Source organism: Falco cherrug, chromosome 4, assembly GCF_023634085.1.
Source record: "Falco cherrug isolate bFalChe1 chromosome 4, bFalChe1.pri, whole genome shotgun sequence".
Taxonomy (NCBI): Eukaryota; Metazoa; Chordata; class Aves; order Falconiformes; family Falconidae; genus Falco; species Falco cherrug.
In genome coordinates, this window is record NC_073700.1 from 45,163,899 (window position 1) to 45,222,328 (window position 58,430).

The 58,430-nt window shown below is 42.1% G+C and overlaps 2 protein-coding genes across 8 annotated transcripts in view; both read right to left on the reverse strand.

Moving 5' to 3' along the window:
• Positions 1 to 212: 212 nt before the first annotated feature.
• Positions 213 to 47,231, reverse strand: CRTC1 (CREB regulated transcription coactivator 1). Of its 5 annotated transcripts, XM_055707986.1 has the most exons (15): positions 47,045 to 47,228; positions 26,747 to 26,863; positions 23,767 to 23,814; positions 20,653 to 20,790; positions 18,542 to 18,603; positions 17,555 to 17,649; positions 16,133 to 16,218; positions 15,682 to 15,725; positions 15,141 to 15,361; positions 12,233 to 12,369; positions 11,410 to 11,661; positions 9,070 to 9,171; positions 3,707 to 3,793; positions 2,700 to 2,880; positions 213 to 1,934 (listed from the first exon to the last, which is right to left on the reverse strand). In XM_055707986.1, the coding sequence occupies exons 1-15, from the start codon at positions 47,168 to 47,170 to the stop codon at positions 1,723 to 1,725; spliced, it is 1,908 nt and encodes a 635-aa protein (XP_055563961.1). In that variant the 5' UTR covers positions 47,171 to 47,228; the 3' UTR covers positions 213 to 1,722. The 5 variants fall into 5 exon arrangements, with proteins under 5 accessions (XP_055563961.1, XP_055563962.1, XP_055563965.1 ...); XM_055707987.1 differs by lacking the exon at positions 23,767 to 23,814 and having other exon boundaries at positions 47,045 to 47,231; XM_055707990.1 differs by lacking the exon at positions 9,070 to 9,171 and having other exon boundaries at positions 2,700 to 2,799; positions 47,045 to 47,227.
• A 9,652-nt stretch (positions 47,232 to 56,883) lies between these two features.
• Positions 56,884 to 58,430, reverse strand: part of KLHL26 (kelch like family member 26) — an 18,310-nt gene continuing 16,763 nt past the window's right edge. For all 3 annotated transcript variants that reach the window (XM_055707994.1, XM_055707993.1, XM_005444294.4), the window contains one exon: positions 56,884 to 58,430. This exon is cut by the window's right edge and continues 1,433 nt beyond it. In XM_055707994.1, the coding sequence (XP_055563969.1) occupies positions 58,282 to 58,430 (149 nt within the window). In that variant the 3' untranslated portion in view covers positions 56,884 to 58,281.

Here is a 58,430-nt window from a genome sequence, read left to right on the forward strand (position 1 = left end):
GTAACAAAGACAACCTTTTAGCAACTGCTGTAAGCCTGGTGGGCTCTCGATAAATCTTTAATTGTGTTGTCAAATGTGATGAGAGCCCCAAGCGCAGAGATCTGGGAATCATTATCAGTTCACTGGGAATCGTTATCAATTCAGCCATGACATTTAAGTGAAACCACCAATTTGGAGTCAATGGATGGTTTGGGTTTTGTGGGTTTGGGGTGTTTTGTTTTGTTTTTAATCTTCCATTGATAAAGTGTTGTTCACCGGTCCGTTATACTGCAGCACAGAATATTAACAAGGACTAACAGAAATAGTCTATTATAAATTTAACAGAATCTCAACCTGTTCGAGGATACAGTACTGTTTGCTGTGGAGCAAGCTATTTTTTCCCCAGGGTGAAAGAAGGAATATCTAAGTTCCTGCCACCCTATTTTGACTATATAAAAGGAAAACATCTAGACTTGCCTTAGGCTTCCTTCTGCTCAACATCTGTTTAAAATTCCAGTTAGTTAAAAATACCTATATATATAATATATATAATATATTTCTGGAATAAAAACACAAAAAGATGTACTGTACAAGTATTATGTAGAGTGCTTCAATTGGCTGTATGTAGTTTAGCTACTTTCCTAATATCCAAATACTTAAATAAAAAACCAAAAAGATCATAAATAATGGTAACAGAATAAGTAATGAATAAGAATAAAAAATAAAAAATAGTCATCGTGACTTGAGCCAGGCATTGCTATAGAAATGCCCTTCCTGTTGCCCAGGAATCTCTCACAAAGTAAAATTAGAAATATGCTCTGCACGTTAGTCTCCTATATTCTTCTAGCTGCTTTAAAATGTTCCGATCCTTCCTCCGTGCTAATCAAGTAATGAATTATAGTACTTTTTTGTGTGCTCAGAAATGCTATATATATGTATACATATATATAAATATATATATTACATATATATTAAAAAAAAAAAAAAAAAAGCTTTGAAACTAGTGTTTACAGTCGCCTTTCATGACTGGCCAGCTACAAAGGCCATCGGGCTGCCAGGCTGCTTTGCCGCTTTGCCAAGCGGGCGAGTTTGCTCGGGGCACGAGAAGAGGCAGCAGGTGCAGGACAACAGTCAAGGAGACAAACCTGCAAACAAACATGGCGCAGCGAGAAGGGAAGAAGCAGCGTTTTACTCTACAAAGCAGGTGTCACAAAGCAGAGTCAAAACCGCCGAAGCTCCCCCAGCCCCTCCCAGAGGTGCCAATGCAGAGATTTGCTTTCGAATCGGGGGGAGGGAGGGGGGGTGCCGTCGGCGCGTCCCCCTCCCCATCTCCAACAGCAGCCACCGGCGTGGTTCGTTCGACAGAATCTCTTTGCCCTTGGCTCTGAACCTTCCTCGCCTGCCCAAAACCACCCCTTTTCTAGTGCAAAAGGATAAACTGACAACTTAACGCTGGAGCCTTGGTGGGGGGAAAGGGGGGGGCTCTGGAGAGGAAAAGGCTGATGGAAACTCCTTACTCATTAATGGCAATGAGCGGATAAGGGGTGAAATACGGCGCGACAGGGAGTAGGGGTCTGCAGCGCTGCAAGCTTAGAACGACAAGCTTTACTCATTGTACATGTTGTACAGGACAGAGCTACTGCTCTCGGCAGCTCCTGTTCTGACACGACTGACCCACTGGACTCTCTAGTTCGGCTGGGCTCCAGGAACAAGCGTCATTCCCACGCTCCTGGCGTCCGCACTTCACAGCCGGTCCATCCTGAACGTGTCCTCTGTGGCGGGGTCGGTGAGGACCATGTCTGGGTCATTCAGCATGTGCAGTCCATCCAAGGTTAAAGGGTCAATTTTGAGTTCATCCAGAGGGAACTGGGAATCCGTATCAAAGCTGACGTCTCCCACTCCTGCCAAAGAGCTGGTCAGTTCTTTTGATAAGCTGGGAGGAGATTCTCCTGTCACTGCAGGGAAGAGGAAGAGAAAGGTGTTGGCAGGGCTTAGCAAATACACACTCGCCAGGCAGTCAGGGGATAAAACAGCTTGCAAAAATTCTGGAACGATTTATCGAACTAAGGGGAGCAACATCTATCCTCGTTTCCAGCCGGAGGAATTACAGATTTGTCAGCGCATCTCAAAGCCATTGTAACGGCCTAACAAAAAGCAAAAATCATATATGTACATTTGGGGGCCACAAAGTGGCATCACTCGAGTCTCTTTTCTCTCCTCTGGCTTTAGGAGGAATAACCTTCATTTGCATCATTCTAATCAGCAAGAGTTCTTGGCTGAAATACGGACTGAATGATGGTTTTCTCAGTGGCCTGCGCAGAAATTGTTTCCAAACATCCCACTGTGACCAGATTCGCCACCATATGTGACACCAAAAAGCCCTTTGTTGGCAAGCCCGACCAGAGCAGCAGAGGAAGAAGTTTGGCTTTTGCAGCTTCTCCTTTGCTGTGGCGGAGGATCCTGTAAATTCAGAGGCAGGGGAAGTCTATAAGACAATCAGCGCTGCCACTGCAGCTCTACCAGTTTGCTGGGATTAAACAAGAGCCATCGGGCTCGCTGGCACTCGGGAAACACATCACACCGGTAACAGCGTTCGCCCAAGGTGAAACAAAACCTTCACATGCAATGACACCCTCTTCCTTTCTCGGCTCGAAGCGAGCCACTGCACAACAAAGAAACACCGACATGGTCTGGTTGCCGGTTCAGGCTCTGATTCTTACCTGTAAGAATGATGTTGGGGATGTTTCCATGGCTGGAGTAATTCAGCTGCTGCGAGTCCTGCAAGCTGCCATGACTGCCGGTAAGTCCCATCATGGCTGCCTGGGAGTAGTTAAGGGTGGAACAAGGGCTGTACAGGCTGTTGGAACTAATGGCGTTTTCTATCATATTAAACTGTTCAAGCTGAAGACCAAGGCACAAAGGAATTATTACTTCTAACCATCAGGAAAGAACAGCAAAACAACTTACAAAGCTCAAGTACGGGAAGCAATATCGAGACAGGCAAACAAATTCATCTTTAGGTTTCGTTGGTCAAAATACGGTCTATTTTCACTTAACTTTCCAGAATAGTTTTCTGCCAAATCCAGAGTGCAGGGGAATGAGGGTGGATGCAAAAATAAAAGTGTTGCTTTTGATACCATAACAACAAAAGAAAAGGTAGCTTTAGAACAAAATAAAAAAAAAAAACCAAACGTAATTCATGCTACTAACTCAGGTATCTGCCCATCAAGCACTGCCTCTCAGAAGCCATCTCGGGTTTTCCCGCTAGCGGCGTGTATTTCATAGCTGAATGAATCACTGCGCTGCCTGGCCAAACTAACGAAGGCACACGGGTCTGCTCGCTGCGTTTTGGTACCGCGCACGAGCTGTTTGCCAAATTCAGGAGTAAATATTGTTACCACCTACAAGCAAATCTTTCCCAAATGCAACTACGGCCAGAAACGTGGGGGTTTTAAAATTTATTTTCATTATTTTTAATCCAATAAACTTGGCAGAACACCTTTAAAAACATCTGCTGCAATGGCGGAGGGACAAGGGGGAAGGCAGGGGAGGAGGGGGGGGAAGGCAGAAGAAAAGCAATCCCAGAGTATTGCAAACTAAAAATAACAGAAGTAAAACTATATGGACAAAATGTGATCTCACATAAAATAATCAAAAGTTGATCTGTATTTATTTTAAGCTGAAAGTGGCCGAAATATAGCTGAAAATCTGAGATGAATTTGCTCACCTGATGGGATAGGGCATTAGCCTGCCTAGCTGTCATCTGCTGATCATAATAGGAGTCACCAAATACACTCCCCAGAATGGAAGAATGCTGAAAACAAAACAGAGTCTTTATGGTGCAAAAATCTCACAAACAGACGTACCCACGGTGTGCGAGTGACTCGAGCCTTCCAACTGATTCTTCTCAATGTTAGTTAGCAGTGCCCTTTATTATTAACAACCACTAACCATCAGCAAATTCATCAAACATTCGGTATTTCCCTGCAACACGCAAACCCTTCCATGTTACGCTGCCTTTTGGTAAGCACAAAAATACAGTCAAGTAAACCAAACAAACTTCCTCACGGAGGACATACAACACAGAAAACTTCTGATTTATGAAAACAGACGAGTGCGCTAGGTAACACAAGAAATAAATCAAAGAAAAAACCACAATCAAGCTGCAACTTCAGCTTTTTTGTGAAGGTTGGTTTTTTTTTTTGAGGGGGTGTGTGAAAGACAAACCCCACACAGAAGTAAACTGCACGTTAAAAACAAAATGCAATGCAAAGCTGCTCACCAGCACGCAGGTAGCGACTAGCTCACTGCCTCTGCAACCTCGTGTTCACGGCACAGCCAGTTCACTGAGACAACAACATGCCAAACTGACAGTGTAAAGTCATTTCTCTTTTTGCTGCGGATCAGAAAAGTTAACGAGAAAGCCTGGGAAAGCATGTTATCAGCAGTTTGAAGGCAAGAATCTCAGGAGGCATCCCTCAGCCTTGCTATTTTACTGTCCCCTTTGGCACAACAAGCATTTATCAGTTATTCTCTATCAATTATTCTAAAGGTGACCGAGAATTTGATGTTGAAGTTGTAATACTATTCAATATTGTCCCAAAGAATTGCCAGATATAACAGAAATCACAGAGAGATCACCTCTTATTTTAAACTGTCACAAATCCTGATATTCCAGCTGAAAAAACATCCACTGACAAAGACAGCAGCTGTAACAGATGGTGTCTCTAAAAGACAACTTGCACGGAGAGTTTGTATCAGTCTTAAAAAACATAATTCAATACCTTGCACAGCGTTTTCCAGCTGCTTTATCTACACGTTAAAAGAGGAAGGCTACAATTTTTCTCCTTAAAAACCTAAGCAGCACATGAAATTCAACAAAAGCCTAGGAAATATCAGAACAGAATTATACCAGCCACCACTTAAAAGCACTAAACGCAGCCAGAGATTAAGATACACAAAAAACCAGCAGACGATGTCCACAACAGTGAACATCCACATTTCAGCAAACATCCCATTTTAAACATTCTCCCTCCTGCATCAGCAGCATATCTCAGCGCAGCTTATTTGCAGGTGGCATGCAAGGAAAAGAAGGGAAGTCTCGTATAAAAGAAAAACTAAATTGCCCACAACTTCCAGGAGAGGGGACTACCAGGAAAGAAGCAACAATATACTCTTTTTAAAGCAAACAAAAACCTTCCCACCTTCAGCCAGAATCCTCGGCTATCACGTTATATGGATGCTTTGGGATAAATGTGGCATTCAAAGGGAGGAATTCACAGCTCGAGAACGAGACCCCATGGGGGAAGGTGGCTGAAAGGTCAGCACACGCTGCGCGTGCTACAAAACTCCTCGCTGAGCAGATCCTGCCTGATCCAAGAACTGCTCTGAGCACCGCCGCGAAGCGCTTTCCACCGGCTGCAGGCGAGGGTGCAGGTACCATTTGAGTGCCCTTGAGGAAGGGAGAAATTTGCTGCGGAGCAGCGCTGCTGGGTAACGTCAGAACGCTGGAAACACAAGCCTGACGGACCACCACCGCGCTGTGGGAGAGCAAGACACTGGCAGAGGCAGAAACAGGAGCAGACAGCTGCCTCCAGATCTTCATCAGAGGTCACACGGTAACTTCTCCGTAAGCAATGGTTTGACTAAATGAAGCTCATCCTTAAGACTGACTAAGTAGAGCCTGAGCCAAGAAGAGGGATTTATGGGCAAAAGATTAAGATTTTTGATTCACTTGCCTGCGCATTTATGATCTGTCACAGCTACAACCACAGAACAATAACGGCATCTTTGCAGCTTAACACCCTACTTGATGCCCTCCTTAGAGGCAGGGAAAAACTGAAAACGATTATAATTGGAACGGGTCTTCGGATTTATCATCTGGTCCTCAAAACTATTGTCGCTGCTCTATCCCTCACATGAGACCAGGTTACAAGGAAGTCATCAAACATCACAGGCAAGAGCCGCTTCATGCCTCATCAGGGAAAAGGCAAAGCACTACTTAAATAAATAAAAAAACACCACACTTTTCACTCTTCTTTAAATCACTGTTATCTTGCTTGCTGACCAGTCACACGTTGAACAACTACTCAAACTCGGCATTACTCGACCTGCTACATGTGACACTTCCTTCTAAAAACAAAGAAAACAGAGTCAGAAGTGAGAGCTGACTCAAGCAAGCCGATCAGGACCAGCCAGGCTTAACTCTTATCACAGGAAAATTGTTCCTATTTTAAGCGACAAGGCACGGCTTCGGAGCTGTGTGATGTTTTATAACAATTTCTAATGAAAAATCTGCGCTTCGGGATGTCACATCCTCAACATGAATCAAAGCCAGTTCGGACCAACACTAGAAACACAATCGCTATTTGAGAGCTCCAACGAGGATCAAGGTATTTTTCTTCCTTTAACTTCTGACATTTCATTCACGGAGGAGCTTTTCAGAACTAGGGCAAAACCTAAAACCTTTGCATGCCACTAAGCACTGTTCCCATCCTAAAAAGTGTGGAAAACATGAAATATAATAAACAGGAGACCAAAATCTATTTGTGCAAGTCTAGGCTAGTAACTCCTAACAAAACATACAAGCCCATATTTATCCCTCAGCTCTGAAGTATACCGGCTATTACATCTGTAAGCACTGAAACTCCCAAAGGAAATCAACTGGAAATGTCATTACTTCAACACTTCAGAGCCCTAGAATAATTTATCGACAACTCTGTGAAAAACATCTTGCTAACACCATCTCCTCCAGAAACGCGAGATGAGGTCTGTTTTGTCAACAGTACATCTTCTTGGGTTAATGATGTGGTGACTGCAAGAAAAAAACCAAACCCAAACCACAAAACCCCTGGCTTAAATTATTAATCTAAAAATACATACCATATTATCCAGTATAGAGCCAGTCTACTAAAAAAAACAGATTTCTATCTAATTGGAACAGTATGCCAGGTGTTAGAGGAGAAAAGCAAAGTAGTAATAAACAAGCCACTGTCAATGAAAAGCCATGCAAACACAAAGCTGAGAACTACAAGCAGAGCTTTTCAATTCGTGTTTGAACAGGAAGACCTTCATATAACAAACACACATCCAAAACAGAAGAGCAAATAGATTTGGAGATGTGGAAAGATGAAAAATAACTTCTGGTGAATGAACCGTATGTGATAAAAATCAGAACGACAGATTTCTATTTTTAGAGCGTGTCACTCATCATACTGGTACGCTGCAGAACGATTTAACCTAAAATTAATCAGAGAAACAGGAACAAGCGGAGGACGCCTACCCGGTCACACCTACTTTATTCCACTCTTGTCAGCCAGTGCCAGACTGTTCCACAACGGGCATGTTCTGCTGTTGGAACCAATCTGCCTTTATGCTTGGCAGTAGATGACTCTACAGTCTAATGGATCCTGCTATTTGGGAGCTGCCCCCATAATTGCAACCAACCCAAATTTTTCTTCCAAACTGTTTTTTTCTTCCCCCATTGCTTCTCTCCACGCTTCATATTTGCAACGACTACCACAGATAGCTCGCTCGGCACTACTAGCTTTTGGTTCATTGACGGAGGCAGGAAAGCTGTCTCATTTTTAATTTAGCGAAAGTAAAGAATTGTGTGGGTATTTTTAAGTGGCCAATACTAAAGTAAGCAGCATTAATAAAACCTCTTCCTTTCACTCAGTTATGGCATCCCACTTGAAAATAGCAAAACCAAAGCAAGGCTTTACAGGATAAAACGGGCCCAGCAGGAAAAATTACAGCCAAGTGTGTGCTCCACTGGGGAGCGCTTGCAGCACTCCAGTACTTTTGGACTGACCAGTGGCAACAAGCCTGTGGGACAAAACCAAGGAGGAGTTATTGAGAAGTCAAGGGGGAAAGAAAAATCAATGCAAAAATCAAAATTGGATGCACTGCCCAAATGAGAACTGGACCTGAGAATTTGCAGCAGGACTTGGCAACAGCTTTGCTCTACATGACAGCCTAGAGGAGTAAGTTTGCTTGTTTTCTTTGAGCCACACACAGAACACAGCAGAAGTCACAGAAGCAGGCAGAAGAGAGAAGTTAAGAAGCAATTAAGCAAGGGTTAAGAAAATCCAGACAGTCCTGACACTCGGATCTGTTACTGAGCTTACCAGTGACCTGTCTCTGGCTAATGGCAAGGAGAGACGAAGCTTCTGCTTTGGAACCATGAAGGGGCAGAACTTATTTAGATAGGATCCTCCTTACAGCCTTAAAACGTTAAATGATGAAACAGAAAATGTATTTTCAGACTCTGTTGTGATGCTCTGAAAGAATTTCCTGCACCTTATTTCTACAGGTGGGATTTAGGAAAAGGGCAGCCATACGGAGCTCTTTTAGCAGTGTCAGATTATTTCTGCACTGCAAATGCACTCACTCCCTTACGCTAGGGGCACCCCCAAAGGCTGCTTAACTGTCTTGCTGCGGGCAGATAAAAATCTCCCTTCGTAGGATTAACACACATACCAAGCTACGACTTGCATATAGGACATGTGGATGTATGAGTAGATACATACACAGGAAGAAAAACCAGCTACCATGCAAGAAAGCGTGTTTACTAATCCACTACTTGCAAGCCACAAGATACAGCTGCTAATTTTTAAGAGCGTTTTCTCTGGTGTTTTCTGTCAAAGTCTACGTTCCCATGTAAAATAAAGGTCCTGATGTCAATGCATTTGGCCACACGAGGGGTATTTGGTGCCACAGGAATTATCCTGCTGCAGGAGGCACTTGCCTTTCCCTCTCTCTCTCTCCCCCCTGCCCTCCCAACCTCAGCCCTCAGCTCCTACCTGACACCGCTAATTGGAAGGGGTCTACCTGGAGGTTCTGTCCATGGCACACCCCAAAGAGGTAACTGAGTTTTAAGAGCATTCAAATAGCAGCTTTGATCAATCAAAAGGCAATTCACCAGCTACTGAAAAACTCTGGAACTGAATGGAACTGCAGACGAGATGAGACATCGGTAATGTATGAGGCACATACAATTACAGTGAGACAACTATGGGTCAGTAATGGAGAGACTCAACTAAAAACAAACACAAGAAGCAAGGCCTGTGGAAGCACAGAGTCCCTTACTTGAGGGGAGCTGCCAGGAGAGAAGCCTTGATTGGAGACAGGAGAGGTGGGAGACTGGTTGGCTGGGGATCCAGCATTACTGCGGTACTGCTGGAGTGAAGCCTACAGAACAACACAGAATTAAAGACCATGGGATTGATGGAAGGTTGGAAAATTATAAACTTCTGGCGTATACAGCTCGAGGAAGCTGGGAGAAACCATCCTCTTCAGCAATTCTTGGCTATGTATGAAGACACGATTACTGTGAACAATGCCGCAAAAAGGAGAGAGTTAAGGTATCAGCGTGGCATGGTCTGGTCTGACTGAAGGGCTGAGAGCAGGGCAGCGCTGTTGTATAAGCAAAACTGCGGAACTATTTCCTCCCTGTTCTCAGTTACACTCAATTAAAAAAAAATAAATAAAAAATAAAAAATAAAAAATAAAATCTGGTCAGCCAATGATTTAGGGAAAAGAAGCCTTGAAAGCTGGGAATAACTCAAAAATAATGTAATTTATTCTTCAACTGCCATACCCACACATTCTTAACCTGTGTTTACATTGCTCTAGAAATCCTTCTCCTATTACTCTGCCTAGTCTTAAAGCCCGGGTGCGTTATCCAGATGGAAGTGTACACCCGGCTGGAATCCTTCGCAACGCTGCGTTTTACCCCAGGACATGGAACAGACACTGTCTGAGAATTCACACTGTGTTTTGCAGGTTTATATTAGTAACATTTCCATTGTTCCCAGTCATCTTGAGAACACACTTTCAAAGATTTACCTTTTTGGGGGCATAAAGAACCCTGGATTTGAGCAAATTAATAATCTTACTGGCATTTAATGGAATATTGCACTAATTAGCATAAATAGTAAGTACAGCTCTTCTCATCATACTTCCTCTAGAAATTAACAGATGATTGAGGAAAACCTGCAATCCAGTAGTTCTAAGAAAAGGAGTAATTTAATCAGACAGCTTTGCAGCGTGGGAGAACGCTGTACTACAAATGCTTCCCAACACCGAATTCTGTAAATCTCAAGAAAATGTGTCTTAACCCTTCCTGCTATGCATTGCTCCTTACAAACTTTAAGCAGACATCCAAACTACAGCAAAAAGAATTTCAATATTGCTTTACAAAAACTGCACAGAAGTTGTCAGTTAGACCGTAACACAGCTCCAACGGCTTTTTGATAAACTAGCTTTAAACTTACATTTATTTATGAATTGTTTCAGTTGCTTTAAAAAGATAAGCACAGCACCCTAAAAGTTAAGGTCGTAAATAAGTTTAGGATGAGGAAAGCAACACAGAAAGCAAAGAATGAAAATCAGAATCATCTATACTAGTAGCTACATGAGAAGCGTCCCAGCGTTTTAATTCTAACACATTTTGAGCGGATTGGTATCCTTTCCACTGCTGGGTTTGTCCTTCCCCCTTCCCCTTCCAATTCTGAAAGGGAAGCAACTTCTTTCAAGAAGCACTCATCAGCAGGAACTGTTAAAAGTTAGATCCACAAATGAAACCCCCGATCAAGTGCTAGATCACTAGACAACGATTTCATCTCATTCTCAAACCAATTGCTGTCACTACAACACTGCCAGGAGGACACAACAGGTCAGACAACACCAGAGATCCTACACAGCAGGGCAGGATGAGCAGAGAACGAGCTGTGAAATTCTTCCCTCGATAGCCTGGAACTCTGACCTTGCTCTGCATTTCAGATTTTCGTTATGTTGAGACAGACAGAACATTTCATAACAGACCATGTTAAAACAAGCAAGAAAAAGAAACCTGTCCATAAATCATCGGTGTATGTATGTATACAGTCTACCTCCTCTGGGCATCTGAAGGCAGCCACAAACCCAGTTTTTGAAGATCATAACGTACGCTCTAAAATTCCTTAAAATGAAAGGGTTCTAAAAAGTATAGAAAATACCTGGTTCTCTCAACTTTTGGAAAATGCTTGCTAGCAGGTTTCTTTATTGAAGCTCTGTTACCTCCTCCAGGCTATAGCACACTGTGTAACATGCAATGTGTTGGGGCTGCATTACACTTAACAGCCGGCAAACGTATCGATGCCACGGCAGCGGCAAGGCACTAAATAAACGCTGATCTATTTAAGCTGCTCTAATCAAACGTGGAGTGGTAAGGGACGCCACTTTATGAAAATACAGCCACCCTAAGCGCACATGAAAACCAAATTTTCCTCTATAAAACATTTAAACGTGGATTCAACCAAAACCATCCTAAGTCTGCTTCAGACTCTGCCTAAAAGTATAATTATTACAAGGGCTGTCCAGCTTGACCTCTGACACTACGCTGCAGGAAATGGAAGCTCTATCATTTCCAGCTGTGCCCAAGCTTACCGAGTTGATGTCTATTCCCATTGATGGTTGGGTCTGGCTACCAGGAGGTGACTGTGGGATGGTAGAAGGTACCGTGACAGAGAGTGGGGGGAGCTGTGTTCCTCGCTGTAAACCAGAGGTCTGCATTAAAGGAGTATTCTGAGGCAGGGTACTTGCCACCTGCGTCTGCTGCTGTTGTTGGGAAGTTGTCTGGGTGAAAAATGGATATGGAGGAAGCTGCTGCTCCAGAGACAATGCATCCATAGCCACGGCCTTAAAAAGAAGAATCAAAATCATCCATGCTGGCAGGTAATTTCCCTTCATTTTCAAGCCCATCAAGTTTCACACCAAGGGAACTGTACTAAGTCAATCTCATCTTGCATTTAAAGAAACGTTTCCTAAAGGTTCAGAAACAGTCAGGACCAGGTTTCAAAAGGCTTAGTATCACCTCCAGTGTACACTAAGCAAATACTCTAAAAGCCCAGTTGAATGTCCAGGTCAGACATCAATAACCCAGTCAACGGCAGTCTCACATTCAGGAATTCAATTTAAAAATCTAATTGAGTTTCTCCCATAAATCAGAGAAGTATCTTCAAAATTTCACAACTAACTCTGGGATAACAACGCTGCAGGAAAGTGTCCTAACAGGTGTTTTTTACCACGGTTCAAGAAAAGCAAAAGTAAAATCTGTCCCCTCTACAAAGCTCTCCCTTGTTAGGGCTCTGAATTAACGAACACATTTACAGAAGAAAATTACAGAAAAAGAGAGATGAAGTTACAGCCAGCTTCTCCTCAGTAAACAATCTGTGATTGAAAACTTTGAGCTCTCCAAGGAAGGTCCTACCTGAGTAATCGGTGACAAAGGGGAAAGCGTAGGAGACATCTGCTGTGACTGTGGTCGTCTTGAGTCTGCACTCAAGGAGAGAGGGCTGACGGCTGGCTGGCGGTGCTGCTGGGAAGGGGCTGGCGTCGTTGTCATTCCTGCCAGGAACAAACCAACCAGCTTAAATGGGAACAGAGCAATGGTGTATTGATACTTGTACAGGGGTGATTACCTAAAGGATGAAAAATTAACGGTGTGAGTGGACAACTACTTAATGCAAAGCACTGAACGCACCTTGGCCAATCAGGCTTGAACTCACTAGCTAATTTGCAATTAATTTTGTCAGGCTGAAGAGCAGTAGGATGAGTGGAAGATCCTTGTGGTTTATCCTGGACCAAAACCAGTCATGGTTGTTCAGGTTCGTTCAGACACTGACTTGAAATTGAAATAAGCAGAGCAGCTTCAGCGGTTTACAGAAACAATAGGTATCATTCTCGCACACCTCCCGGGCCGCACGCACTGAACCCAGAAAAGCACATTCTGCTCTATTCGTAAGGGCTCAAACTTCAGAAAGAAGATAACAGACCATATAACAAGAATAATCAGAGGGCACTTGAGATATTATAAAAGCAAACACCTATTTCATGGAAAATGCAGAAGAAAAACTGGTTGCACAGGAAGTACTCCGTTTTTAACGGCATACCAATGCACAGGAAGGCAGGAAACATCCTTCACACTCTAAAGATCCATGACCTAGCAGGGGGGCGGGATAAACAATTCAAGCATTTTAATTTTGTTCAAATTCAAGACAAAAAACTGCAAGTTTTGCAACCTCCTCTATTTTCTGCCTCACCCCAGAGGAACCGAGACACCCTGGAAAGTGATTTCAGGACAATCTAGCTGGTGAGCTGTTCTTCTAGAGCTGCCAGAAAGGAGGAATTCACAAGAGCCTGTGAGCTCCTAGGCACTTGGCAAATGTTCAAGGCTTCCAGGCAGGCTGCCAGGGAGCCAGGAAGTCCGGGCTGCCAAGGAGCCAGCAGGCAAACTGGCTCAAACGGCACAGATTCTGAAGACTGCCTGGCTTCCCCTGCGATGTTTTCAAAATCAACACTGTCTCACAGAACATGTCAGCGAACTGACAAACTCAAAGGCACTGATGTGTAATCTGAAATTGCTGGCAGTTCTTTGTAACCGGGCAGGTGTTTGTTCCCCCACCTTTTCTTGGGGCTGCTGAGGGCATGCCTGTGCAAGGCACACAGCTCCTGCAAAAGGTTCAAAAGCCTTTACACTTTCTGCTGAAGAGCTAGAAGAAGGGCAAGGAAAGCTTGAAGAAATCAGTTTAAAAAAGCGCCAAACAGTGACTATGCCAATGGTTAAACTATGGGATAGTCTCCAAAGAGAAGCAGCGAAATCATCAATGAGTATATTTTTTTTTATTTGTTAGTCTTTGATAGATCAGGAAATGTTTTCAAAGCAATTATATACTTACCGGTTTGGTTTTATACCGTTTACTCTGCTAATTATAGGTACAGCAAAAAATTTAGTGACCCGATCTGGCTTAACTCCATGCAAGTAGTTTGTTTCTTTTTATACAAACAACAGTTCTGTCTGCACAGACTTGCTAAATTCTACTTGAGCAACAGCCCATCTCTGAAACTCTGCACAGTCTCTTTTGAGACCAGAAAACTTGTCACAGGATGCTGAAAGCTGCTGCCCTACTCTGTACTTAAAATGGTTAAACCACCTTCTTGCTTCATTCTTAGACATAACTGCTCAGTCGTAACACTATGCTAACGTGATTAGAATTATTTCCTTTTCCCAATATATGAGAGGATTTTTAAGTGGGTAAGGGAATCCTGCCTAACACAGGAAATACACTGGCATTTTTTGGATACAATGCCTCATTTCTATTCTAGGAATCAACTGACTGCAACTGTCACCGACAACAAAAGAATGCAACCCACTTCACAACTATTACAGTACGACCCAGTGAAATTATTTAAAAAATAGCCATCGCCAGTTTAGGCTATTTGCCTATAAAGTTAATGTGTCCTGAAATTATCAGGTGATCAGTATGAATATTATAAATTGCCAGCATGACAAACGTTTGTTGGTTTGTGGAGTTGTTTTGTAAAAAATAAAAATTATCAGTACTGCCCAAGTCCAAGAACCCCAACAACCACAACTCAGACTCACCACGCTGAACAGCTCAAACAGCAACTGCACACGAGAAGAATTTGTAACAAAACCTACACTGCTAGAAAGGCAACAATTTCAACACAAAGGCACCATAGCGAGAGCTCTGAGAAATTAAGGTGTGCACTTGGTATTATTTCCCAAAGCCCTGCTTATTATGTTGCCTGAATATTCAGGGTATTTTCAAAACTTAAGCAGTCAAGTTCACAACAACCAGCACACTTTGTAATGGCTCCATATCATTCTTAAATGCCCAAATGAGAAAATCTGCTTCAGATGAAGCAAGCAGTGTTCCCTCCCCAAAAGAATCCTCACACTGAAAAAAAACAACCCAACATTCCAAAGGAACGAAAACAAAAGCCCTACTCTAAGATGTTTCCATAACACAAGTGCTGTTGGTGTTAAGTACAATGGATTACAAGAGAGGCACACTTTGGATGCTAGTCTCTCCTGTAGTCTTATACATAAAATACAACAAAAAAAGCAGATTTGGGCACCAAGAACATCAGAAAAATGAAAGACAATTTGTAAGTCATATAACTAAATACAGCTGTCTCACTCTTTTGTACAGAAATGGCTTGATACAACTTGTTTACAAAGAAACGTCAATCAACAGCAAAATGCAATTACCTCTCAGACAAAACAGTAATATTCAGCAAGGGAACTTCCATAATTTAAGACAAGTGACATATTACGGACAATCTGCAAAAACACCTGAGTGTTATGATCTTACCCTGATTGGCAGTGCTGATGCCCAAGTGAGTCAGATTGGCAGCAAGATTTCCAGTACTATTGGAGCTACTCAGGGCTGGGAATGTGGATTCCTCAGGATCTAACGGTGTTGGAAGAGGGGAGGGGAAATGGATGTTTGTCAGGTCTGGCAGGGAGCCACCCGTGTTATGCGTAGCAGGAATCAGTGTTGTAGTGTTTTCCTGGTCAGCTGATGGAAAGATGCTAAATAAGGGAGAGACAATAAAACAAAAAAAAAAGACATACCTCAATTTATATTTCAGTCTGGACAGATTTTTATAAGATTGTTTTTTAAAAAGGAAGTTGCCATATACAGAACTATATATTGTATTTCGGATAAACTAATAAGAGATGTAATAGCCAGTGGGTCACTTATAGAGGTTCTGGCTTGGCTTGTCAGTATCTATTGCAGTGTTACACCATCGAAGAACTTTTCAGAAACCTCACAAGCAAGAGGACATTCAATACAAAACATTCTCTCTTAAAGACCTCAATACTCTTTAAAATAAATTGCTAAAACTTACTTGATTCCTGGAACTTCACATGATTTAGGTCTTGATGACCCAGTCTAAAATAGAAGGAAGATGTTTTTAAAAGCAAAGATACTGCTAGAGATTAATGCTTAGGATATACTTCAATTAATAAGTTTTACTCAATTTAACATGTTTCTACAGAAGAGCTATTCCTCTACACAAGAGCTCTGTGAAGCTCTTAGAAGACATCTGTCACCTTTTTTGCTTTATTGGCCCAACAAGGCTCAAATTCAAGTTTCTCCTGATATAATCAAACATGTGCATGCATACATACATATAAAGTGCCTTTCTGATCTAATTAACATTGAGTGGTTTGTTTCCAATACAGCATTTAATCTAATCTCTGCAAGTAGTTTGTTTTGGTTGACAATATTCAGAGCATTAATTTACTTAATACTTTCAGAAAATAAAATCTTTACACTTTGAAATGGGAGATCCCTACCTTTTTAGTGTCCCATCCTTGCTTAGAGAGGGTTTTGTCTGCCTCAGAGGTGGTTTCCTCCATTCCAGGGACAGTCAGTAATAAAACTAAGAAATGAGAACAAAAGGAATCATAATATAATATTAAGTGTCTCAGTAAGAAATTTTCAGATTTGAAATCTAACCATTTGAAAACTCTTAAGTAATCTAATATCAATGAATATGAAACAGTGGCATTCTACTGTTACGAGATCAAAATTAAAAAAAAAAATAAAAAAAAAAATCAAAGACCAGAGACCAAAATTGTATTTATTAGCAAGGAGGCATTATCGGCTTAAAAAAAAAAACAAAAAACAAATAATACTGAAAAAAAATTTGGCCTCCAATATAGTCTGCTCAGATCTACATAGAAAAGTGTATCTTGGGACCTAGTTTTTCCTATATTTTGAATTTTGCACAAGTGATATATATACACCTGGTATATCTAACAGGTGGCCAAAAGGACAATTCCAGCGGGGAAAAATCCAGACCATCTCCCCTGGGAAGAGAAATGCTCTAAAGCTGTTATTTCTCCATATTCCAAGTATGTCTGTTCAAAGCAAACAACAGTGTCATCATGCTAACATCAAGGTGACGAAGAAACATCAAAAGGAAGCCCAGTCAGATCTAACAGAAGCCTTTCTCAACAACAACCATAAATCTGTATTTATGTAATACTGCTTAAGTTGATCATTGTTTAATATTTTGCTGTTGTAGAAGTATACGGAAGAGCTGCAGTACAGGGTACATGCATCCAACTTGTGCGTTCACCTGTCTCTGGGTGCTTATTGAACGATTAAATTTCTCCACACAGATTTAAGAGCTTTTAAGGTATTTCTGGAACAGACAGCCGGAGCAGAGGCCAGCAGAGGGCAGCCGAATTGTTAGTGCCACAGGGCTGCGCTGCTCCAGCTTGTAACTGGAAATGTTACTGGAGAGACCCGTTTGTAAGCATTGCAGCCAAGAGGGTATATCCACTGGTGGCCTCAATGCCATAAATAAAACCTAGATGAAGCCTTGCCACCTCACGATATTGTTTCACCAACTATGAAATGCCTGTGAGCTCTACATTTGTCTAGAAGTTATCACAAACCTCTAGTACTGCTGAGAGCAAGTCTAACCGCCAGAGTCCCACAAGCCCAGATTACTTTTCCCCATAGGTCTGAGAATAACAGAAAACAGGGTTCAGGAAAATGTTCTGTCTTAGATTTCTGTAGTCTTTTCTGGATTTCAGTACCCAGAAGAGTAAATGGGGTCCTTTGTTTCAATTCCCGTGTAACTGAATTTAGGAAGTGTTATGTACATGTGTATTTATAGAAAGAGATTAACACCAGTACATGTGCAGGTAATCTGAAGTACAATGCTTTGATAGTTACAAATATTTTTACTGGTTTTCTCTGTTTACCTCTCTTCTGCTGCATATCCTGTGACCCTCCTGAAAAGGATTCTTGTTGAGCTGGAGTCATAGTACTCTGGTGCAAGGCAGAATCCGAATTTGTCCTGAAAGGAAGGCAAAAAAAAAATAAATTACTGTCAGTTTCTGTAAATAAAAGAATGCTTAACCCCAGACAAATGTAACCAACTCAATAAAACCTGAATACTCTGCATTAAAAAAACCAAAATCTATATATGGCATACACCAGACACAACTTTCCTTGTGAAACAATCAATTCACAGAACAAATTAGTTCAAGTTTGAAGAGCAATTGTTTCAATAATGGGATTGAGAGGAATACAGGATAAATTGGTTGCCGTTGTTAGAAAATAATTTGATATGCTTTGTTAAGATTATGCATGATCAAATAATGCAATTTTTAATTTGAAAGCTGCTTATACATACTTTGGTTACACTAGTCTTTGAAAAGCAAGCATCCCTGTTTCGTAGGGAGGGAAAATGACTGGTTCAGGATGCACGTGGAGACGGGAACCTCCACGGTCAACACATCTCTCATGACGAACAGTCCTTCGCTCGGGAACGCAGGCCACCACCTAGGCGAGCCAGAACCTCCAGTGTCAGGAGCTCGAGGGGCAGTAACAGGCAACTCTGTTCCTTTCCACTGGAACGCTCGTGAGGGCAGACTAACCCAGTTTCTGTGCCATGAGAAATATCCAAGTCAATTTATCAAAAATACCAATTTACCACTCAATGATTTTGGGGGTATGTCTTCGACCATCTGGCAAGATTTACCTTCACACAGATCACATGAGCTGACATCTTAATTTTAAAAGCAGGTCATCTAAAAGAATAAGCATAATAGAAGAAAAAAACCCAATTTCGAAATTCAGGAAGGCATGGCAACTCGGATGGCCAACTCCTGTGAGGAACAATAACAGCCTGTATCGGAGAATGCAGTTCAAATACTAAGACACATGCACACAACTGTGCCACTAACCTTCTCCAGCTTGTGTCTGAGGGAGGTGACAGATACACAGTGCCATACGGACAGCTGTCCACGTGATTCCATCAGTTAAGGGGAAGAACATTGCTTTCTCATTTAAGTAGGAGGCTTATTTGAATTCTTTTCCCAAGGAATAATTCAAATTGCCCCGTCAGAACCACTAAGCTCACAAGAGAAAGGCAAGCGGATTCCCTACAGGGAACACACTGACTTTAAAAGGACACTCAAAGTATTATCGGGATTGTTGTAATGTTTGAGCAACAGGACAACAATCCTTCTTTTCCCTTTCTGAGCATCTAACTCTTCCCTGAAAAGCCATCATCCTTCCACTCTCCCACACATACATTCCCTTTAGCTCCATCAAGCCATCCAATTGTGGCAGATTTTAAGCCAGCCAGAAATAATAACCTAATTCACTCTCACAAACGGCAAGAAGAAACAGCACTTGGCAAATACTAAACCGATGAATCAACTTGTAAGAAAACACACAATGAACTGCAAAGAATTATTCTGGTTTGGATTTACTCAGTTCTGAAAAGAAACTCAGTTTCACCAAGACTGCCCTGCCTTTTCATAGAATCATGGAATAGTCTGGGTTGGAAGGGATTTTAAAGATCATTCAGTTCCAGCCCCCTGCCATGGGCACGGACCCCTCCCCCCAGCCCAGGCTGCCCCGAGCCCCATCCAGCCTGGCCTTGAGCCCTGCCAGAGATGGGGCACCCACAGCTGCTCTGGGCAGCCTGTCCCACCGCCTCACCGCCCTCACGGGGAACAATTTCTTCCTTATACCTGATCTAAATCTCGCCACTTTCAGCTTAAAGCCATTCCCCCTTGTCCTGTCCCTATGTGCCTTTGTAAAAATCCCTCTTCAGCTTTCCTGTAGCCCCCCTTTGGGTACTGGCAGGCTGCTATAAGGTCTCCCCGGAGCCTTCTCTTCTCCAGGCTGAACCACCCCAACTCTCTCAGCCTGGAGAGGGGCTCCAGCCCCCTTGATCATCTTAATGGCCTCCTCTGGACTTGCTCCGACAGCTCCACATCCTTCTTACATGGGGGGCCCCAGAGCTGGAGGCAGTACTGCAGGTGGGGTCTCACAAGTGGAGCAGAGAGGGAGAACTCACCTCCCCCAACCTGCTGGCCACGCTGCTTTTGATGCAGCCCAGGATCCAGTTCGCTTTCTGGGCTGCAAATGCACATTGCTGGATGATGTTGAGCTTCTCATCCACCAACACACCCCAGTATTTCTCCTCAGAGCTGCTCTCAACCCATTCTCCGCCCAGCCTGTATCTGTGCTTGGGATTGCCCTGACCTACATGCAGGACCTTACACTTGGCCTTATTGAACTTCACGAGGTTCAGACGGGCCCATCTCTCACACTGTGATGGTCCCCCTGGATGGCATCACGTCCCTTCCCTCCAGCGTGTCGACCACACCGCACAGCCTGGTGTGATCGGTAAACTTGCTGAGGGTACACTCGATCCTCCTGTCCGTATCACCAACGAAAATGTTTAACAGCGCTGGCCCCAACACGGACCCCTGAAGAACGCCACTCGTTACTGGTCTCCACTTGGACATCGAGCTGTTGACCACAACTCTTTGAGTGCAACCATCCAGCCAATTCCTTACCCACCAAGTGGTCCCTCCATCAAATCCATGTCTCTCCGATTTAGAGACAAGGATGTCGTGCAGGACAGTATCAAATGCTTTGCACAAGTCCAGGTAGATGACATCAGTTGCTCTTCCCTCATCCACCAACACCGTAACCCTGTTATAAAAGGCCACCAAATTTGTCAGGCAGGATTTGCCCTTAGCGAAGCCGTGTTCGCTGTCACCAATCAATCAAAGGATCTCAATCCCTCTCAGCCTCACGTGTATCATTATCCCCAATTAGAGCTGAGGAAACTGAGAAAGGTAAATGCTTACTTTACAGAACAGTAGGTATTTATAGACTAGATCACAGTTCAGAAAAAGCAGATGACATTAACTGAGATGGGAAGCAACTCTGCTGACAGGTGAGGAGGGGAGGAAGAAGGGAACTATAAAAACTGAAAACTGTGATATTGTTGGAAAGATAGGTGTTTACTGCCAGCTCATGAACCAAAGGATATTTGTCTTCCATGTTTATCCACAGAGAGAGGGCGTCGATGCGGGGAGCCAAGACGATTTCTGTCACGATACACTCTGTCCACCAGACCATGATGCCGAGTTGTCCTGCTTGTGTCCAACCCCGATGACTGAAAAGGAGTCTGAGAGACACACATGAAGTTATAAGCAGAAAAATACCTATGCAAGCAGTCTGCCCAGAACCTATTCATATTGTATGCAAGGCTGTATTATTCCAAGGAATGAAACTCAAAAAAGCCATGGACAAGTGTAACTATGTAAATTTTTTCCCCAGCAACATTTTTACTATAGCCATGGAAAGCAATTACCGAGGCTATCTCTTCCAGGCAGAGATTAGAGACAAGCGGAGGCAGACCATGCTAGACCTGCCCTCTCATAAATCAGCACTGCTCTCCAACCTTTGTGTCTCTAAAATACCACAAGCGAGTGTGCCAGGGAGCCTACTGACAACTGCTGTTTACATTCCCTTGGTGTAACATGCAGCATGCATCCAGAAGGAACATGCTGGCAACCAGAGCTTAAACTACAAGGGCAGGAGATGCAGGAAGAAGATGCACGGTGAGCCTAACATTCACCAGAATATGCCATGTTCTCTCAAAACTTCCTTTCACCCCTCCTTTCAACATCATTATTTAACAGGGGACACTGATAGAATTAAAAGAAAAAGAAAAGCAGTTTCCTTCCTCCTCTGTCTAGAAAAAGTTTCAGTATCCGATATTTAAGTGATTTTCATTTCATTTAGGTTGCGCAGTGAACCTAGGTGCGTTGATTCCACCTTGAATCTTATTGGCACCAATAACTTGAGAGTTTTTACTTGTCAGCAAGTGATTTCAGAGAATAAGGATGGCAGAGAAAGGACGGGGATGATGAGTTCCCAGGCTAAACTGGAAAACTTCTACATTTTCAAAAGCCTTTCCCAGCATATACCTGCGGGGGGGAAAAAGGAAGTACTGAATGGTCAACCTCTACTCATACTTCAACAGCAATATATGGGTCTCTGGGGAAAAAAAAGCTACACAGTCTTCCACTCCTTGCCAATGTGAACAGCTTTACTGAGTCCCTCAACACCATCTGTTTGCAAATCCAAAATTTCCTCCTCCATTCAGGTGCTGCACGTGGCAAATGCACTGTCCTGTCTGCCAAGCCATGAAACCATCTGGCTTCCATATTAAAAAAAAAAAAAAAAAAGAAAAAAAAAGAAGGAAAAAAAAGATTAAAGTATCTGGCTTTGGCTGTTTAAATTATTATTTCTAAGAAGTTTTATAAATGTTCTGTTTGCAGTAACTTTTTTAAGAATCTTTCTACTATTTTAAACTCTTTTCTATTTAAGCAATTAGACTCCTCTCCCTCTATGCACACATAACCTGTGTTAATATAAATGGATACAAACTGGCCGTGGTGTTTATTTTCTCATTTCAGGGCCAACACTTTATATGCAGCAGAGTATTGCTTAAGTCAACATGGGACTAGAGAGAGCACAGTGACTTTTTACTGTACTCTCGGCTATTAAGATCGTGGTGTTTTGCTTCAGTTCCTTAGCAAGCATAACTTTCTTGTACGAAGCCTTAGAAACCTCAAGTCACAGCATTTCAATTTTAAATAATTTACATTAAAACACATTGGTTTCATCTCTGCTGCAAACACTAGCAATCTATTTGTTTACAGAACCAGGAATATTCATACTTCCAAAACAACAACAAAAGGTCTCAAACTCTTCCTCGTACTGCTGTTACATCAGATCTACCCCAAAAGGCAGCAAAATTTGCAAATATATGCGTGCCTGGACAGTCAACAGGAAAAGCAATTTCCTATGCCAGTGGTCTCAACCACAACGTTTCTAAAAAAGGAGAAGCCAGCCTGAAGCATACAGAATGCAGACCTCACCTGGAATTGAAAAGGAACCAATGCATATGAGTATACAGACAAAAAAGTTGAACTCAAAAATAGTAATTTTTAAAAAGTCTTCCCTTTTTCAGGCACAACTTCTGCATTAAAAACACAACAAAAATCTGATTTGAGTGCAACAGTGGTACAAGTAAACATGGACCATGCCCCATCACAAGGCCACAATTTATAGAGCAAGGAATTTTTGGGCAATGCTGTTTTCTGGCTTTCCAGGAACAAAGACCCCAAGTGAATCCCTAACTTGCTTAGGGAAATCAGAAAATACAAACACTTGAGAAAAAAGGTATCACCTCCAACAGGTCTGGCTTCTCTCACAGCAACTATCCAAGGAAACTTACTCTGGACCAAACACCAGGCAACACGCCTTCATTAGAAACCCCATCGCTGCAGGGCACATGATATTTAACTATAATAAACAACTGTGATAAAAAAAAAACCACAAAAAACCCCACAACAACAACAACAAAAACCACAAAAAAAACCCCAAACCACCCAAACAGATCCAAGCATCAATTTTATTTGGAAAATTAAGAACTTGAACTGTTTTGCTTCCCTGAAAAACATTCAGGGATCTGAGATCAGAACCAAAACTCCACAAAACATTAAAAAAAAAAAAGGGGGGTGGGGGGGGGCAGCTAAATACAGACAGGAAGGAAAAAGCTCAGTGCTCTAAAGAACCAGTGTCCCTTTAAGATTTATCAAGACATTAAGAAATAAAACCGAGCAAGGCGGGTGAGGGGGAAAGAGAGGAGCAGTACCTACTGACAGTCTACATTTCAGTGCCTCCTGGTGACAAGCAGCATTTGGGTAATCATTCTGCCTTTCCCGATGGAGTTCAACATGCAGGCTAAGTGCACATGCTCAGAGATGGCTTTAATCACAGGCCAAGACAGTGCCAAATAAACCACCGTCTGCATCAAATTAATCCCCCATAAATCATAAATAATCACATGGCAGATCACAGCAAGTCCAGGAAGTCTGTATAGGAATTATTATGCATGTTCCAAACCGGGATGCATGGCAAAACCTGTATTTATGTGACAGACCATAACTCCTTTGGAGCTGGGACGGTGAATCAAATAAATACTGCGCATACCAGAAAAAGTGTAACATGTGCTAAAATACGTATCTACCTGGGCAAACAGTACACCAGTCCTAAATACGTATTTGCACAAACCTAAATACTTGTTTACCAAAGAGACAGGAACTGCTCCAAAGGCTTCTGCCAGAGCTCCGTTGTGCTGTAAATGCAAAGAACCAAGATTCTCAGACACTAACGCTCTCACCAGAGACAACCAGACAGGCTTTACCTGACGGGCACATCATACAAATATCTTTTGGCAATTTCATCGTATTTTAGCTTAAAAGTGAAAAACCTGGAAAGCATTCATCACTGACACAAATACATGGGTTTATTTTGTTGCTTGTCACCATTTGTTATCTGTAACAGTTTTGGATTTCTGAGAGTGTGTGTGAAAAACAATATATAGAAAGGTGGAGTTTAAGGACAATCTTCCTCCAACCATTCATAAATTTTTGAATATTCACTTTCAAGCACTCTATTAGTTTCAGGACTAAAACAGTCTATGTAATAACCATCAGTAATGGCCATCAAGCTCCAAAATACTGAATACTATTGCTTTAAAAGAACAGTAACCATGAACCTCCTTAAAAAGAAGAGAAAATCTTGAAGAGACCAGATGCTTGTGGAATAATACTAACATTACAAACCTCTCTACTGTGTTCCCTTACGGCAACCAGATTAAAATAGACATTTGCCTCTCCTCTTGCACAAGATTCAAGCTTTTAACCTCCACAAATTCAGCTGTCTACGTGTATTTCAAAAGGCCTAGTCAGAGGACATCAACAGTAGTTTCTCCATATTTATTAAAGCCAGCTTTCATCAGAAAACCACAAACTGCAAAATTTAATTCTTAACCCATCCTTGCGAGATAAAAGCGTAAAAGTTACTGCTCAAAAAAACTAATTCAGAAATTTTAATTATTTTAAAACCCCTAAATCAACTAACTACAGAAATCAGAAGCCCCAAAGTATCCATCATGTAATCCTATCCACTATACATCTTCTGTCCAAACATGCTTACTAACAGCAAAGCTTTCACACAAAACACTGATTTTCTGTTTATAGTGCCTCACCTCTGGAGTCACAACAGCAGGAAGAAAAAAAAAAAAAGAAGGGGAAAAAAAAAAAGAAGGGGAAAAAAAAAAAGAAGGGGAAAAAAAAAAAGAAGGGGAAAAAAAAAAAGAAGGGGAAAAAAAAAAAGAAGGGGAAAAAAAAAAAGAAGGGGAAAAAAAAAAAGAAGGGGAAAAAAAAAAAGAAGGGGAAAAAAAAAAAGAAGGGGAAAAAAAAAAAGAAGGGGAAAAAAAAAAAGAAGGGGAAAAAAAAAAAGAAGGGGAAAAAAAAAAAGAAGGGGAAAAAAAAAAAGAAGGGGAAAAAAAAAAAGAAGGGGAAAAAAAAAAAGAAGGGGAAAAAAAAAAAGAAGGGGAAAAAAAAAAGAAGGGGAAAAAAAAGAAGGGGAAAAAAAAGAAGGGGAAAAAAAAGAAGGGGAAAAAAAAAGAAGGGAAAAAAAAGAAGGGAAAAAAAAAGAAGGGAAAAAAAAGAAGGGAAAAAAAAAGAAGGGAAAAAAAAAGAAGGGAAAAAAAAAGAAGGGAAAAAAAAAGAAGGGAAAAAAAAAGAAGGGAAAAAAAAAGAAGGGAAAAAAAAAGAAGGGAAAAAAAAAGAAGGGAAAAAAAAAGAAGGGAAAAAAAGAAGGGAAAAAAGAAGGGAAAAAAGAAGGGAAAAAAGAAGGGAAAGAAAAGAAGGGAAAGAAAAGAAGGGAAAGAAAAGAAGGGAAAGAAAAGAAGGGAAAGAAAAGAAGGGAAAGAAAAGAAGGGAAAGAAAAGAAGGGAAAGAAAAGAAGGGAAAGAAAAGAAGGGAAAGAAAAGAAGGGAAAGAAAAGAAGGGAAAGAAAAGAAGGGAAAGAAAAGAAGGGAAAGAAAAGAAGGGAAAGAAAAGAAGGGAAAGAAAAGAAGGGAAAGAAAAGAAGGGAAAGAAAAGAAGGGAAAAAAAGAAGGGAAAAAAAGAAGGGAAAGAAAAGAAGGGAAAGAAAAGAAGGGAAAGAAAAGAAGGGAAAAAAAGAAGGGAAAAAAAGAAGGGAAAAAAAGAAGGGAAAAAAAGAAGGGAAAAAAAGAAGGGAAAAAAAGAAGGGAAAAAAAGAAGGGAAAAAAAGAAGGGAAAAAAAGAAGGGAAAAAAAGAAGGGAAAAAAAGAAGGGAAAAAAAAGAAGGGAAAAAAAAGAAGGGAAAAAAAGGAAGGGAAAAAAAGGAAGGGAAAAAAAAGAAGGGAAAAAAAAGAAGGGAAAAAAAAGAAGGGAAAAAAAAGAAGGGAAAAAAAAGAAGGGAAAAAAAAGAAGGGAAAAAAAAGAAGGGAAAAAAAAGAAGGGAAAAAAAAGAAGGGAAAAAAAAGAAGGAAAAATAAGAGAAGGAAAAATAAGAGAAGGAAAAAAAAGAAGGGAAAAAAAGAAGGAAAAAAAAGAAGGAAAAAAAAAGAAGGAAAAAAAGAAGAAAAAAAAAGAAAAAAAAGAAGAAAAAAAGGCCAGTACATCCCTACATTTACTTTTCAGCCAGCCCAACGAAAAACAACTATTCTGATATCAGTTTGTACCGCATTCCTCCTTCTCCTCTCCTGAAATCCACACATCACTCCCCTGGAACACGCTATGGGGAACCTTCTTCCACACCCCCATCTCCCAGCGCTTTCCACATCACCTTGCATTATCTGCTTCCACTTTTGCTTTGAATCTACAGTATCTTTGCAGAAGATTTCATTATGAATTTGGTACTGAACAAAAAATAACAACCCCAATCACGATGAATATTCACTGACAAAAAGAAATTGCATCGCCTCCGTGTATTCTTGATACAAATGCATCATGACCAGGGACAGGAGAACTAATATCTACCACTGGATATATACAATACAAAAATAGCCACACATCCTATACGCAACTATACTCCACTCCAAAAGAGCAAAAATTTTGCAAACAGGGTGAGCTGCTGAGGCCGTGGTGCTATGTTCTGAACCAGCAGCTAGTTCATGGTGACCTGTGAGGAAAAAGTAGTACCCAGGCACGGCATTAATCAACAAAAAGAAAGAAATACCCTATTAAACTCACCTGAAAGGGGAGATCCATGGCACTGTTTCCAATCTGATTCACATTTGGCAGTGACCCACCATAGTACTGGCCACGACTCTGTCCCAGTTGCAAATATTGGGTTTTCTGCAGCTGTAACTAAAAGAAAAGGAGTAGGAAAGCATAAGGGTAAAGTCACTTATGGCAAGTCATTTATTTTTCAACTGTTTTAACTGACTCAACTTGACACCATGTCCGTTATCACCAAGAATGGATACTATCTACAAACAGCACAAATTCAACTGCTGTGAGTGAACGTCGATCTTCTCCACAAAGCACGGTTGGCAAACTGCCACGCTGGGTCTTGTGTGATAGTGTAAAGTGATGGAAGAAAAATCAACTCCACAGTCAGCGATCGTATTTAATTTCCAACAAATAACCACCATGCGAAACCACACCGTTCTTCCACCAGCTGCTATTCTGAAAACCAGGATGTAAAAAACCTGTGTCAGTCTGATCATGACACTAATATCAGAATTAGCCAGCTGTTTACGTGTGTGATATAGAAATAAGAAAGTCATCTTGATTTAGTTTGAGGATACTGTTTAAAGAAACATTCAACCTTTTAGCAGCCCAGGTAACAGAGATGTTACAGTACGTTGTAGCTTTGCACCATTAGATAACTGCTTTGGTTTCTTGCATCAGGAAAAGCTCTCTAGACTAGAAAGTGTGGAGACACAGGTTTTCAAAGAAAACCCAACAAAAAAAAAAACCCACAGTGAAGAATTCCTTACTGAACAGGTATACAGGAAAATAAACGTTACAGACTACAAAGTTTCAATAAATGCCAGATATCATTCCTTAGTTCTGAATGACACCTCTCTACTAGAATATTCTAGTATGCTTTCCCATAGCTGTACACATTTCTGGTGTACAAAAAAACAGTGTGCAAGAGAAAGTTGTTTCTTTTCTACTCAAACATCCACTTATTTTCATTGTCACTTCTTTCAGAAGGCTATACTGTCTCAAGAGCTCTTATTAAGAGCTACAATTTTTGATTAATCTTTTGTTAATGACCTGTATAGATTTTTTAGCATAGTAGCACCAATATTTAAAATAATTTCTCCATCAATTCTGTAATGTTCACAGCAAACACATATAGATTTAATAACACACTGCCACCAAAGCCCTATTTTACACTGAAAAAGCAGAATTTGCAATCATTTGAACACAACAATCCTGCTCCCAGGGATGCATCTTCCAAGGACTCAAGAAACTACAATTAAAGTAGCAAAGAAATGAGCTTACATAAGCTCCTTCTCCTCCCACTGTGGAGGAGTACATATTTTATAATGTATGTTGTTCCTCACTAGATGTCAACTGGCTGTTTTTGCACTCTAAAATGCAAGAACATTTCTAGATTGGTAGCAAAGAATTGTTTAAAGACTAAATGTTCAGATCTTGGACTAGATGCAGGTTGGTTGCTAAGGTACTTTAGCGTGTACATCAACAAATCTTGGTTTAGTTTCATTCAAATAGATCTGAAAGCCTTCACCTCACAATGCCAGAATTTTGAAGAGCAAAGTTTGGAAGAAGTACTAGAAAATGTGGCATCCCCAAAACGGGATGTTTACATGGGTGTTTGTTTTTTTTTTTCTTTACACTTTCTTCAAGCAAAGGAAACAGAGGGATGGAAAGAAGTGGCCCTGCCTCCTCAGTTTTACCACAAAGGCCCTGAGGTTGAGTGAAGATGTTCCTAGCAAACGGAAGGAAGAGCTAGTACTTTCCGTGTTGACAAGATGATCTATGCAGAGTCCTCTGCTAAAACAGTGGTAACACCAGCAGGGATGCTGAGCAGTGCTGACAGCGAAGACACCACGCTGCATGCTGATAGCACCAAGACAGGATAGAGAGAAAAGGGACGGTTCTGCTTGTTATCGTGCCAACACTTAGGGGGATATGTATTAAAATAGTCCCTGAATAGAGGGGGAGAAAACAACATAACCCCAAGGAAAACTGCATGCATTCTTCTGACTTTAAAACTATCCCTAGGAAAGCAACTCAAGTACCTTTCATTTGCAGTATCTCCCCTAGAAGCCACCAATTTCCAAATATACAGACAGCCAAAATCTTTATGCTTCAGCTGAGGGACCAAATAAATCCCAAACTTACAAGATGGCTCTTCAAGATGAAACCTCTCTATGGAACGGGCGCTCTCAAAAGCCTCAACTATGTGGCACATAGCGGCTGATGGTTCTTTCCTTAACAAAAGGGCAGGTAAATCCCCCCAGCCCCAAGACCTATAAAAGATTCACAGTGTGCTGTATCAAACAATTGAAAAAGAGCCCATCTAAAAAGCAGGAAAGCCCCCCCCCCAGCTTTCCTTCTGCTATCCTTTGACATGCAATGACAATCCAGCGCTCTCTAAGCCATACATGAAATTAGAGAAACGCTCGGCGCTGCTATCACTTAATGAGTCACAGCCCCTCTAACTTGTAGCTGCAGATCGCTAAAAGCACAATATCAGAACTAGCTGTGCTTTTTGCCTGGCCCATACATATGTTTTTGTTGTTAAAAAAGGCTTGCTTGGGATTCGTGCCAAACATTGAAGTAACTATTTCAACAGGTGTTGATTTCTTTTAAAGAACCTACTATAAGGCACCCAGGGGTGGGGGTGCTCTATGTTGGGGGTTTTTTTGGGGTTTTTTTATGTTTGGCCTTCCCCGGTATATACCTACCTCAAAGCATAATGTAACAGGGAGGTCACGACCATTTGTCTTTCCACTACAGTTAAACATGGAAACGAGGAAACACAAGAGATCGCGAACTACAGCGGTTCTCAGAAATGAGCTTGTTAAATGGCTTTGCTGTATCATTAATTTTAGTAACGCTACCTTCGATAAACACTTTTGGAGATCTGTGCCAAAAATGAGAAAACTGATTGCTTGTTATTGCTAACATATATCATTACACCAGCGTGTAGATCTGTATTTCTTCCTCTCTCCAGCCTCCTTGCCTTTTAACAACGAGCGGCCCCCAGACTACGCGGTTTATTAGAGACCATCAACAACTGCCACTTGCAATCTATGAAGATCAAGCGTAAGCTGAGCAGGCCAGTTTGCTGAGTGCCTCAAAATTCCAGCTTTTCAGCTGGGAAGAAAGCATTTTTAAATAACTGCGACGTTAGATCTTACTGTCATTCCAACGGAAGACCTCAAGCAAAACCAGCTCACATTTTTCAAAGCAGAGGATCAGCAAAAAAACCTGCAAATTTCACTGTCATGCTTTGAGGTAACTCAGGAGTCTCGAGTCTTACTAAGGGGACCTGTGCACAAAGAAAAGCAGCACTGGAAATGAAAACAGACATCGGCTGTGACTATAATGAACACTTCCTCTTTTTTTTTTTTCTGTACAGCTACCTAGTGAGGTGAATTAAGTGTATTGCACAATTTGGGGTTTGGGGATTAGGTCTGAAGAGGGAGATTGTGGGGTTTTATTTTACAAGGGGAAAAAAAAAAAAAAAAGAGTGCCTTTTCTTAATAGAAAAATTCAGATTACTCTTAAAATGTTAACAAGTCTCATGACAACTCTAGCTTTTATCTCCTGGGGTTAGATTCAATTAGTAACAAACTTGCTTTCTATATGAATTTAGACAGTGAAGTACAATAATGAATTACTTAGCGTTCACCAGATATATTAATTTCTTGAACCATGAGAACTTAGCAACTCTACATTACAGCTTTTCCATTTATGTATTATGTGGCCAAGATAATAGCTCCTTGACAGTTGAAAATATTGCTAAATATTCCGGTTCTTTCCTGAGAAAGCTTCTGGTAAGGAAAAAGCTTTTGCTTGTTAAACCATTTTATTTCTGCTTGGCATTCTTGTTCAGAAGAAATGTTTCCCAAATGACAGATCCTAACTGAATCTGTAATTTTCCCTCCACCAGCATTTCTCTTATGCTACTTAAAGAAAAAAAACCCCGAAGATTTTAAGTTAAAATCCAATTTGATCGTTAAAAATCAAATACTTCTGTACAAGCAGTTTTCTAGAATAGCTGAAAATGTTCTCAAATAAAAGGCTGACACACTGTTGGTTCACCAGATTTGAAGTTATGTTAAAACAAATAAATTTCTGCAAAGGTACCTGCGAGGCAGTAGCAGCACCTTCAGAGCAAACAGGAAAGGAATCATTACTTTTCCATGTAGTAATTAGGAATCTGCAAGCAATTACATTCTTAACCCAGCTAACAGCTCAGTAACATGACATGATCTTACTCTGGTGAATGGAAGTAAAGACACACACAACTCTGGCAAGAAATAAAAAATATTAGATTTAACACAATTACTGGCTAACAATGGAACATTCTTCCAGATACTAGCTTCTATATGAACACATTTCTATGAACTACCTCAATTTTTCCATTTAGACTGGGTTAAAGTTTGTTGGATATACAGCTGTGTTTGTAGGGAGAGATTCAAGTTATACAATACATTAAAAAAAAAAAAAAAAAAAAAAAAAGAGAGAGAGGGAGAAACATATCCCTAAAAGCATATCCAGTTTTCTTACAGACTTTCTAAGTGTCCAAAATATGCAGATGGGAATCAAAGGAAGTATTTATTAAAATTCAACGCTTCAACTTCTCCAAATTCTTCCAAAAAAATTCTGGACAAATTACAATCTTATGGACAGAACTTAACTGTAATTGAACAGCAAATCTGATACTGGAATTAAGTCAATCAAAACCCACTATGAAAGTTTCTTTTTAAATGCCCTTTTTAATACATAAACATTTGATTCCCATAACTGTAATAAAAGGGTGGAGTGTCCGTTTGATAAAAAACCCTAAGATATCTGATGAATACAGGAAGTAAGATTTCATGATAACTGCTCTTTTGCCGTCTTGCAGTTTCCATACCATGCTTTCTTATAAATTTTAGCTTTTCACTTTAGAAAGCTTTCCTTTCAGCATGTTGAGGCTAATAAGCAGCAAAAATAAGTGCAGATTAAAATTGGAAATGTATTATTAAAGCTTAATTGGAAATTAAATTCTGTTTAAAGGATTAACTGAAAGTTTTAGAGACTGCATTATAGGTAAATCCTATTGTTCAAATCGGTTCAAAGTTTCCCAGTTGGATATGTCTGAAATTTCTCCTAAATCGACCACAGGCAGGACCTGCCACAGAAAAGAACAGACAGTTGCCTGGAGTTTTTAAACTGACAGATCGATTTGGCATCCTCAGTAGTATGTCACTGCTATTTTCTGTCTCTCCCTAGGAAAGAACTCACAGCCCAACTCTTGCTAGTAAGCTCTGCCTCAATGAAAAGGCACTTCTATTACCATTCCTGGCCTCTCTGCAGAATCGCCAAAGATAGACAGTAGAGACCAAGCACCTTTTTATCTTCACAACTGGATTTTTCAAGTTACACAGGTAGGGCAACAAGAGAGAAACTTTCCAAGTTAAGTGTGCACGCTCTGCCTCTTCTGTGAGCAAGGAGAAGGCAGAGAGTCTCCCAAACTAATCTGGTTTCTTTCTCCTACGTGAAATTAAACACTAAGTCAAGCAAACCCTCAAGACACATCAGTTACTCAATGGAATCCCAGTGGAAGTATTTTCTTCAAAGGGAGATTTCTTCCCATTCACAATCCTCATGTTGATAAGAAAAACAAACACAGTCTTAAAAAGAAAGATAAGTTAACATCAATTTAATGATCATAGTTATTGCATTTAGAGTTAGTGGCAATATAGCCGCTAGCTAAAAATCACCTAATTACCCATCTAACTATTATATTTAAAATGTTCTTTATGTCTCTGTCCAAGTTGCCAAAAACTATCCAACAATTAAATAACTGCCCTGGCCACCAAGAGTTTGGCTCCTCCCTTCCCTCACACTAATCCTCTTCTGTTAATATTCCAAAGTTCTTATTAGAATTTGAATGTTATAAACCCTGCACTTGCTACCCAACCAATTTCTAAAATTAATATACATCAAAATAGCTGCCCATTTACTAAAACCACCCTTCAAGAAAGCTGTCTAGAATTTATTTAATTAAACGAGGAAGGATTCATAAATCAATAAAAGAGAATCCTAGTAAGCCAAGGAAAAGAAAATTTAAATGTTAGCCACAATTTCATTAATTATAAGCAGGTATTCAGCTGCCAGTCCCTCTCTACATCAACAGACCCAGACACAATCTCATTAAAGCCAAGAATCTAAAATTAATATCAATAATGAGAAGACACAGAAAGTTATTAGCAGAAAAAAAGTTTCATGAGCAACGGAGGATGTAGTTTTATAACACAACCAAGCAGATCGCACCGTGGAGAACACAGTCCCAGTGCTCTGGCTGCCTCTTCTTTCCCAGGGAAGCTGTATAACCTTGCCCCTCTCCTTGCACCAGAACTCTCATGACCTGAAAGAAATCTGGTTAAAGAAGGTTGAACTAGCAGAGAAACTTTGTGGGTTAGCTTGGTTTCTCCTAACTTGCTCACTCCACAACCAGATGCATTTTTGATAGTAGAAGGGAAATGGGAGAGAAGAGTAGGAGCCCACAAAAAGGATGATTTCTTCAACGTTCAGACTAACTCAGCCGGACACTCTGATCTCACACTATGATTCAGGGCTGCCTACTGAAAGTGGTGCCTGAGCAAACCTCATCTTCACTCTCACGGAAGCTGGAAGGTATGAAAAGAATAACAAGAGAACAGGCCTTGTGTTACAGCACCCCGGCATTTCTGTCTTCCCTCTGCTACCAAAGTGCCTCAGGACACCAGCTGAGCAATTAAGGACTTTTTCAGAGGCAGCTGCTAATTTTCAGGTTAACTGAATGGGGTCTAAAGTACTATACTCCTGGAGTCAGCTGGACCTGTGCTGTGAGTGGATAAAGCACTTTAAAAACTGAAGACCTGCTGTTGGGTTTTCCTCCTGAGTACCAAATTGGACATTCAGAGTATCAATTCCTTCTATTTTACCACTCGCATCTAAGTTAACCTCCTATAAAATGAGAATAATCACACCAGAAGAATATTGTAAAGATTAAGTTGGTTTTGAACTACTCAGGCTCCTCAACAGTCTAAAGGCGCGGAGCACTTCTCTGGGGGTTTAATTATCCTATCAGCAAACCAAAGTTGGACGGGTGCACTCCAAGGCCCAGAGCTATACACGGAACAATGTGGATAAATCAAGATATTTTACAACCTCCAGTAAACCACCATTATCCATTTCAGTGCTGAAAGAGGCTGGGGTTTCAGTCTCACTAGGGGAGGGGGGAAGATGCGATAAATGAGTTAAAGACCATCATACTGCTCACACAGAAGGAGACGAATGAAGATTGGAAAGACTTTTGGAATGCTTGACTTTTTAATCCATATAATGCTTCTATAGTTTGAGTACAACTGCTAAGTTAATACTGACCATTTTCATAGTTCTATCAGGTTTTTAGCCATTTATTGCAAATAATGAAAAAAAAAACTTCCCCTATTTAGACATTACAGATTAAAATCTCCCTAGGCATGTTATCTAATAGCTGAATAGGGGGCTAAAGAAGAGATGGATGTCTACTTGAAATTTTAGCCATTTACTTTCATTTACCAAATAATTAAAAATTAGATGATGAAATCTAGTAACATCAATACTTTCCCTTTCATCTGAGCACGCGCCCACAGAAGTCTGTATAGGATAGATGTTTCTCCTCAATCCAACAAATGCCCTATGAGATAGGGTAAAATAAACCTCATGGTGTAAACCCACTTCTTTTAAATTGTCTTTCAGAGCACCTAATGCTACTCTACCTAATATAAAGAAAAAGATGTGGTATCAGGAAACTGCTGTTCAAATTCTTTGATGAAAGACACTGATTCTCTAGGAAAAGTCTTGACCACAGAGCTAGATAAAAAAATATATAGAATTACAAGTATACAGGTGGTTTTATCAGCCCCTTAAAGCTAATGCACACCGTAGATACAAAAAGGGAACTCAGAAAGCCACATTCCTCTCACCATCAGAACACATTTAAACGTGCCTGCTGCAAAGCAAGTGACACCATTCTTTTATTTCTGAATAATCAGCCATTCGTGGCAACAACAAAAAGCGAACACGGTGCACAAAGTAACGCTAGAAAAACATAGCTAGCTCCTTCACAAACCTTCCTGGCTAATGGAGACAGACTACACAGGCTAATTTATCAAAGAAAAAGAGAAGAGAATCCCTTGCATTTCTCTCTCATTTGGGCTGTCACAATCAGGAAGAAACACCATCAAGCCAGATTTCTAAAGTTAACTTATTTCCTGCAGTTTCAAGTACTGATCCAACCGCAGCAGTGGATCCAAAGGCACAGCTGTTCCTCCCAGGAAGACTGGTAAAGGAAATGAAGTCTGAAGTTTAGAGGAAAGGTATAATCCGCAGTGATAGCAGCTGCTCTGTCTGGGTCACTTGGGATTTAAAATATTCCATCATTGGCTTTGTAACAAGATGTTTGCAATGGTGGGGTTTTTTGAAAAAAAATTTAGTATGTTTTTATTTTCATAAAAGTGAAGATTTTAACACTGGCTAGGAACAGACAAGTGCAGACAAGCCAAGCAAAAGTTTCCCTCATTGCCTCTGCCAATCATATTTGGCCTAATGCTATTAGCATCCTAGCGCAATAAATATTGCAGAGAAAAGTGCTACCAAGCCAAAACAGGAAGCCAAATGTCTACTACAAACCAAGTGAAAATTATGACAAAAAAATTCAGACATATGGTATGAACTGGATTTGAACCCATGCTTTTAGAACTGCTACATCATTGTTTACTCTTCCATCAACATAACATCATTTAAGTTGTTTTCAAGCACTTGTTCCATTATCGCACGGACATGTCAGGACACAAACAGAAAAACTCTGCAGGCCAGCCCAACGCAGTCATTAAGAAGAAAAATTCAAGAAAAGAAAAAGAAATCCATTTTTTCTGCCTTTTAGGGAAGGAACCTGTTGTAATATGTTGGAATTTAGCAGCCACAAAAGAGCAATGGCGTTGTTCCTGCCACACTGAGACACTTCACAACCAACTCTCTACTCATAGTAGAGCTGCAAACGCAAGGCCAGCACTCGATTTTTACCAGTGGATAGCTATAGTATGCTACCAAATATACTGTTCAAGGATCAAGGGTTTTCCCAATGCACTGAAATACCCAAATTTTCTCAAAGACTTCAGAAATTAACAACAAAACAGAAGGCCACATATTCAAGAACCAGAACCAAGGGGATTCTGCTACAGCCTGTCAATGGTCCCAGCTCACAGGAACTCAGGGCCAGGGTCTGCACAGAGGGGAGGGGAAGCAGAATCCTCCCCCTCCATCTCACGGAGCCAGAGCTTGACATGAAACAGGAGCTCTCTCCAGATGCCGTGAAAAAACAAACTGGGAATCAGAAGAAGGGGTTTTCATCACCAGAGTAATGAAAACTGCTACTCAGAGGAACAGGGACAGCAAGATAGCTAACTTAAAATTTTACAAACCTGATTAAGCTTAAAGGTTACCTGATAGTATTACATATATGCTGCAGTTCCACTTGCTTACCAGTACAACTGTGAGGTCTCAAAGGGTGTACAACTACTGAACACCTGCGTGAGTTCCTTGCAGCTGCATAAAAGCCCCTACAAAATTAAAGCAAGCCTGAATGATTCTGTGCTTCAAAAAGGAGAAAGGAGACGATGGAGTAAGTTCTTTTCTCCAGTTTCTATGGCCATGCTAGTCATTTGAGGGAGGTATTCCTATCGGTTTATTTTTGGGATTATCTAAAACCATTTAATCTTTGTAGCTAGCATGTCCATGAAGAACTGCCAAGGCAAAGATGGCTGCACCACAAAATGGAAAGAAAGCCGTTATTGCAGGCTCTTCTTCATCGAAAAACTGTCCTGTCACCTGGCCGATTCCTGTAGTGAGTAGAGAACAGGAGGAAAAGCAAACCCAAAAAGATCAGCAGAGAACAGGAGGAAAAGCAAACCCAAAAAGATTAGATACAGCCCTATCCCACGCAGCTGAGGCGCAACATGTCACTGCTATAAACCAACTTAAAATAAACTTCTCCCAACTGGTAACCGTAATACTGCTTTGTTAAAAGCACTACAGTCCAGTCAAATAAATTTCATTCATAAGAGCTGAGAAATATATTGATCAGCGAAGCTTAAAGAGGAACCATCTGAATCCCTGCCAACTAGCCATCACTGCACTTCTAGCACTCTGAGAGAGCCAATTATTACTCATGAGTTCATGTTTTCTTCACCTTCCTGTTGGAGAGATTATTTAAGACCTCAAATCGCTTAACTGGATTGTTTTGTCCTGTTATGAGTCATCTACAAATTCCAAGGCACCATTAGATTCTCCTTCAGGAGCTGCAACCAACTCCCCAGATTGCCTCAGCTATAAAACCGTGAGGAAACGGGGTTATAAAAATTATGCACATACTCGGACCTCTACCCCCAGATGTCTTCTAGAATTCATGTGAAAGTGAAAAGCTCTCACCCCCTAACGTACACTTACACTTTATAAACCACCCAAACCCACATTACACTCGAAATCAAAAATCCTTTTTCTTGTGAACCCGAAGAGAACAAACCAGAATGTTTAACTTGCAGAGAAAGGAGGCGAGAGGGAAGAAGGTAGTAGCATTTAATGCTGCAATTTTAAAAATTATTATTTCTTTGTTTCACACCAGCAGAACTTTTAAACAGTGGCACTTCTTCACTCATTAGCTGCATCTAACTTTCTCCAAAACATGAACTGATATAAACTATTTGATATTTTGGGGGTTGGAGGGCAAAGAACTGGTCAGAGGCCACCTCGCAGAACTTGAATAAATAAAGTAATAATGATAAATAATAAATAGTAACATTTAATACATGGGCTGTCACTCTGTGTTTAAAAACACTTTGCTATTTCTGGTGAACAAAGGTTTACTGTTTAAAATTTAACAGTCACAACTGAGTAGCAAGTAAAAACAGGATACAGCACAACTAGAGACTTAAAATAGTGACTATTCTTCAGAGTTCTGCTCTATCACCGGGCAGAGAGCCAAGCTAAGCTACAATATGAACCAAACCCAATCTGCACTGCTTTTAAAAACAAACCAGATCCCATGTCACTTCTGCAAATGCCACCCTTCTTTTCTGAAAGGGTTTCCAAAAAGAAGGAGGCATGTATGTTGCTGATAATGCAATGTAATACATCAGAGAGGCCTCATACTTGAAGCTTATTGATTATTTGATATCCAGAAGGCAAAGAATTCTTTTTGCTGTATTTAAATTTAGCATAACACACTCAAAATCTACTTATTTTAATAATCATTATTAGCTAACAAGGTACTTTTAAAGAAAACACTCATTCTGAGCAGGCCAACATCTCTCTTTGCTGGTTGATGGACAAGACTTCAGAGAACGATGGACAATGAATGACCAGTATAAAAGTTCCTAAACCAACCCCATTCCTTCTATTGAAATGTCTCAGAAAAGATGAAATAAAAGCAGAGATGCCCTCATTAAGCAAGATAAAAATAGCTTTTATGTTCCATTTATTATTTTTAGCTGAAGAATGAAAATTCAGTTATGTAACCCTACAAGTTTCGTAAATTAGGCGACAAGCAGGGCATGTTTGCACTCTTTGGAGTTTATCAGCGACCAGGAGAGAACCTAACTCTGCACTGACAGCAGCCACAAGCACAGCTGGTTCCGTTAAAAACCTATTTGTACAGAATAAATGCACAATTTAGCTGCTGCCGAGTCTCCTGATGGTGCACACGCAGAGAAAGCCATCTCACGCTGACCTTCAGCCCATGAGACCAAGATAACACTTCACCAGTCCCCAAAACCACCATGGCCTTTGCAGCATGTTCTTCCCTCCCAACAATTCCTCCCACTGCAGCTCAACCTTAAGCCCTTCTATTACAGCTCAAGAACTTGTTTGTAGCTCATGAGGCACCAGACAATTCCCTAGGTATTAAAAATATCTGCCATTAGAGTCAAAATTCTTCGAATGCAAAAGGCTTTACAATGTAATCATTCACTGCACAAAAGAAAAATCTAATTACAATGAGAAGGTCAATAAGACATTTGAATCTGAGTAGGCTGATGGAAACTTTAACAATACTTAAGATATTATTTTGCTCTCCCTCACTAATGGAGAAAAGCCACAGAGGTGACAAGGGGGGGAACAGGGTCTCATGGAATTGTGATTAAAAGACAATCCTTGCTCATTGCATGTACAGACAAAACCAAGAGAAACCCAGTGACACCACTCCAATAATTAGCGGTTGCTGAACAGATGCCATGAATACAATCCCCATTAAGACTCTGCACAGAATAGGTGAGAAGTCAGTATATGAAACAATCACTCGTCTTCCCTTCTGCCACCGAGTTTTTCCCCCCTTAATCCAGCTTACAGATGTCGAAACACCACTTAAGGACTCCAGAGCTAGAAAAATCTTCTGCACAGCTTCATATCGCTACAAGATGCTGCTTCTACAACAGGTCAAAAGAGGCACTGACGTACAGAAAGGCAGGTCACAAATAACTGATATGCTTTCTGAGCTGAGAACTATCACCATCTGCCTGGAAATACACGTATTTTGGAAAATCAATTCAAATTCCTTCCCCTTTGAGACCTCGGCTGTCCAAGGACAATAATACTAACATAAATAGTAATAGCTGGGTATCAGAATTAATTGAAAACTCATCTAACAGAACTGCAGTCAGCCATTAACACATCTTACTACTACGTAGTGATAAGTAACCATACTAAAAAACACAAGTTAGTAGCCCAGCAGGGATATCACAGAGGATATTTTCCCAGTCGTCAAGAAAAGCGATGGACCGAGCAGGCAAGAAAGTAATACACATTGAGAACATCTGCCTGTAAAATACAGACTTTTAGACAGGATTGTGAAGTGCTGCAGAATTATTACTGAAGCCTAAAGCCAGAATGCATCATTTCTTTCTCTACTTCATTATTTAAGACCCATTTTTTTCTGGGTGTGTGTTGTTGTTTTATTGCAAAGGCTTGTTCTGGTACAAGGGGAAGAAGTTTCAGTCCCCAAGAAATAATTTGCAAAACAAGACTATTATCAACACTCAGTTACAACTTTATAATTTATAAAGTACCAATGAGATCATACAAAAACATCCTTGGTCAACAAATATGCACTTTTGCAATGTTGATTTGGCTCGACAAGTACCAATGGAGATCTTGACAGAAATCTTGTTCCTGGATATCACTTACACAGCACTGAACATGCTACACAAATGATTTAAAACAAATCAAAGTGACATTTTAAGTATTAACTCCTATGCACTATCAGATACACTGATCTTAGCTAATGAGTTAAACAAAGGCTCACAAGTTTGAATACCACCTCAATTTTACACCGAAACCTTTGGGACCGCGTTTGTTTATTGAAACGCAATTAGTTTAGACCAAAAGAAAAAAGGGGAAGCAGCACTGAGGTCGCAACCAGTCACTGTCACAAAACGAACACTGCTGCAAGCTGATGTTCACACACGCAAAAAAATCTGCCAGATTTTGACAGTTTGCTTCTTTTCACCCACTTACTCCAATCCTGTCTGCTACCCTATACCCTCAACTACAAAGCAACAGCTACTCCAGCATGTCTACAAAAACACTGGGGTAAAATTTTAGCCATCGCAACCAGAAATGTTATTTTTAACAAGGAAAAGCTTATTTTCTTTATTTTTTTTAAGATACAGTATTACATTTGCTGAAAAGTGCCCTGAAGTACACTTGAGTTTCAGATCCTACCTCAGGTACAAAAATACTGATGTCAGTGTGGAACATACCATTAGAGACTGATCGATGCTGTCAGGGAGACTAACAAAACCACGATAACACAGCCCAAGAAAACACTCCTTTGCAATTAGAGATAGATAATAGAAACCAAATAAAAATATTTAGCTTTTAAGACATTTTGTTTAAATCTCTATTGATCATTTTTGAGAAGATGTCTACTTTTTGCCAAATCAGTATTTTATTATCGCTACAATGAAAGTGTCTAGAAATACCTGATCATTTCTTGCAGAAAAACTTAAACAGCTAGTCAGAGCAGGAACCTGCCTGGCCTAAAGCTCACCTTAAAAAAAAAAAAAAAAAACCCAACAACAAAAAAAAAACCAAACTGAAAACAAACCCAAACCCATCGGTTTGATTTAATATGGCCAATCCTGATGCAACCCACCGCTGAGCCATGCCAGAGCTCGCACTGACTGAAAAGCTTACAGGAGCTTAAATGTGCACAATGCTGCTGCCTCAGCAAAGAATCAGGGTCTTGATCTTGATAAGGGACGGTAAATGCTTCATAACTAAAATCAATGACATCAATAAATTGATTATAAAACTGAAAACATGGTTAGTGCTAGAAGGAGCAGTTGGATGAACAGATTAAAATAAATGTTGTTTCAAAATCAGCACAGGTAATGCAAGATGGTTAGGAAAATAAAAATGCAGTTTACATGATAAAAAAATTAAAATAAAAAGTAATCCAATTGAGAAACCTAACTACAGTTAAAAATGGTTTTCAACACCACATCCTTACACAATCATATTATGGGCTTTCCAGGGCTTAGGGGTTTCCCCCTCTTTTTCTCTCTTTTTTTTTTTTTTTTTTCACTGTGTAAAGAGCCGCTCTTTTCCATTTCATCTAACGGGTACTGAAGAAAGCTTGTGCCTAAGCCACACTGCTACTAAAATAATTTTTCAGTATAACATATTCTCCTCTTGTACTGTTTTGTGGTCTAATGCTTTACTTAAGCACAGAACACTCGTTTACCTCTGCCCTTCTACTGATGCCAGCACATAATTCAGATCATCACAGCAACAACTCCTCCTGTTGACTGATGTTTTTGCCATGTCTGTAACTTCTACAGGAGGTTTTTAGCTCCTATATTGGCAACTATAACTGAAAGGCATCAAAACTTCAATTTGCAAATACAAAACCAAGAAAATCAGTATCTGGATGTAAAACTTTTCAGGATCTTAACTCCAGGCAAAGCTCACCTCTGCAAGAATGGCTTTGCAGCTCAGTAATTCTCTTTGAGGGAAAACCCCAAATCACCCTCAAAGAGTTGGAAGAGCTGACTGTACATAACCTTGAGAATGTATTCTCTTACTAAATGAGCAGCTTCTATAAATGCAAATTACTGCAAATGCTCTCCACCGCTGAAGCTAAAGAAAACTGAAATGCACCACACTGAGCTGAGTTCCACACGTTCATCTTGTGAATTACAATTAATACACTGAAACAGAGAGGTTGTACAATCATAGTTTCACGTGCCTACAGCTCCTTCATGGCTTTGCTACATCATTAAAACAGATGGACTTCGCCACTGCACAGAAAAAGACTGAGAGCTGAAACAAGCAGCTGTAATGCAGGGCAATGATGGAATAGTAATAATAATAATAAAAATGTCATTGTCTCCTTAAAAGAAAAAATAACCACAACAAAAACCTGACTGGGTTTACCAGAAGCAGCGTCACACTGCTAACTGAAGTATGCGAGTTGTCCAGCATGGCCTATCAGAAGCCGATTTGTATGTTTACCTTGGACAGCTCAGATGAGTTAAGGAAAGCCGCGTGGGGCACACAGACAAGAGATTCTTTGTGCGCCTGCGAGTAGCTCACCTCTGCATTTTCACTCTCCTGATTTACAATAATTCTTTCAAAGAATTAATGACAGTGCACCATTATTTCAGCCTGTGTTTGTCACAAGAATGAAGATGCCCACTGCCAGTGGTACAGACACTGCGATGTGGGGAGCGTGTCTGGTGGTACGGAAACCAACTGACTTGGTTCTGTGTCCTGCTTCATCAGAGAAACTAGAGGAAGATCACAGATGAAGCCTAAGCGACCTATTTCTTTGTCTGGAAATGTGCACATTCAGGGCCCGAACCCTGTCTGGGAAAGTAACAAAGAAGAAAAACACCGGCTAGAACTTGAAAAACTAACATTTCTCTTTTGAGAGAAACTCATGATACTATTAACTTGAACAAAACTACTTCCAGTTGAAAGCATTAACTTCCATGCTTGGATGGCTCAGTCCTGATTTTGATGCATTTCTTTAATAACTTTCCAACATTCAAAAATACTATTACATAGTCAGGAATTCCTTTTTTATCAAATTATTTAATAAAAACATGCTGAAGACATTAGGAAACATTGCAACACTGTATCATCATTAGTGTTTCTCAGTTTTACAACCACAGATTAGCATTCCTGATTTAACTAAGCGTTTAAATACTGTTTTGCATCCTATCTACATTGAACGATGATCTGTGAATGTACAAAGAGACATTTTGAGTTCTTCCACAGCCAGTAGGAGCAAGTAAATGACTGACTGTCTCATATGTAAGTACAAGTTTTGTTACAGGGAGGTGTGTGCCTGTGTATGTTTCTTTAACACACACACATACACACAAACTATGGGGCTTTCACTTGGATTTTATTTAATTTCGCTTCAGTCAAATGGACACCTATGGATAGCTATGCTATTACAATATATTCCATCTGAAAAAAATAAACTAAAACAGGATCTTCACATTAAAAATATTCAGGTTTAAAATAGAAACACTGACTCTTCACATAGCTTTCAAGAACTCAGAAAAGCAATGCAGGCATACACAACTTTTGGTAGCACCTAAAAATATGCAAGCAAACCTTGTCACAGCACCATCGTACAGATTGACAAAGCATTAAATTATGTGCCTGGCAACACAGAAAATAAGTTTTGTATCACTGAGGAATACAGGTCATTACTAAATACCCTCTTTTTGAGAAGTGCTGTTAGTAGTGGCTCACTGAGGCACTTTCTGCAAGCTGCCTGCATGGGGGTCTTTGCGTGCAGAAGACTGTATAGCGGTGCTGGAATTTTGCAGAATGTTTCCAAACATCACCATTAACCTCAGTTTTCTTCCCTGTTTTCACTCCAGTAGCATCAGCGCAGCTCTCCAGGCAGGTGGGGCTGGGAGACAGCACTAGTTGGTGTGGTTTTGGAGTTAGGGGTTGGGGGGGGGGGGGGGGGGCTTTTTTTCTTTTTTTAAGGTAAGACTGCAAGGTCCATAAGAGGGAGCTCAAACACAGCTCCGGATGAAATCCCTCAAAACTGAGTAACTTTAACAATGTATATTACAAAAAACCCCAATCCTAGAAACCTGAGAACATCTCTAACTGAACAAGACCCACCTTTAAAATGCAGGTCACAAGCTATGCCCAAATTTTCTTTAAAACTCTTAAGACTTTCTAGCATATGGAGAGTCATACATTGAAAAGATCTGCACTATCTGTGTTATCTGCATGTTAATGTTTTGTTAACTACAATTTTAAAGGGCAGCGACAGCCTTGTATGAGTAAATACATGCAACGCAGCAAGCATCACTGGGCTATGTTACAAGAGAAATTGAGAGTGGGCCCTAGTAAACAACCCATGCTTAAAACACAGAAATCAGTGCAGTTCTAAAATTTCATGCTTCACATAAAAAAAGGAAAGGAGCACAACCACAAGCAAAATATAAAGAGTCAATGTCACAGCGAAAAAACCTCCCCCTCTTCTCACCCACTTTGTTACTATGGGACTCACAGAAATCTCTGGATTATGAATACGAAGGTCCCACTCACAAGACAATTAAGCAGCTCCAGTGCTTCTACCGACCACCCACCTCCATGACTCTTTGCAAGGTCTGTGTCTCCCAGAAAGGCTAAAATGCATTCTTGAATTTGCCAGCTGAAAAACAGCACCTTGCTGCTCCTGAGCATAGGGGAACACGTTTGAAACCAAAGCGATTTCTTTTTCAAAGGATTTATTATTTTTTTTAATCAATTGAATGGTGAGGGCATGAGAGAAAGAAAGAGTTAATATCATGCTCTGTTTTGTCCTGGGCAAGAAAGACCTATCATGACTTTAAAATCTCAGATGAACTGAACAGTATAAATAGGCGGAAGATTACCAAGTCAGAAAGCAAGCTCAGAAACAGCATGTGTACGCACAAGAAATGGTGGAACAGTAGTTCTCTGCCTCTGCTAGGACCAGTAACTAACAATAAAACAGACAAAACTGTAAACATTGCAAAAAGACAATTACTAATAATGAAAAGGCAACAGAAATTTTGGGCTGCTTCCACAAACTGAGTAACGCGTTTTCAAACTGACAGCAAAGTGTTGGTTGCCAAATGAAAATGAGAGCAAACAGCAAAGTTGTGCTTAACCCCTTTTTGCTTTTATACTGCATTTTAAACACAGATGAAATCATGGAATTTAGAAGAAAAAGTCTACAAAGGGGACATTTTACTCAGCTATTTGGTCAGTGTTTCCATCACTTCAGTACCCAGAATCCTCAGAAAACTTATTCATCTTGGGTCCTTTTCTCAATACCAGGTTCTTGAAAACAAGATGGGTTTCCGTCTGCAAAACCTGGGGTAGGAACACTCAGGTTCAGTAGAAACTGAAACAGGATTCTGACTTATCTTGCGGAAGGTGAACGTTAAACCTAAGAGTTAACTGAAGGACAACCTGTAATTGCAGACTTCAAGAACGATCTCTCTCTCAAGAACGCCCAGCTCTCAAGCAGCAGCCAAGGACTGACCACCAACAGGCAAAACCCCACGCTATGGAGCTGCACAGGCACGACAGAGCTGCAAGAAACAGGATGACTCCAGCGACAGCAAACATCTCTATATTGCCCTCACTCTGCTCTCAACTAACAGTAACTCTACCAGCATCCTCTATGAAACATCAGCAAATAGTTTAGCACGAAAAAAGCTCTGGCCTCACACCTTCCCAAGCAGGAGCTGACAGAAGCAGTGTGCCTTTCTCTTACACCTGACCAGCAGCAGCACCAATCCAGAACCGATGTTTAACCTATCCCAACACAGAGGAAACATTTTACTGCAAATCCAACTGCATGTTCACTTGTTCCCATTCCTGTGAAGGTTCAGCCACAAACAAGATCCTAAATTTCCTTTAAACGGTTAAAAGAAAAACAAAAGCGTTGACAAGCAAGCAGGTGAGAGGATGATCATAGAGAAAAGCTCTGATATCCCTGTATCTAAACCAGAAAAGGCTTCTGATGTTTGGAAGCGCATTTGTTATGCCGGGAATTTCTGCTGATGGGCTTTGCAGAGACATCAGAAGACAAGGAGGATTTGGAAGCGCAGCAATTAGCACCTATGATAACTAGAGTATAACACGAACAACATTAGTGACACCGAGTCCGGCAGCTCAGGGAAACCAGGGCTTCCCCTGGGGCCTGGGCTGCCCTGCCTGCCCCTGACGGAGCAGGGGATGCTGCAGGGCCCCGAGGGAAGCGCTCCTCAGCAGGCAGCTGCAAGGCTGGCAGCCCCTGCCCCGCAGGCTGGGACCCCCGCCCCGGTCTGGGCTTGTCCCAGGCTGAGGGAGCAGGACCCCATCCCCTCAGACCCGGGTGTGGGAAGTGGGACCCCCCTGCTCAGCCTCAGGGCCTGCCCTAGGGTGAGGAGCTGGGGCTCCCCCTCAGACCCGGGGCCTGTCCTGGGGTGAGGGACCAGGGACCCCCCCAGACCCGGGTGAAGGAACTGGGGGGACCCCTCAGATCCGGGCCTGTTCCGGGGTGAGGAACCGGGACCCGTCCTCTCAGACCCGGGTGAAGGACCAGGGAACCCCTCCCCTCAGACTCGGGTCTGCCCCGGGGTGAGGAACCGGGACCCGTCCTCTCAGACCCGGGGTGAGGAAACAAGGACCCCTCCCCTCAGATCCGGGTCTGTCCCGGGGTGAGGAACCGAGACACCCCCCTCAGACCCGGGGCGAGGAACCGAGACTCGCCCCTCAAGACCCATCCCAGGGGAGAGGGGATCTCCCCCAAGCCAGCCCTGAGGAGTCCCCACCCGTGAAGACGTGAGGGGCCCGCCGCGGGCAGAGCCCCCCCCTCCGACGGAGGTACCGAGGACGCCCCCGGGCAGGCCCTGCCCCGCCGCCCCCCGGCGCGCACCTGCCCGCGCCGCGCCGCCCCGGCCCGGCCCGCCCGACGGCAGGTGCCGCTCTCCGGAGGATGCTCCGGCCCACGGCGGGCACCGGGCCCGATGCCGGGGAAACGGGAGGGGGGGCTGGGGGGGGGGCGGAGGGGGGGTTGGGGGGCGCCTCCCGGCCCCACCAGGGGGCGCTGCCCGCCGCCCCGCCCGCCGCCGCTGCCCCCGGACCGAGGGGCGCCGCGGGGGGCGCCGCCGCGGGGGGCGCCGCCGCGGGGGGCGCCGCCCCTCCCCCCCCCCCCGCCTCCACCGGGGGCGCGCGCGGGCGGGCGGGCAGGCGGCCGCAGGGACAGCGACGCCGGCTCACCCGGTGGGCGCGGGTCAGGCTCAGGTCCTTCATAACCTCCTCGAAGGCCGCCGTCTCCTCCGCCTGTTTCTGGTTGTGCAGCGCGATCTTCTCGCTGAATTTCCGCGGGTTGTTCGAGGCCGCCATCTTCCCCCGTCCGCATCCCCCTCCCCGCGCCGGAGGGGGCGAGGCGCATGCGCCGGGCGGGCCGGCCGGCCGGGCGGGGGGGCGCAGGGCGCCTGCGCGGCGGCGGCGCGGGGCGGGAGGGGGCGGCGAGGGGGCGGAGGGGCGCATGCGCGGGGCGGCGGGCGGCGCGCGCGGGAGGCGGTGGCGGGCGGCGCGCGTGCGCAGGGCGGGGCCTTCCCCCGACGCCACGGGCGCGCTGAGGCGGCGTCGCCGGGGCCGGTTCCCGTTCCCTTCGGTCCTGCCGTTGCCCCGCCGCCACGTCCCCCGGGCTCTCCGCCTTTAGGGCCCTGGCATCACCCTCTGGTGCTGGCGGGTGTCCCCGCCTCCGTGGGCCCCCGCGCCTCGCGGCTGAGGGCGCTTCCCGCCGGAATGCGGCGGGGCCTGAGCCCCGGGGTGCGCACCAACAGCCAGGCCTGCCCCTGAGGGGGAGGTAAATCCCAAACCTCTAAAACCCCAGGTATTTTGTAACCAGCAAATTTAAATCCTCAATTTTACTTTTTTTTTTTTTTTTTTTTTAAAGTCATTGAGAGCTTAGCGGGCTTGTTTCAAAGGGGCTTTTCTCTGCTTCACAAAATGGGAGGCAGGAGAATTTCCTGAACGAACCCATTGTCCCAGCACCTCAGGTGGATCCAGTCGGGCCCTGCTGAGGCATGAGGTGACAAAGGTCCAGCTCCTGTCTAAGATCCAGCTCCTGTTCCTCCACCTGCTAGTGCTGGGAGGGAGGGAGCAGCATGTGCAGCAGCCAGAGAAAGGGAAAGGGAAACAACTTACAAACTCGTTAGCAAGTCTTGTAAGAAAGCAACAGCTCCTACTCTTCCGATTGCTGCCTCTTCCTGGAAGATAAGATATGTGAAGCTCCAAGATGAGCCATACCTGTACAGCAGAAATCCCAAGATACCAAGTAAAGGCATTATTTCCAAGAAAGGTTTAGGAATTGTGAGAGTCTCCTGCTTTCCCAGACCATTTAGGTGTGTTGTACAGCAAAGCAGAAGATGCTACCGCAGCTCTGTTCTAAACTATGCAGAAACAAAACGGCGCAGTCTTCCCACACAAGCGACTCTTTGCTGCCAAACTCCTGCGAGCACATCCAGCTCCACCCTGCTCCCTCTCCCATGGCCTTCCGCAGACGCAGATTTCTTCCCAGCAAACCCCAACTCGACGTCAACACCACCAGAGACTTGCTCCCCCCTCCCCACGGAGTCAGGACCTTGACTGACCGAGCCAGTGATGTGTGTGGGACGCAGCGTATCTGCCACAGGGACGGGATGACAGGCGGGGATGACCCTGCTGGGATGTGAGCGGGCAGTTCTAGGGAGTACAGCCATTTCAAAACATAAGCTTAGGCTTATGCATTGATTCCAGCTGTGTTAACGTCAGATGAGTGCAAAGCACTGTGATATGCAGGACACACGCATTAGGCAGTAATAAATCCTGACAGTACTGCTTCCCCATACCCACATGTTGCCCTTTAACGCTTTTTTTTTTTTTTTTTACAAAGCGACAGAGAGAAAGTGGACACTCTCCTTTTTTGGTGCATCGCTCTGCCCCTGAATGGTGCTTACTCCAGTAACCAAATCCTGTCATGGTTAAACTATCAGATCAAAGAAATCAAGACTGTTCTCACTTCCACTACTGATCACCTTTGTGGCCTTGGTTCAGTCAGCTTACCAGTCATTTATAAGCATTTCCCGCCCACATAAAAATAAGAGATTATAATTATCCACCACTGCAAGACTGTTAGAGATGGATGGATGAAACTTAGTTCAGCAACTGTGAGGATTACTATTAGCCACAAAGTCACGTCCTACCCTAAATTCTAGTTGCCAGCTTGCACTTGAAGTTTATAACATGGTATGAGATACCATCGCAGAAAACAGAGCTGGGACTTAAAAGATCATCTAGGCCCTGCCAGGATCAGCCCTTCCTCTGTCATTCCTGACAGATGTTAGTCTAACCACTTCTTGCATTTTTCACCAGGAATAAACAACCGGCACACATATTCAGTTAAATACCCTCTAGCTGCACACATGAACAGCGTATGACCTGCAAAATTGGCTTGTCATGCTAAAAGCATATAAATCATAAAGATTCAACACTAAGATACCTATTATCCGTGTTGGTTTTGCTCAAGAAGCGAGACGATGATAAATAGTTTGTTGAGTTATCCTGGATTTTATACCATAGGTGGTAATATCAAACATCTAGAGACCCAGCTGCCACTCTGCCTCATCTGTAGCACCAAAAGATTAAGTGCCTAAGATGAAACTTGATAGATTTTACCCTCTTGGATCTCCCGAGATTGAAGACAGTGAAATCTCCCCTCTGACAGCTCCTGGTTCGCAGGGAAGGAATGCAGATGGCCAGGGAGGTGGGGGGGGGGGGGGGGGGGGTGTTACAGCTTCCTCCCTTAAGAAAATTCCTTTTCTTACTGTTTTGCCTGTGCAGCTTTATCAGATTAAATTCCAGTGTGCAACCTGGACCCTGCTTCTGTTCTTAAATTCTCTGATTTTAAAACAGTTTGCATAACAAACTTCTTTCTCTTCAATACAACATTTGTGTTTGCTGCATTGCCTCTGGAATGTCTCACCCACTCACAGCTCCACTTTTTGGGGTGTGGGTGGATCCGAATGGCTGCTAAGTGCATGACCCAGCAGACAATGTAAATCTTGACTGCATTAAGGCATTGGCAAGGAGACATTTTAGGCGAGTGCCAGGTTTCCTTCTTCCTCCACCGAAGGAGATATGCCATGCTTTTGACAAAATGATGAGCTCATACCATAAGTATTATTTATGTCTCCTGCCGTCTTCACCTTGAGCACATATGGAGCCATGTGAGAACAACTTGATCTCACTAGAAAGCTGTGATGGGATCCCCCGAGACAGCAGCTCTATCTCCCCCAGCCTTCCAGACGTGTTATGAAAAAGTTTCTTGTAACTGAGAATCAGAGCTTTGCTCTGAAGCAAACAAAGAGTCATTGGAGGACGGGGCTGTGGTGTTCACATCTGCTTTTGTTGCAAACAACTCCTCACTGAGCAACCTGCAGCTTCTTAGAGCAGATGCAGCCTGAGAGCAAGCGGGTTTAGGGAGGAACTCGTGTTTACTTATTGCTTGTTTGTTATCCTCCAGGTCCTTAGGAATTGCTCGGACAGAAGAGATCCAGCTACTTCTGTATTTTCCCTTAGAGGCTTCAGAGGAAGGTGCGAGGTTGCAGAACTTACACAACAGACAGCATGAGATTATGCCTTGATCGACAAATAAGCTGACTTTTTTTTTGCCTACAGACACAAAGATTTTGATCTTTCTCACTTCCTACTTAATGTTCCTGCTGACGTTTGCAACGAAGTTCCCATTATTCTCAGAGAAGAATACCCTGCAAAGTCCACAGTCCCTAGTTCCAGTGCTGTTTTGAACTGAGCTCCAAATTGTGCTTTCAGGAATGTATTTCAGGAAAACATTCTCTTGTTTCACTCTGAATCTGTGACCACTTCTTTAAGATATCCTTGTTTCCCAAGGGCAGATAAAAGCACCTGAATTACCCTCTCTGCACCACTCATCAAATCTGACGCGAACTCCAAGCAAACCAAGTTACAGCTGCATAGAAGGCTTGGTTCTGCTGTCTGTACCAGTATTCCCTTGTCATCCTTCCAGTTTAGTTTCTTTACCATTCCCTGTCAATTCTACAATTACAGAAAGCAAGCAAACACTGACTACTAGAAGATATTATTCTTATTTCTACAAGTCATATCTTCTGGTGCTCTGAAATACTTTGGCAACCACACAGAGGATTCTGTTACGGTTATTTTTCCCAGAATCAAGGCTTGGCTTCACGCCACACTGAAGCAAGAAGTATTCCCGTGATGCTAAGGTGATGTGGTGAGCCGGTAAAGCGGCAGCTAGTTTATGTCTTTCCAAAGATAACATTTGGATGGTAGGCAAAGTCTTCTATGCAGGTATATTCACAGTCAGCACTAAGAAGTGCGGCACCGGTAAGAATCATGCACTTTACTGAAACAAACAGGAAACCGGGAAATATTTTTTTACCACTATAAGATTACACCATCGCAAATCAAATTGTAGATCAGACAGAGAAGCATGTCAGAGAGCAAGATGTTTCCTTCCATAGCCGCCTGTCAAATCAAAATTCAGAGAATTTGGTGATATTCTATATATAAAGTAGCAGAAAATAATTTCTTTTTAAATCTCATGGTTCAGCTTCAGAGATGCGTGCCTAAAGGGTCACAAGTGACAGATTAAAAATCCAAAGGTTTCTTTTGCTGACATTTTCTGAGCACTCGTGTATATTAAAACAGCTTTATGGTAGGCAAAAATCCCTGGTGTGAAACCACACAAGCATCAGGCCTTGTCCTGCTCTCTCCTACTATAACCAAGCAGAATTGCAAAGCAGCAGAAATACAACACCATGAACCATGAGCTTCAGCCGTGGCTAGCAGGCTCCACAGAGTCAACTACCTCCCTACTCCTCCACTTCACATCCCAGCGCAAAACCAACCTCTGCTATTTCCATGCCTTGGGACAGATGTTTACCTACAAGTTAAAGGCTCGACTGTCCTGCTGAAGGTATTAAAAATAAATCAGTCTATCTAAGGGCGGAGGAGAATTCAGTATGGGTTTTTTGCAGGTATGGTAATTTTTGCATGAAACCCTGATGAACAGTTAGACAAACATGCCAGCCAAATTCAGGCACATCCCGAGTTTCAGTCATTTCACTCTGAAGTAGGAGCATTACAGAAGGTCGATTTCTCAGCAGGAGACTAAGCAACCTCCACGGCAGTCCCTGTTTTGTGGCTTCTGGGACTGAACTGTTCTCTTGCCCAACACACACAGATCGCATTTGCACACCAAATGAACAAGGGGTGCAAATGCAGCACAGCTTACATCGCTACAAGGACTGCTCTGGATTATGACTGCTATGAGGACTGTTCCGGACAGGAACAGCAGCGTGCCCTAACAGCAAAGCATTTCTTCTACAGTACAATCGTGCTTGCAAACTGTTTTGTAGCCGCAAAGTAGAAGCACCTCCTTTCTCCCTCCCTCTTCCTGCTACTGAAGCAAAACAAGCTGTGTTGATAAACCTGCCAAATGGGACAGTTTGACAGGAGAGAAATGAAATTTTATTTTTCAGGGACACTGGCAGATTTCTCTTGCAAAGTCTGTAGCGCAGATCTGGTTGCTGGCTGTAGCCATTTTAAGGCTGCAATTCAGCACAACGCATCAGTACACGGCAACTTCCAACACATGGTTATACCTTATTTCAGCAAAATACCTACACGTACGTTTAACAGCAAACTCTACACCAGACTGAAATACCCCCTGAAGTGCCTCACAGGTGCCTTGCCCTGCTTGCGAGCCTTGGGGCTTTGCAGACGAAGGGTCTGTGTCTCAAGAAAAGTGCGTTTCTAAGAAGTTCCTTTCAGGCTTCTTGGATAGCAGCAGTGAGTCATTTGCTTGAACTCTAACTGCTGTCCCGAAAAAGCCTCAGAAGGAATGTAACAACTTGGTTTTTACTGTGAAAACGGGAGGTTCTCCACTGCAAGCTATAAGCCTTCAGCCGAAAACCTGCCGAACATCTGGCCAGGCATCAAGGTTTGCTTTAATGGTCCTTCATGGTACAATGGGTGGACATATTTCTAGGCTACTACTACCAATAAAAGCGAGAAGGACAGGGACCCTCTTCCTTCCTCCTCTTACCCCCACTGTAACAGCACAGCTGCAGTCCAACAGAATGCAGCAGGCTTTCAGAAAGACTTGGATGCTACAAGAAAAAGCCCCAAGCATGGTGCAACCCCACAGAACATGGCGGAAGGCTGTTGCAAGTAGCATGGGACAGCTGCCCCAGCCCGCACAACTCATGGGCAAACACACATGTGCTTGCACGTGGAGAGCGTCTCTATTCATCCGAGGACTAAACCTGACCCCCCTTCCATGACACATGCTCTCCCTTTCTTCCTAAAGAATAACAAGTACACGCTTTTGGCACAAGGAAGCTTTCATCACACCAGCACCCTGAAGCATGCAAAATTAAGGTCCAGACACGCTAACTGCACCACAGGGCAAATTTGTCTCTTCCAAAGCTCAGTAAAATTCATACATTCCTTCTAAATCCAGTTGTAAACCACTATCCTTAAGGCAGTAATACTGAACGCAAGTATAGATACTGCCAAAGAGTAAATCTGCATCTGTAAGGAGGATCACATGTTTTAATAAGACCCCAGGCCACGGGGGGGGGGGGGGAAGAATGGATTTAAATCTAATAATTACAAACTTTGTAGGGAGACACAGATTAGCAACCTGATTACAAATGTCAGATAACCATATGTAAAATAGTTTTTAGTACATTTTTCAAAGCACTGTGACAGGAAAATATACATCAAAAATATTAAACACGACTAAAAGTTTAAATTCTGCTCCAGATACTCCAGTGTTAATGTAGTGCAACTCCAGTGACTTCAAAGGAATTGCTCTAGATATAAAGCAGTGTAGCCAGGAGCAGACTGGCTGCTAGCCTGCGTAAACAAGCAAGAAAAGATTTTCATTTTTTAAGAAGCCATATAAACTAGTTCTAGCTAATTACGTGACAGGGGCCTGGGTGTGAAACAGCAACTGCAAAGCCTCAGGGACCGAGCCAAGAACCTTTGATTTTCTCTCTACAGCTTATAAAACCTTCTGAAAACTTTTGCTCTAACAGCTTTTCTTACTTTCCATTGCAAACTGCACACACTACTCCAATGCTGCCCCTCCTGCAGGCCCCCACCATCCCCCTCAACTAAATCTTTACCCTTTTTTCTTACAATCTGAGGGTAATTTCAGGTTGCACCGCTAAACCAGCAGCTGTTTCCAAGCAGAAAGCACATTTTGTATTCATTTAATGGAACGTTCAACATTGGAGCAGTTGAAATTGTACCTGCCCCACAAATAAATGGTAAAACTGCTCTGTGAAACTCCCTAAAGTTGAAATATGAAACTGAAAAGTGCCAAAGTTGTGTATACTGAAACTCAGTTATTAGTTTGGAATGAGAAACAAAAAGTTCTGGAGTCTGTGGGATGATACTGTGCCTACTCGCCATTAAAATGCAAAGTAGAATCTAAGCTGTCTTTGTAAAAAATAACTTGAAGGGAGAGATGTCTATATGATATATATATGCTCCCAGGTGAAATTCAAGATAGCTGAGCCCTCTTAGGAAGGCAACGCTAGCCGGCTCCGCTCCCTCACTCGCCTGACATGCCAACACACCCAGGCTAGACTGTAAATTTATTCAGCCACATTAACTTTTCCTGGTCCTTAAGTCACAAGTGATGAAATCTCATTCATTTATGCAAGCAACTGGAAGATTTATTGTAAATAAAGTTCTGCACATTACACAACTGGCTAAAAATCATAATTAGAGTTGCACTGGGAAACATGTTTTATTTATTCTGACAGTAGTCTGGCTTCAATAATCCTAGCATGATGAATGTCCCTAAAGTTTGCAGAGTTTCAGCAACTAAAGACCTTATCACAGACATGGAAGTGGAAACGTCTGACTGGGTTTGATGTGGCTTACAAGAGGTCCCGAGCAGTTCTGTTGCATAGCATCATTTTAAATCAGCACCAGCGTACTAAGAGCTAGCGGGAGTGCCTTCATTCATTGTAAATCAAAAGAAATGAAATTTTCCACTGCTATTAAACTTCCGAGACCTTGGTATAAAAGCTAGGACACGTCTGCGTGAATTAGCAAGGTTCTAGGATAGGGAGAAACGACAGTCAGATTGCCGAGCCGAAAGACCCTCTGGAAAAGGGTCAATGACACCATTAATAGGATGCAGACATTCCCAATCTCTAGCTATTCTGCACCCTGCCAAGAGTTCTAGTGCTTTCTTTCTTTATAGTTTTAAGTATAATTTCTGGCCCATAAAACATCAGAGAAGACAGAAGCTATTATCCTGGCCATGACAGGAGTCCCTAATGGGACATGCATACTCTGCAAATACCTAGAACTAATGATGCTGCACTTTTACTGTTCCCCATCTGTTCAAGGGTATTTTAAATTGTACCAAATCAGGTTTACCCCTATAACGTTTATTGCTGCTCCGAGACTAATAAATGACTCCGTGTGCAATCAAACATTTATGTGGCTTTGCTCATTCTTGAAGAGGACCACTTGCTTTTCATGTGGGGCATCCCATAAAGTGTTTTCTTCATCCCGGCTCCAAAGCACAAGATATTTATGTGAAGACCCTCATCTAAGCAGTCAAGTTGTTGCAATAGAGCAGAAGAATCAGACCCATTTGTTTTCAGAATAACGGATGGGTTACGCACAGAACAGCCCAGAACCACAACTACATACTTCACAGGGATAAAACAAATTTTATTAGCAATATGGATGATATGCACTTCCACAAATATTTTAGTCAGTCTCTGCGATAGAACAGCTAGAATATTTCTAGCTAACATTATGAAAAATAGTTATTTATATTGCTATAAAAAGAACATTCCAGTAACAAAGAGAGGTGGTACACAGCAGTGCTCTGTCGCAAGCCTCAGCGAAAGAATCTGGAAGCCTTTCCCAGCTCCCACTCCGCAGCACCAGGGAATGGGAATGCGAGTACCAGGCTAGTTCGCTGCATGGCAGGCAACAGTTGTTCTGTTTTTAAATACAGTTATAGAACGGCTTTGTGTATCCTCCTACCTGCAAAGCCACCATTCCAGTATGAACGAATACAGAGGTGAAGTCTGGTTTTGCAAGGTTGACCTTAAAAGCAATACAAAACACGCTTTTTCATTTTTCATTTTTGCTTTTTTTCTTTTCTTTTTTGCCCTTTACCCCCCGACACACACACGTACCTTAGAAGCTTGAAGTGAAAAAATAAAGCACCGCTTCCTTACAAAGAGATGCCAACTATGATCATTGCATGGGTTCTCCCGCCATCTGATGTGGTGTGGGTTATGAGCACTATGGCTGCGTGTTCAAAAAAACTCAGGTTATTAGAGAACAGCCAAAGCATCAACTGCTGCCACAGAAATCCTTTTGGTAGGAAAATTTAAATAAAATAGGGAAGAATACTTAAGTATTTCAGGAAGGCAATGATGAAGGAATGACACGCTCATCAGAGGATGAATGGTATTCTGCAAATAGGAAAGGAAGTAACCTTCTATTTGTTACTAACCTAAGAAAGGACCCTTTCAATAAACATATGGAAGCATTAAAAGAAGAAAATCCATTATTTTGTAACTTTGAAGCTTGTATTGAGTTACATTTCATCCTTTCAAAATTTGCTTGTTATCTGCCAAGACTGTTCTTCAGTGTTTCTGGCTTCTATGCCAGACCAAATGAACAGAGAATGGAGTAAATTAACTGCCTAAGAGTTAGAACATAGAGCTTGCCCACTGACTTTAGCATACTATACAACAACAAGTACTTTTCATTAATTTATTATTGGCAAACCAGCAAATAGGTAGGAACAGATGAAAATATGCATCATTTTATCTAAAATTTAGAATGCAGAGCTTAACTGAGAGTGCATGTGCTCTCACCATATAATATCCAAAGGTGCTTCAATTTCATTATTCCAGAAAAAATATCTTTCAGTGAATCCGAGGTATGGAGTTCATGCTTTACACAGACCTGCTCAATGATTCATTAGCAAAACAGACGTTACATATTGTCTCTAAAGGTTACAGCACAGTATTTATTTAACAGCAGAATGCAACAGTTTCTCTAAAAAGAAGACTGCATACATCAAAATCAAACTTACACAGATACAAAACAAAGCCCTTGAAACAGAATACCTGATAGAAGGAGAAACTTTCAATATATTAATCAGTCAAATTAATTAGAAAAAATGGCTTGGAAGGAAGGAAAGTTCAGGAAGTAACAGTATTCTGTGCAGTAAACACAGATTTTTACAAAAATGACAGAGTCATCTTAAAATGAATCTCTTAATTTAAAACACCCACTGGCAACAACAACAAAAAAACCCCATTCCACTTGGATTTCCATCGTATTATGATGCCAAGTGTCTTATTTACAAGTCAAGGGAGAAAACCTTCAAGCTTATGAGCAAGTAGCACCCACCTCCTTTACTCTTTTCATACGAAAAGAGTTCGGATGAATGCGTATTGGTGCAGCGATGGGGTAGGCAAAGGCAACGGGGTCCCAAACCAGAAACTGGGGGGGGGGGGCTCTCTGCTTTAGTGGGGCAGCCCAGGCAAACAGCTCCAGACCTCTTATTGCCAGTGAAGCCAAATACATTTTTGGCAGTTATTAAAAAAAAAATTTAAAAATCATGCCTGTTGATATGTAATCAAGCTATCAGCATGGCTTTAGTGTTGCAAACTCTGAATGCCCCGATTAAGGGAGAATTTCTGGACTAGAGCATCACGGTGCTGTCTGGGGGTGGTGAGGAAGGGATCTGGAATTGCAGCGTAATACAAGCAATGAAGAACCAACAGAGACCAGAGGTGTGCAGGGATAAATATTCCCCTTTTAGGAGGAGAGGCAAAAACAAAGTCACCTTTGAAAAGCAAGAATATGCTTTCATAATCCAAGCACCTGAGCTCTTCTAGCTCCCACTGTCCCTTTATTGCTTCTGGAGGTCAGTATGTTATATAGCTTTTGGTTTCTTTGTTTGCTAAAAAACAACAAAGCAACATACAATGATTTTCGGAGCTATTAATAAAAATCACACCTGAACTCTTTTAAACAAACCACAGTACTTAAGTTACTCCTGAGCTGTCAATGTTTGCAATGTATAACATTGTTAAAAATATGAAAAACTGGCAAAATGCACCCCCCCATAAAAAAAAAAGGAAAAAATAAAAAAAGAGAAAGGCTTTTTCCAGCTGTAACATCTGTGAAGTCTAACTAGCTGACAAGTGCTTCTGATGAAACATGCTTGCCAGAACACTACATAAGAGGAGGAGGGACTTTATGGAGGAGGGAACGCAAGCTATTTTTCTCCTTCCCTCACCCACAAAATGCACAATACCATTTGCAAACAACAAAGAAACACCACAGCATCCTGATAACATGCAACAGGAGGTGACTTCACAGGCCGACGCCGTCATGCATAGTTATCTCTGGGTGGTTACCTGCGGGAGTATAACAGGAGCACATGCTATCCCAGCAAAAGATTCTGGAAAATGTAGGTCCCTTTCCCATTCATCCGTTTCTGTGTTGTACACCTGCACAATGCTCGTAACATTGTTCAGATGCCAATTGT

What these genes read in the sequence shown, in the direction of transcription:
- CRTC1 (XM_055707986.1), bottom strand. Translation starts at nt 47,170, where the DNA reads ATGGCGGCCTCGAACAACCCGCGGAAATTCAGCGAGAAGATCGCGCTG. An exon ending in TGTGAAGTTCCAGGAATCAA is followed by an intron (nt 15,362 to 15,681) that starts GTAAGTTTTAGC and finishes TCCCTTATTTAG; the next exon opens with CATCTTTCCATCAGCTGACC. An exon ending in CTCCTGGCAGCTCCCCTCAA is followed by an intron (nt 3,794 to 9,069) that starts GTAAGGGACTCT and finishes TTTTGTTTTCAG; the next exon opens with CATTCTTCCATTCTGGGGAG.